Here is a 72,089-nt window from a genome sequence, read left to right as displayed (position 1 = left end):
GACTGTGAGAAGATTGAAGTTTCTGCAGTGGGAGGCTGCGGTCACACTATGTTTCTATAGTCAATATTTTCTATCTTGATGCATTCAGTCAGAATACATTTATCTTCATCTTTAAATTCAATTTACAACATGAATAATCTTTTCATTTGTTCATTGAAAAAAATGTTTCTGGCTAGCAATGTTGGAGGAAGTACTCAATGTTGTTAATTAAATCTGTAGATACAGGAGCAAGTAAGAAGTATCTCATATAATAATCTAGTATACGTAAGTATTAGAGTACCTGTATTTCACACAGATTTTGAATTTACCGGTGTTGAAGTGTAAATTGCGGTGATCTTTTATCCATACAGTTTTGTTTGCTTAAAATTGGGACTTGAATTCAATCTTAAACGTGCTTAAACATCAGGTCTTTTTACTTTTCAGTCCAATTTTTCAAATAAAAATATGCAAAATTTAAAAAAAGTATCCACTGCAACATTTAAGTAAAGCACAAAAGTACAGGACTTTTACTGTTGTACTTTCCACCACTGCTTACAACTGCACAAATCATCGTTATAGTTGTTGCTTTACTTTTGACTTGGTCTTTTTTGGGTTTTATCCAAGTTTAGTACCGATTTGTGACATTGCGTTTTTTTATTCCTGAGTCAGCAAAGCCAGAGCTGTCAAACTGCAGACACTTGACATCTTTTGATGAACTTTTGATGAAAAGTTTCAAGTTTAAAAGTACAGTATAGTCTCGCTTGAAGTTCACTTAGATTTCTTGAAATATCTAACATTTTATAACCTAAAAATGGCATATACAGAGAAATTATGGGAGGTTGATACTCTTTAAAAGCCATCACGCAAGATCATTTAACTATTTTGTGTCATCACACTGCAAACTTCTTCTTTCTTCTTTAAACGCTGTCCTTTTTCACACGACATTGTAGAGTTCGTTGCATCCTCCTCCGTCAGCTCCACTTTTGGTCATTTCCACTTTCACTCAGACCACCACAAGGCGAGCGGTGAACACCAAAGGCAGGGGGTCTGAAGAAGCCGAAACACTGCCGCCTTCTCGACTGGAATGGCGCCAATCACCGCTGAGGACACAACTCTTAAAGACTCAAGTATCCGGCGAGTGTCAGCATCAGCCCCAGCTCTCAGCAATCAGTGAGAAGCATGCGCAAATGAGCAGCTTGTGTGTGGCGCTGATGGAGGGCTGCCATGCCTCAGATCTGCGCCTGGGATTGTTCCTCGGTACACATACATATTCCGTCACATTCACACTACATCTGTCACCGACACGACAGTATTATTTAGGGCCAAGTCAACGCCGTGGCTCAGTCTGTGGGTTTCTGAACACAACTGGCAATGTTTAATGTCCCCTTTTGATTTCTTCACTTTACATGTGAGAGATGTCGCTTGGCTTGATATTATTGACCTATTAATCGATACATAATGTTTTTTGGAGCTCAATATCAATCGTGTGTCTGTTTTCTTTGTAGTATTGAGGACGTTTTTGTCATTTTTATGTAGTAACAGGTTCTGCGCTTTGGAATATGGAATAAGTAACATCTATGACACGTTGATACCAACTTATGTTTAAAGTGTTTCATTCGGCTTTGTATTTGTTGGTTTTCACCGTCGTTGTTACTATCTGCAAATGTAAAAAAGAGAGTGAAAGTTATATTTCCTGTCACATTAACTAACACAACATTCACACGTCTAATTGTGATCTTCAACTCCCTTTTCTCTCTCCTTGAAGTGTCAACAGTAAAAGTGGTATGGACGATTTTTTTCAGCAAATTTTTTATCATATTTCCTCGTGGGGTGGATAAATCGTTTGTCCTGCCACGTATCAATCATAAAACGCACCTACCGCTCACCTGCAGCCGCGTCAGGCTCGTCCTCACGTTTCCGCGTGCCTAAGCGCATGGATCTATCATAATATAGTTCCCTCAGTGTACGGGGCAAAATGAAGACGGAGAAAGACAGTTCGAGCTGACTCAGAAGTGGACAGAAATCTACGTGAGACGAGAGATGTGATGCGCTCCGTTGCGCTAATAAACAAACACACGTGTGTGTTGTATCAGTCCGCACGGGGGAGTGCGCATGCGCACTTTCGCCTGCGTTCTCAAATCGCCGAAAAATCGTCCATACCGCCTCTAATGTGACAGGTTAGACTACACTTTTCTCTAAAACGTAGTGAGCACAATTTTTATATTTCAGATTTGGACTTAACATTTGACCTATTTGTCCCCAGTTTGACCGTTTGTGTAAAGTTTATAGTTGTACTTCCTGGTTGGACATGAGCAGCAAATATGACATAGGTAAAGGGAATTCCACCACTGTTACCTTGCAACCATACTGAAAACAAGAGCCAAGATCTATGTGCATTACACAACAGTTATGATTTGACAAACAACAATAACATACACCTTTATTTTGTTGAATGATCATCTAAACTTTTTTTTTTTAAGTGTAAATTGTCTTTTTTTGTCGCCTTTTACACAAGGATTTAGTTTTAGAACACTTTAGAACTTAATAAATACAGACGTGTGCGTCGAGTGTGAGACACCATCAGGTCTATTTTAAATGCGACAACATCATCACGTTCTAGCGACACCTAAATGCACAACTCTTACTGTGGAAGGTCTGTCTCCGGCTTGTCTCCATGGAGATGCTCTGCCTTGACTCTACAGAATGGCACGAAACGATCTCTATGGACACAAACGGGTAACGCCACCAGGTCAAGTTACAAGTCAGATCGGTGAAAAGGCGACACAGCTACAAATACATCTTCTTCACCTTAGTTTGTTTTGGCAATTGATTCCATTCAGTGATGTCATCGACGATCCTGGATGTGTGAAGCTAACTGGAGGCACTGCTCTGTCCGAGGCTCTGTCACTCAAGTTAGACTTTAACCTGAGCTTTGTTATAACACTGTATTTATAAGAATGATCTGTCTGAGAGTTAGTAACTTTTTGTTTAATTGAAATACCTAAACTGGATCATAAGTGCTTGTATTGATCACAAGCTCCCTCCATTTCTCACCCGCAGCTGAGGCTAAAATATGAACGCAATATAAAAGCACCATAAGCAAAGTGAGACAGAGCGTCACCTTCGTTTTGTACATTTTAATCATCATTTCAATGCCATACTCGGATACAATAACATAGTGCGCCTTTAACTAAAATATAAAATACAATGTAAAAAAAGCACAAACTTTATACAACCATGAACGGCGGTATTAGGCCAGTTTACTTTGTCTATCACAATAACAATAAGTTGGCACCTTATGTACAGCACAATCCCCAAACTGTCAGCCATTTTGTGTCGAGCTGCATTCACCCACGTCGCAATGGTACGACAACACTCTATACTGCATGTACTGTATACTTACAGGAGCCTATTTATTTGCATCTGATTTAATATTAAAATCAAGCACTTCACGGCAAGTTGTTTGAAAGGCAGCGAAGTGGAGCCTGGAGCGTAAATATGCTTTGAACACTAAAGATCAATTGTCTGCGATGATCAAATACTACAGTGCGGAGAGGATTCTGTTTGAAGACTCCTGGTTTCAGACTTAGCTGATTCATTGACATTTGCTAACCTCAGCTGCACATAACCACGCTCCGATCTGCATTAAATAGCACAGATTCAGCAGAGAGATACATTGTACTCTTACGCTGTTTATTCAGTGATGGCAGTCATTTAGTGTAGCTGGAAATACTCTGAATGGCTCCATTAGAGAAGAGATTATTATGAATTGGCAGGGGTTTCACAATCCTACATTTCTGGTCATGAGGCCAAGCTGCGGCAAAAGAAAAAACACTGTTAAGCCGTAGACACGTTGAATGCAACCGCGTTTTCTATGTTAACCCTATGCAGAGGCGTGTTGACGCGTGATCAATGTGGCGCGGCGCGAATGAGGCGCGAGGTGTGACGCGTTTCCGCCATTTTGGACGAATCAAGTGGCGCGAACGGGTGTCACTGTACGAACATGTGTGAACACTGCACCAGGCGAATAAGATAAGCCAAGCCTTTATTGTCCACACATGGGGAAATTTCGGTGTTACAAGATACAGGGGAAAGGACTGATAACATATAGAAGAACTCTTATAAACAAAACAAAAAAACTCTTAACAAAACTCCTCTCATATCTTAATAGGGAATGGAGGAAAAAAAAAAGATAAAAATAAAATAATAAAATATATAAATATAATTAGCACGGTGGAAGCTCAGAGCGATCAAATTTGACAAAACACACCATGTTTTTTTGGAGATACATTAGCGAAGAACAACATTAAAAAGCAAGTGAAAGTGTAGCTCCTCAGAAACAGCGCTGCACACGGATCTCGAGTACTGACATTTATTAGCCTTTTGCTAGTAAAACGCCGTGAAAACTACAGACAGAACAAATACAGTACATTTAGACACTCCTCACTATCATTGTTAAACACAGTATAATACAAAAACAGCTACCTCGTGGCCGCCTGTCACTGCGGAGGTCTTTTACGTGCTGGTACCATGTAAGTGCATTTCATGCTGTTTATGACAAAATATAGTTAGCATGACACAAATTCACATCAAACACATCAATTTGTCGAACAAAAGTTACCTTGTTCATTGGGCTGGGCTATTGCTTGTGCTGCCTTCACCGTGGCACTGGTTCTGCCTTTCCTGCATGTGTGGGTGCGTGGTAATCAATCCCACCTGTGTCAGTACTCTTACAATAATAAATATTTGAGTGTGTGATTCACTAGCAAGGACCACAACCCCAGATACGATGCAAGGTGTTTATTGGCAGGGGAGAAACATGAACAACACGAATGTACAAAGTTGATGCCGTTTTGGGTCTTCTTGCGATGAGGGCTGAAGGCTCCCGGGCCTCGATACCCCCATCTAGGAGATACATTAGAATTAGAACAGTTTAAAGATGGTGGGAGGGAGGGGCACAAAAATCATGAACACAGGTGTGTGTGTGTGTGATCTGGATGATTAAGTAGTGTAGCCGCAGGAAGGGGTGTGGTCCTGCTCCCGAACTTAAGATAACAAACTTATCTTCATATAATAATAACAATAATCTTAAATAAAACAATTTCTATGAAACAAAAAACTGCATTTACTATTTACTGACGGTTACAGAAAGTGAGATAGAATTACCCATTAAATTGCTAACGCAGAAGATTTTTGAATGAATTAAAATTGGGGCAGCAGTTGGTAGAGTACTCGTCCTTTGATCCAAAGATTGGCGGTGTGTGAATAGGTTCCTTGATGTAAAGTTTTTTGAGTAACTAGAAAGCAGAAAAGTGCTATATAAATGTGACCATTTTCCGTTTTAACGACACTATCTTGAGCTCTATCTTGACTGTCATTTGGGAACATTCGGGCAAGAATGTCCCACTGAAAGGATCTAACGTAGTAGAATAGACTGGATAGTTTGGTAAAAGTGTATGGACTTTAAAAACCTGGAGGAGCTTTGTGCAGTACAACTTTCTGATGTGCACCAGTGGAGGGCAAGCGTTTTGGACTCTGGAGAGGGAGACGCACTAAATATGAAGGATAACAAATTTGTGAAAGAAACAAATCACACCCGAGATGTTGGTGAAAATGCAACAATAGCGCTTAACCTTCATTTTGTTTCATTTAGCACTTTCAAAACGTTTTGCCCTTCGACACATTTCCACATCCCATGCACTGTGCGTCGTTCACCATATGTCACTTACCTCTCAGCGTTTTCCTAAAATATCACCTGCACCGGCGAAGTGAAGTGTGTAGAGATAATCCATACAGGAGTCTACTCTGAGGATTCAGTCAGTCTGGTTGGCGTCTCCCGGCAACAGTCTGTGTGACCTTTACGTGATGAACTGAGCCCGGTCATTCACCTGACATGTGCGTTTGTCTCGGGAGTCTTTGGCTAAAGAGCTTCAACTTTTCCTCAATGCAAAAAACATGACTGGGATCTGGGTCATTTTTCTGAGCATTTTACAAGGCACAATATCATTATCTTGCACTGTAGTCATATTCATTTTTCCATTAGACATATAAAGCAATGTACCATCCATAAATGACAAAGAATTATACAAAAGTTGCTTCAAATCCATTCATTATGTTTAATAGTGGTGTTAGTCCTTTTAAAAAGGAAATTTTGTTTTTTTGACTTTCAAGTGGATGACACTCAATGTAACATGTAAAACAATAAAAAAAAAAAAAAAAAAAAAAAGAACACAATAAAAGGCTTGACATGACACGAGTAAAACCAAATAATCATAGTATATTAAAAAGTTGGATTACTGAACAAAAGTCTACAATTATATGCACTACATCAAATTTTTACATGTATTCATGGCAGTTTCTGTTAAGATCCCGGAGGCAAAAACCCAAAAGCAGTCCGAATAAAGGCAAAGTACAGTTTAGTTCCAAAAATGTTGAAAATCAAAAGGCAAAGCACAAAGGTTCAGAACGTCCAAAAAACACAAAATATCCAAAATTTCAAAAGTCAAAAACATCATATGACAAACAGACACAGAACAAAAGGGAGACTGAACTTAAATACACAGAGAAGCAGGTGATTGGTGGGGAACAAACAAGTGGCAGGAGAAGCTAATTGAGGGAATGAGACTAACTAACAGCAGGTGTGGTGGGAGGTGACTGGGAAATCCAGGAAGTAACAGACGGCAGGTGAGGGGGCGGAGACACAGGAACACATGGCACACAAAAACAAACATGGGAGCACTCGACAAACACAAGGGGCACATGGGAAATGGAGTCTCAGCAGAGCGGATACTAACAGTTTACCAACTCCCGTTCTTAGTAAAGACTGAGCGTCTGTAACTCAACATGGATGTTGGGGGTTTTCATTTATGCTACAGATATTAAACAGGTTATTCGTTGATAAGTCACTCATTGTTTACACCAAATTTACCAAACTAATTTATACATTATGCATTTTTCTTCCTATAATAAGCCTCAATCATTGATGTAGCCTATTCTAATTGTTGTAAGTAATTTCAGCAATTTGTTTACAAGACATGATCAAAGTCTTTGTGCTTTACGCTTCCCAATAAGGAGATCATGGGTTTGATTCCCGGGCCAGACCAACATCACATGACCTCTGGGTATGCGTGTCCTCCCTCCTGTGTTACCGTGGGTTCTCTCTGGGTTCTCTGGCTTCCTCCCACCCTCCAAAGGCGAGGTAAATTGGCCCTCGTGAATGAATGTGAGAGTGAATAGTTGTCTCTGTGTGAACCCTGGGACGAGCTGGCCCCTCTCCAGGCTGAACCCCGCCTAAGGCCCAAAGTCACTGGGATAGACCCCTGTCACCTGCGACCCTTTATGGCAACTAGCGGTAGAAAATGAATGAAAGAAAGTGAATAAGATAGAACAAAATTACTAAACTTTACAAACAGAAGTGTTGCAATTTGAGGTGTTAAAAAAGTGTTTTATTTTGCATTGTGAGTGTGAAGAAAAACTCATTTTAAAGTTGAGCAACGGTTTTGTATGTGGCAAAATAAACAGATTGGCAAGTCCTTGTTTGACACATCATCACACTAACACTGAATGTGGGAATATATTTAAAATAAACACAAGCATCAATGCTCAGGAAATCTAGGGCAACATTACAGCACAGCATCAACTTTTGTATAAACCACGAGTTCAAAGACCTGATTGCCATTTTCAGCTAATGAAAGTAAAAAGTTCTTAATAAATAAACTCATAACACACCACTTAAAAAGAACACGTCTGAAGAAGTCCAGTTGATGAAGAGAAAACAGCACTTGGAAGCACTTTCAGACATCGACAGTGGAATTGCAGCTTGATGTAATAGTCCCAGTTATGTCAGCAAACATTTATATTATTTTCAACTTGAAAATTGTCAGACTGTTCAGATGCTGCTTCTGTTGCTTTTGTATCTCGCTGTTGGGAATCTACTATTACTGTCTCTTGCACCCAAAACTAAAAATATTTTCTTCAACTCTGAAGTCCTGATCAGTCTGTATTGAATTGTCTTTGGCTTATTAAGTATAATTTATCCATAACATGACAAGTCTAGGAGTGAAAAACATCGACTTGTTTGTCTGCTGCAGGCTTTTGGTTTAATGTGCACTTCTATAACTATGTCTAACAATTCAGGAAAATAATACACACTTTCGACAATCACTGAATCAATCCATGAATGCCAAACTTCTGATAATCTGTTAAATGTAAATATTCAGAATTTAAAACCTTTTTTTATGATTAGTGTTTCTATCATTGGAGAATTTACCCCAGAACTACAAAGTCAGTGATGTGGCTCGATTGACGTTCCCATGGGGTGGTGTGTGACGAGAAGAAGTCGCGGACACTGTTCTGTACTTTTCGAAGGTGTTTAATACAGATAACAGCGTCAGATAACAGGACAGCAGAAAACAGCGCCCAGGTCTCTAGATGATCAGAAGACCCTGTCTCTGGGCGTACCTCGCCTTTTATATGTCTACTTACACAAAGACCTATAAACAATATCTGACAGGCATGAGCCCATCCATGTACCAACAGTTTAGCCAATAAGAGAACAAGATGTAAAGAATATCCATATTTGGGTAGAATGAGGGAAGAAGTTACAAAGTTGAGCTCATACGTACGTACACATGTTAAAACATATATTTCCTTCCTCGGCTTATCGCTTAGCCTGTTGCTACTCCTAGCAATAAATTAACACAGGCGCCTCTGTCACCCTACAGACTGCAGAATAGTTAAAAGTGGTATGGACGATTTTTTCCAGCAACTTTTTTATCATATTTCCTCGTGGCGTGGATAAATCATTTGTCCTGCCACGTATCAATCATAAAACGCTCCTATCGCTCACCTGCAGCCGTGTCAGGCTCATCCCCACGTTTCCGCGTGCCTAAGCGCATGGATCTATCATAATATAGTTCCCTCAGTGTACGGGGCAAAATGAAGACGGAGAAAGACAGTTCGAGCTGACTCAGAAGTGGACAGAAATCTACGGGAGACGAGCGATGCGATGCGCTCCGTTGTGCTAATAAACAAACGCACGTGTGTGTTGTATCAGTCCGCACGGGGGAGTGCGCATGCGCACATCCGCCTGCGTTCTCAAATCGCCGAAAAATCGTCCATACCGCCTTTAAACAAACCGAGGGGGATACAGAGAACAGGTCAGATACTTCATCAGCTTTACCTCGAATCTGGCAAAACTAGAAATAAATCGGCCACATTTTTCTCACAAAATAGCAGCCCAAAACATGTCATCTGTCAACTTATTGTTTAAAAAAGAAAAGTCAGCTACCCCAGCTTCAATTGAGATTTTGCATTTCAAAGTTCTTTGTATTCTTGTATTTCTAATCGTGTCCAAAGTTTTGATTTATACTCGAGCTAAATTTCCTTCTCATGTTCAATACTAGTACCACCTTAACTAGAAAGTAAAAACAAATAGATACAAAAAATATAATAATAATCCAAAAATGCAAACCAGATAAATCATTTAAAAATTAAAGGCTTCACGTTAAAATAATAAATGGTAAATAAATAAATAAATAAATGGTAAAACATATTTATTTATTAGAGAAATCTCCTCAAATCTGATGCAAAAGCTATGGTATTGTCGATCTAACGTGATGTGCTGGGTGAGGTTAGAAACGACATGAGCCTGAAAGTCTTGATAAGGACAAAATGGGAACATGAGGCATATTATACTAAAGCAGTGCTGAGCAACTGCAGAACTCCAGCACAATCTATGATCATTTTCTTTTCAGACCAACAGAGGTAATATCAGCAGCTTTGCATTTGCACTTATCACCATCCCGCAGTCTAAAGGGAGGCCATTAGCTGCACAATTACACTGTTTGGGGGTTTACCAGCATATTAAGGAGCTGTGTTGGCAATGACTCTACATCAACGCAGTGGGAGATTATTAGTCTGTTGGCTTTTTGGTCACAGCGGCAATAGTTATAAAGGATAAATATAAAGTATAAAGCGTGAACATTACTGTTCAGAGGCCAACATTAATCAGGCCTGTCTCTTTTTGTTGTACCACTGCCATTTAGGACTCTGTTTCTTGTCCCACTAATAGAGAATGTTACAGTTTTTTTATTGAGTGAGCTTTACATTGAAAACATATATATATAGATATAAAAAAATGAAAAAATAAATAAAACAGCAGTTTTGGCAGCCCAGGATGCAGCGACTCTACTCCGAGCTCCCGCCCGACTGATCTCCTCACCCTGTCTCTAATTGATTAATTGATTCTTGTCAATCTCCCGCTCCATCCTTCCCTCATTCTTGAACAAGATTCCGAGATACTTCATTTCCTCCACTTAAGGCAGTTGATCCTCCACCCACATAGAGAGGGCAAGCCACCTTTTTCCAGTCGAGAACCATGACCTAGGATTTGTAGGTGTGGATTTTCACTTTGCTATCAAGATGTGTTTTGTTTTTCAGCTCTCATGCTCATAATCTTATGGCTGGTTATTCTACGTATATCTCGCCTCGCAAAGTAAACATTTTCCCCAAGCGATTTAAAGTTTGTGTTCATAAATCAAGTTAGAATGAACCTTTTTCCTATTAAAATTCAGCTCCCCGTGCACTACAATATGACATGCTGTTTATTTTTTCATCATTTGGGAATTTAAATTCACAAACTGCTTCCTCTGTCTGCATTTGGCGAGCGCTGGGGCTTGAATGAATGACAAAAGTGTCGTAAGTTTGTGTTGGTCATTGCAGCGCTGCAGGCCAGACTTCCCAAGTTGAGGGGGAACTTAATTATTGGCTTCACAGACTTGGCCGGTGTTAGTTTATCAGCTCTCGTCCTGGACAAGGTGCCGTTATCTCGCCCGATTGTGCCTTTACCTCCGGGATCCCCTTAGGCCCAGTCCAGATCGTGTAGTCTCTGCTCCCCTGTCCTGCTCTTGAGTCAGATACATGCGTCAATGTTTTGTATGCGGGTGTCTGCTGGTCCGCTGGGAGGCTGTGCGCGGTGTGTTTTCAACAATGTGAAGGTAATGTCAAAGATATTCTCCGCATATAGAGCAAAATAGTTATTTTCTTGTGTCTTGCGCAGTAGTTCAGTTTTAGCAGGCAGTTTTAATATTGTAGATTACAAATAAATCACATTTATAGGGTTCAAGGGACATTAAAGTTTCTGCTTGTCTTCATGGAGATGGTATTGCTTGACTGGAATGTTCCATAGTATGGCTTTAATAACCATACAATGACAATGCATTAAGTACATTCTTAGATATACAAGACAATAAAGTGTACCTTGATATATTACGGGAATGTACACACGTTTTTCACACAGGGCCACGTTTTGAGATATTTTGAAGCAGAGAGCCACAAACTGGTGGTCAATACAGTGTCACTCATATCTATGATCTAAGAATCATCGAATACTTTTTGGTCTGTATCAAAGAGCAATATTTGTTTTTAAATGTATGTTTGGGGATGGCCATAGTTTGGACACATCCTGTGATATATTAGGTTACTTCTCTACTCAGAAAGTCTGGCCAACATCATTGCGATGACCAACAAAAAGTACAATTTTGTCACTCAGCCAAGTTCCATTACTTGCCAAATTCAGTGTATGCATTTTAATTCCCAAATGGTGAAATAAATAAACAGCATGCCAGTGTTTGTTTAGACATTTGGACTGGGAAGTATTACAAGTACTAATGTGGCCAGTGCAAGTTCACTTAACTGACCTTGGGCTTAGCTCCCTCTAAACGGTGCGAGGCTGAGGCACTGAATACATTCAAACACAGTTGGAAATCGTGAACACTGTTTTTCGTGTTTAAGATATTAGTTGATCACTAAACTAAATAAAGCATTTATAGTAGTGTTTTTCACTTTGGCTTAGGATTAAACCTGTTTTTTCCCCCAGCACAGGCATGCAGGCTGACATCCTCTGCAAACATGATCTGAGCTTTACTGTGATCAAGCTCCCGCTATCAGAGGCTTCATCTCAGCAGCACCAGCAGTGAGCGCCTCAACTGACAAGACAGGTTATCAGCTTATCCAATATTTGCTTGAAATCTTCAGTTATTGCGAGTTGAGAGTAGATAGTTTTAGTCCTTAGATGTTTTGCGTCTAAGAAATGTGAGTTGTATAACTTTTTTTTAAAAGTGAGATTCTTCTTGGCTAAATAAAGTTGAACATACATCGAAAGAAAGTAAGAAAACTGAACATAATACATCATTTGTTTTTATTTGAATTATCAATGGATCAGGATATAGGCTACAAATTTGTATTTTTCTTGCAACATTTGCAACTCAGGTACAAGTAATGGCAAATGAAACACTCATATACTTTTTGTCACAAACGGCAGAACGGAGCCAATTACGGCGCTGGAAACAGGCGATAGTTAAACAGTCTTTAATTGAATAACACAGCAAAAATACAAAGTCCTTCAGCGGTGGTCAGATCCAGCAAACAGCGATATCAGAGGTCAGGCAGAAGGAAATCTCAGGACGGTCCAAGGTCGATGACGGCAAACGAAGAGGAGCAGAGATAGAAACACCCTGAGTAAAACATGACAACTTTACATCACCAGGCAGGCAGTGACCATGACACTTTTTATGGAGCAAAACGTGGTGCATTGCTGAGTTGAGTTGAGTTCAGCAAAATATTACTGAAAATGTTTATAATAATACCTCACAGTCATTGAGTCAGGCATTCGGAGCTTCATAAATAAAAAGATAATAATCAATACTCAAACTACATACTAATTCAAGCATTAATCAATCCTGGAAATAAAATATGTGAATCCTGAATAGTTTTAGAATGGTTTTGTTGTTTCAGAACTAGTTTAAGACCACATAGAGAACGAAACTATACTATTTTAATTTTTTTTTTGCACCTGGTCTGCATCTTTCGCTCCCATTAAATTACATCTTGCATCTTTGCCACCAAAACCCCTTTGTCACGTTACGAGTCCCGACTTTGCTTTACATTGTACCCTGTGACGAGCCGGCCCCTGTCCAGGATGTACCCCGCTTAAGGCCCAAAGTCACTGGGATAGGCTCCAGTCACCCGCGACCCCCTAATGGCAACAAACTGTAGAAAATGGCTGAATGAATGTACAGAGGAGCAGATTGTGGCGCCCTGAGGTGATACTGCTGCTGTGTGGTCCCGAGAGGAGCGCTGCATCCTTCACCGCTCTGTCTAATTACCCCACTGCGAGCCCAGAGACCTGCTCTACACTTGACCTTTGTGAAGGGAACGCAACGTGCTCAACTGCACCGAGAAAAGGTGAGGCAGCATAATGTGAGGCAGCATAATGTATAGTGTGCGGTAATGTCAGTAATTAGTATTTTAATGTGGAAGTTTTCAGTGTGTGGTTGAAGTTTATGGAACTGAAAGACTAAAAGTGAATCCAAGGGAATATTGTACCATTGATTAGAGTTGTCGCAATACTATGATGGTGATTCTGTTGGGGTTATTGTGTAAATTCCTGCCCTACGAGAAACTAGAGAATAATGTAATGTCATTGTATGTATTTGACTAAAAAAAATAGTATAGTTTCATTCTCTATGTGGTCTTAAACTAATTCTGAAACAACAAACCCATTCTAAAACTATTCAGGATTCACGTATTTTATTTCCAGGATTATTAATGCTTGAATGAGTATCTAGTTTGAGTATTGATTATTATCTTTTTTTTTTTATCTTTTTTTTTTTTTTTTTTTTATACACTTTTGACAACATTACCATTGCTGACATGACATGTGTTTTGTGTATTTTTCTGTGTATGTTCCTTTTAAGTGTAGATAAGAGGTTTACAATAAAAAGTACTTCATTACTTCATTCTGCTATGTTCTGTTGTTGTGTCCTTTGGCAAGACACTTCACCCACTGTGCCTTTCGTGTTGATTGATGAGTGCAGTATGTCCTGGTCTCTGTCAGGATTTCCAATGACAAAATGAAGCAATGAACTGCGGTGAACAAAGACAATACATTGACAACAAAACTGGATTAAAGTGAATAATATAGTCACCTTCTTATACCTTTTTTATTACCGGTACTTGAAGATGATAGAAACACAACTTACAAAACAGGCAGGTACATTTTTTGAATACATTGATGCAGGTAGAAGCAACCATTTTAGTTTTTAATGAGTGATGCCTCTAGCGCCGCGCCACCTGCCATGTTTCAAATTCGTCCACGGCTCTCATAGTCCACAGCACTAACAGGGACACGCTCATTATCCACCACAGATTTAGCTCATCTGAAAGGACAAGCTGGTGCCCCCAAATCCAACTTGTCATTGCTGGGCTTGGGCAGAGGGAGAAGTTTCACAAACACTTTTTTAACCGGGGTACAAAACTAAACACAACATATTCTAAAGCATGTTAAAGGGCCTTGCCGGCAGTAAGACCTGTTCCCAGTGCATGTTGGACTCCGCCAGGGCTGCCCTTTGTCACCGGTTCTGTTCATAATTTTTATGGACAGAATTTCTAGGCGCAGTCAGGGGTCGGAGGGTGTCCGGTTTGGGGACCACAGGATTCCATCTCTGCTGTTTGCAGACAATGTTGTCTTGATGGCTCCATCAAACCCGGACCGGCAACATGCACTGGGACGGTTTGCAGCCGAGTGTGAAGCGGCTGGGATGAGAATCAGCACCTCCAAATCCGAGGCCATGGTTCTCGACCGGAAAAAGGTGGCTTGCCCTCTCCAGGTGGGTGGGGAGTCCTTGCCCCAAGTGGAGGAGTTCAAGTATCTCGGGGTCTTGTTCACGAGTGAGGGAAGGATGGAGCGTGAGATCGACAGGCGGATCGGTGCAGTCGCTGCAGTCGCTGCATCGGACCGTTGTGGTAAAGAGGGAGCTGAGCCGAAAGGCAAAGCTCTCTATTTACCGGTCGGTCTACATTCCTACCCTCACCTATGGTCATGAGCTTTGGGTAGTGACCGAAAGAACAAGATCGCGGATACAAGCGGTCGAAATGAGTTTCCTCCGCCGTGTGGCTGGGCGCTCCCTTAGAGATAAGGTGAGGAGCTCGGCCACACGGGGGGAGCTCGGAGTAGAGCCGCTGCTCCTCCACGTCGAGAGGAGCCAGCTGAGGTGGCTCGGGCATCTGTTCCGGATGCCTCCTGGGCGCCTCCCTCGGGAAGAGGCCCCGGGGAAGACCCAGGACACGCTGGAGAGACTATGTCTCTCGGCTGGCCTGGGAACGCCTCGGGATCCCCCCGGAGGAGTTAGAGGAAGTGTCTGGGGAGACGGAAGTCTGGGAGTCCCTGCTCAGACTGCTGCACCCGCGACCCGGCCCCGGATAAAGCAGCAGAAAATGGATGGATGGGTTAAAGGGCCTGTGTACCTGACTTCATTTTTTCTTGCTCAGTATGATGTCTTTTAAGGCTCTTTCACATACAAGAGGTAATCCCCGGTCCAAACTGGCACGTTTTGGAGACCGCCTGATGGCCTGTGCTCCCTCGACAGAATTCTCTTAACTCTAAGCATGTATCTTGTATCTGTGACGATAATGCGCTGCAATTTTACTTTAGCATTGTGTAAATCCAAAATATGAAAATAATAAATACAGTATGGACCTCATTTAGCCGAAAACTGTAATAATTCAGTTCAGGTCTGTAGTTTGGTCGAACACATACTTTTTAACTAGTTTGTTTTACTAAAGTCCTCTCCACTCCATTTTGCCACTAGTGTTTCGCTGTTGTACAAACTTGAAAGATGATATATTTCAAATGGCATTTTGTTTTGAGAGAACCATAAATCAAATCAAATCAAATCAAATCAATTTATTTTTGTAAGGCCCAAAATCACAACAACAGTTGCCTCTGAGGGCCACAGGGAGAAATGAATCAACAATGTCTGTGGTGGCGAGGGAGTCAGACAATGTCTGTGGTGGCGATGAAGTCAGACAATGTCTGTGGTGGCGAGGGACGATGTCCCAGGGTCCTCTGTCCTTAGACTCTCCTTCTCGGCCAGGAAAAACTACAAAAAAAACCTCTTTGGGAAAAAAGCGTAGAAACCTGGAGGAGTTCCAGTGAAGGAGAGATCCGACTCTCACAGACGGACAGACGAACACAAGGAGACTGGAGCTGGACCCACTCTTCAGGCAGAAGAGGGACCGTCTGAGTCGAGCTGGACCCACTCTTCAGGCAGAAGAGGGACCGTCTGAGTCGAGCTGGACCCACTCTTCAGGCAGAAGAGGGACCGTCTGAGTCGAGCTGGACCCACTCTTCAGGCAGAAGAGGGACCGTCTGAGTCGAGCTGGACCCACTCTTCAGGCAGAAGAGGGACCGTCTGAGTCGAGCTGGACCCACTCTTCAGGCAGAAGAGGGACCGTCTGAGTCGAGCTGGACCCACTCTTCAGGCAGATGAGGGACCGTCGGAGGCGAGCTGGACCCACTCTTCAGGCAGATGAGGGACCGTCGGAGGCGAGCTGGACCCACTCTTCAGGCAGATGAGGGACCGTCCACACAGGGCAGGGACCACTTCACCAGGGGAGGGGCATCTGGGTCCACAGGTCCTCAGGAGTGAGAGAAAGAAAAGAAGGTGGTGAACAGTTTGCAAGTGGAATCAAAAAATAAATATTGTTTGATAGCATAAGTAGTCAGAAGAAGAAGAGGATAGTGCTCAAGCTGTCATACTTCCCCCAGCATAGTTACTCCTAGGGCAGCGTAGCTGAAGCTGTGGGTTTATCTTTCTGTTCCTAACTACTCTGACCATAAGCGATTTCGAAGAGGAACGTTTTAAGCCTGGACTTAAATGAAGAGACTGTGTCAGCATATTTAACATGGGTCGGGAGCTGATTCCATAACACAGGAGCTTGGTAGCTAAACGCTCTACCTCCTACAGTACTTTTAGAGACTCTTGGCACCACCAGAAGGCCGGCATTCTGAGAGCGAAGAGCTCTGTTTGGATGATATGGTTCTATAGCATCTTTGAGGTAGGATGGGGCCATGTCATTTATGGCTTTGTAGGTCAAGAGTAGAATTTTGAATTTGATTCTAAACTCGACGGGGAGCCAGTGAAGAGACTTCAGCACTGGCGTAATTTGCTCTCTTCTTTTTGTTCCTGTTAGTAATCTTGCTGCTGCATTTTGAACCAGTTGAAAGCTTTTTATGGAGCTTTTAGGACACGCTGCAAGCAGGGAGTTACAGTAGTCTAATCTAGTCGTTACAAATGCATGGATAAGTTTTTCGGCATCACTTTTAGGCAGGATTCTTCTGATTTTGGCGATGTTGCGCAAATGGAAATAGGCTGTTTTACAAGCTTGATTTATATGAGCTTTAAATGAGAGCTCCTGGTCAAATAAGACACCAAGGTTTCTTACAGTAGAACTGGAGGCTACACTGACATTGTCCAGTGTGACTATCTGCTCAGATAGAGCGTCTCGTAGATGCTTAGGGCCAAGCACAATGACCTCGGTTTTTTCAGGGTTAAGAAGCAGGTAGTTTAGTGTCATCCAGGTTTTTATCTCCTTCACACAAGTACTAAGTCTGTCTACTTGATCGCTCTGATCAGGTTTCATTGATAAATACAGCTGAGTGTCGTCTGCATAGCAGTGGAAGTTAATGTCATGCTTTCTGATAATGTTGCCTAATGGTAGCATATAAAGAGTAAACAGAATTGGACCGAGTACCGAACCCTGTGGCACACCGTAAATTACTTTAGAGCTTGGTGAGGAGCTCTGGTTTACATTAACAAATTGGAACCTATCAGATAGATAGGATTTAAACCAGCTGAGGGCTGTTCCTCCAACACCTACATCACATTCTAACCTCTGCAGTAGAATGTTGTGGTCGATGGTGTCAAACGCTGCGCTGAGGTCCAACAGAACCAGGATTGAGACCAGTCCATCGTCAGCGGCTAATAACAAATCATTTGTGACTTTAACTAGTGCAGTTTCAGTGCTGTGGTGGGCTCTGAACCCTGACTGGAAAACTTCAAATAAGTTATTGTCCTGCAGGTGGCGACAAAGCTGTTTTACTACAACTTTTTCAAGGATTTTAGAGACGAAGGGAAGATTTGAAATAGGTCTGTAGTTTACCAATAGGTCGGGATCTAGATTAGGCTTTTTCAGAAGAGGTTTAATGACTGCATGTTTGAAGGACTGTGGAACATAGCCACTTTCGAGTGAAGTATTTATTATATTAAGAATAGGGTCTATAATTAGGGGAAGAATGTCTTTGAGGAGTCTGCTTGGAATGGGGTCTAGGACACAAGTTGAGCTTTTAGAGGACATAATGGCTGAAGTTATCTCTGCTTGATCAACAGCTGTGAACCTTTCTAGGTTTACAGGTGGATTTATATGGGACGTTAGATTTACAGCTTGGGCTAGTTCAGGGCTAATAGCGGGGGTAATTTCATCTAATTTATCTCTGATTGTTTTTATTTTATTATTAAAAAATAGGAGGAAATCATCAGAGCTAAGTGTAGCTGGGATTGAGGGCTCTACTGCACTGTGACAGTTTGTTAGCCTAGCTACAGTGCTGAAAAGGAATTTAGTGTTACTTTTGTTGACTTCTATTAGATTTGAATAATATCTGGTTTGGGCCTTACGCAGAGCCTGCTTATAGGACAGCAGGCAACTTTTCCATGCTTTTAGGGATTCTTCGGTGTGAGAGCGACGAAATAATCCCTCTAACTTTCTAACTTTTTGTTTATGTGAACGCAGTTCTTGGTTGTACCATGGGGAGGCGCGCTTTGGCCTAATGACCTTCTGTTTTAACGGCGCGACAACGTCAAGAGCAGACTTCAGAGAATTCATGGTCAAGTCGACACATTGATCACTTAAACTGGGACTAAAGCTGTTCTCAGCAGGATCACATGACATGTCACTGAATATTGGCTCTATTATTTCTTTGAATTTTGAGATAGATTTTTCAGATATTGTCCTTTTCATTATAACTTTATTTTGTGGGACTGGATGATCTTTAAGAATAAACTGAAAGGTAATTAGGAAATGATCTGACAATATAGGGTTTTGAGGGAGGACAATGAGGTCACTAATCTCTGTTCCATACGTTAGGACAAGATCCAGAGTGTTCTTGTGAGTGTGAGTCGGTTTATTTACATTCTGAGTGAAACCAATGCTGTCTAACAAGGCGCTGAAGGCATTACTGAGAGCGTCATCACTCACTCATGTTCAAGAATAAAGAAGCTCGGCTTAGGCTAAATTGTATTTTCAGATATGCTATTGGATGAGAATGTGGAAATAGCTGCCTGGACCCAGAATACACACATTACAAAGAGTGAGTTTGGTCACCACTCCCTCGGTAACGCCTCCAGTCAAACAAAACAAAAAAGATTTGTTTATATCCGTGGCTTGGCACACGTGAAATAAGGAGCTCATTGATCATTTATCATTTAGGACAAAAGTCTCACCTAATCTTAACAGTTTTGAGTTTTGCTCATTGATTCTACAGAAGTTTGTGATGTTTTTTTGTCCGTTATATTTTTTCCACATAAGTAGCCATAGAAGTCTTCAGGGTTACAAGTATTTAGTGATTCACATGATGTTTAATCATAGTTTTGTTTGATTATAGTGATTTTAATAATAATAAGAAGGATAATAATAATAATTTAATATTTGATGGCGCATTCACACATTCACAAATACTCCTGCATCTAAACCTGGACTAGAACCGGACCAAACCAAATCTACATCAGGATTAAACTGGGCTCAAGCCAGAGCCTGTGGTCTCTGTTTAGTCCTGAATAGTTTAGTCCTGTATCAGTCCTGGTTTTGGATCTGTTATTGTACTGGATTTGACTGGATTTGGCTGTAGTAGGATAGTATTTTGTGATCTTTTCTCTGTAGCACAGTTTTTGTAATGTTTGCAAGTGTTAGAGTTTAGTGCAAAACATCTCAGGGCAGATTTATCATTCTCTTTTACTAAAACTGCAGATTAAAAACAGTGCATTCTTGAAGGATTTATTTGGGTTTGCTTTAGCCGCTCTTAATGAGAGACAGCCGTAGATTTCACCTCGATCGGCCAAAAGTTCATGACATTTTGAGCATCTTCTTTGGTATTTACTTTTGAAGGTTACAATGGTCAGCCAGACAGTTTGTGGTGAAAGCAGTGTCCTTTTGCTAACAAACGGTAGCTACATTACAGACATAACTAAACAGTGTATTTTCATTCCAAAAGGGAAAATGACTTGATAAGCAATGCATACAAATCATCTCACCTGGTTTTATTCGAATTCAAACAGTCTCACAGTAATGAACCAAAATGCTGAAAGGAACAGGTGAAGAAACAGTTTGAACATGTAGTAGAAAAGATTGTTGTCATCTGGACACCGTTTTGAGAAATCAAGACGTTTGAAAAGCTAGAATTTGTACTCTTCGCTTCTCAAACCATTTCCTTCAGATTTAAAATGACTTTCGGATGGAAGTTGAAATTTCCAAAATCACTACCATCAAAACTTTTCCTGCCATGAACCACTCCTGGACAAATGAAGGATTACATAACAGCACTAATACAGTATTTCTCAGACTGTAGGCTCTCTGCAGTTTGAATAGTTTAGCTCCGGTGTTACTCTAAAAGCCACATTTATCTTAGGTTGGGAAACGTTTGAGAACCATTGACCTAAGATAACCTAGCTTTCCGAGTTACACCAGAATCTAAAACAGGTTTGTATCAGACCTCAATTAGGTCTCAACAGTGTCTAAAATTTGACAACAACATACGTTTAAAAAAGGTAGTTCTACATAAGGATAAGGACAACAATTTGAATAGTTCTGTCTCTCAATAAAACCAATTCTCAAACTGCAGAGCTAGCATCGCATTACCACGTACCACAGTTTCAGACACACGGATATATTTAACACATTCTAACATCTGAAACGTACTGCAAACACTTCATATACCTGTACACTCGTTGAAATGTGTTCAGGTAAAGCTGTAATAGTTTAAATCCAACTATATATTCAATACTTCTTCTTCCACATCTCTAGGAAAGAAATCTTTTTAACTTAGCAGCACTAAAATCTGATTGAAAATAAGCCTTCTGTTATGTTCCGATAGTATTGACACAGTCTGTGCAAAGTGATAATGTTGGATGGCACTGGTACGCGTAGTTTAGTGTCAGCACTGTGTCATCCAGCCCCAAGCGTTCTCCAAGGAAAGTTATAATTAAGTGAGCACAGATAAAGTTGAGCTTATTGTTAAACCGGCACGTCACTGTGCAGCAGGCAGCAGCAGACAGCAGCAGGCAGCGCTGGCAGCTTAATAAAAAATTAATGGGCGATATCACAAAAAGACAGTTTGAATGCAGCCGTGGTCGATGCATGTTTGAGCAACGCGGAGGGATCACCACGAACACTTATGATTTAGTTTGACCTGAGGCGTACAGTGTATAAACTGTATATAAACCTGATTAATAATATCACATCGATTTATAATGTGCTTTACAATCATTACACGCTTCTCAACACACTATATATAGCCATTATTCATTCACTTACCCACATTTTTTGTGGGTAAGTACCTTGCCCAAGTACTGTGGAAGAGTTTAACATTTTGGTGTCAAACCCACACAATTTATTGATTACTCAGGATTACTGATCATGACCAAATAGTGACATTTTCCCATTCCATGTGAGTATTCCTCAAGTTTGTGACCAGTTTTACAAATAACTTTCAGAATGACAAAATAAAGTTAATATGACAAAAAAAAGTCAGATCAAAAGGTATTTTACAATTAGTTAGCAGTATATTGTTTTGACCTACATTGAATTAACAATACCTTTTGTGCTTATTAATTATATTGTGACTGAAATAATCACTATTATCGATTAACTGTCTAATCGTCACATCCCTCATGAGTATGATCAGACTGGAGTGCTGGATTGGAACAACTAACCTTTCGAGAAGTCAAAGAATATCCTAAATAATAAATGTTTCAAATTTAGAAACGTAATAGTCCTCTTCTACCGCTTGTTTCCATTAAGGGTCACTGGTGACTGGAGCCTATTGGGCCTTAGGCGGGCCACACCCTGAACAGTGGCCTCATCGCAGGGTTAACACAGAGACCACAATTCACTCCCTCATTCATTCACTAGGGGCAATTTAGAGTGGCCAAGTTACCTAACACCATGCATGTGTTTGGACGGTGGCAGGAAGCTCTTGCGATATACACTAGTCTGAAATCTAAGCACCTGAAAAGAGCACAATATGCCTTCTTTAAGAGGAGAATAGGCGCATATATACACTTATATCCAGACTTTTAGTGTTCTATACAAAGGACTTACCATTTAAGTTTTTAATGAGTGATCCATCCAGAGTGGTGCCAAGCTGCCATGTTTCAAACCCTTCCAAAGGCGAACGTGCGGCTCTCATTGTCCACTGCAGTAACAGGGACATGCTCATTATCCTGCACAGATTTACCCTGAGTTCAAGTTGAAATGATGCACTGGCTCTGAAAGCAAAAACGACAGACAGTTCCTTCTGACCCGATGTGAGGGCAACACTGAAGCGCCAACGCCCAAGTTCACCTCAATTCATCTTACATGTGCAGTAAATACACTGTCTCGTGGAGGGTTCGCTACCTGCTTATCTCCATAGAAATGTTATAATCGGCATCCGAGGGAACGCCCACTAACGCTGGACCTCTGTGGGGGAAGCAAGCAAAATAGCAGCTCTATCACCAAACCCCTAGGGAAACACAGATTTTAATGTATGTATTGCGTGAAATATAGATACAAAAACATGGTGGTCGAACGGCCCACATTTGTGTAAAAGAATGCTAACGGTAGCTGCCGGCTTAATGCCACCGCGATACTAGTGTCGCCTGCAGTATTTTTAAATCTACAGGGCAATCTGTTTACTTTTCTAAGGTAATGCCAGATCAACGACCTCGATGAGAATTCATTGTGCTTGAAATACACATAATTTGCCAGGAAACATGCAGTATTAGAAGATTATTTCATTTCCTATTCACCTTATTCCAGAGTGCTGCTGCTGCTACTCTGTTTTTTTTTTTTTTTACATCGGGCTGCCGATTTTGATAGCAAATAAGTTCTACACAGACTAATTCAAACCGCCCAGGGAATCGGTGCATTGTTGACTTGGTGTACATTATACACAAATCAATCTACTTTATAGCTTTGACCTTTGTTTACTTTATCAATCAAGCCTTTTATAGGTCTTATCGGATTGGAACACTTAAAAAAAATACTAAACAATATAAAAGGCAGTCTTAGACCAGAATACCTGTTCAAATGTTTTCCTTAGACAATTTTTCTGACAAAATTAACATTCCATTTGCTACCTTTATGTCATTGAATATAGATAAACATCAGTGGTCATATAAGCATGATTGAACACCAAAGCTCTTGAGACCATGGCAACTTGAAACGTTATGCTAAATTCTCATGCACGTCACACTTGATAAGCACGTATAAAATGAACGTTCACTTGTCCATTTCTTTCATGTTGAGGACTGAGTGGAAATTATTAACGACATCTTTGATTGGCTTCATGCTGCAATGTGGAGAGGTTAATCTTGTGCTTAGCGTCGAGACACGTTCAGCCCAAGAACGTGGTCGAATCTGTCTGTAGAGGTGTTTCAGAAATTAATGAGATCAGTGTTCAGATAGGTGCAGAGAAAGGCTTTAAGGCTTTACCTTTCAGCATTCAGTCAGGATATTTGTTTTGTGATTTGAAGTTTTATTCCTTTTTTATTAGCCCTCGTAATTTGTTACTCTATAAAACGTAGTGTTTTTCTCCCATATTGTTGTTGTCCTAGCTCAGGGGTGCTCACTGTTCTCTGTCTGCTTTTCAAATTAAACCAATATTAGAACAGTTTGGAAACCACACTTGCAAAATAGTACCAGACAGAAAGCAACATAGAATCAAAAGTCTTTATTTCTGTAACATGTTGCATGTTTTTGACAGAAGCAGGTAGTACTCAGTCACATATTATTCAAGAGCATTTACTTGAGTAACCTTTTTTTTAAAATATATATAAAATTGTACTTCTCAGAGTACTTTTCTGACACCAAACTTTTACTTGCATTTGAGTAATATATTTGACCCTGTAACATTACTCCATTTTGAGTAAAAGTTTTGGTTATTCCCACTGTCTACAAGTAACAAAAGCTCTATATTCACAATAAAGTCCCCTCTTTTTGTGGTCTATTCTTTGAAAATACCAGAATTACAAGATTTTGATTTGTTCTTCCAATCACTTCAAATTAACATACTTTTATTGGAGTAGAACCTTCCTCAAATACTTCACTATTGAGTCACTACATTGACCCCTACGTTGTACGTATTCGTTTGAAGTATTTTTCCTTGTGTACACATTTTGGCGACAATTCTTTCTTTTTTTCAACACATCAAAACATAGTTCATTGTAGATTTATGGAATTTCCTCTCTGCTTTCGTTGACAATGCACAAACAAATGAAAATCCCATTGCTGGGTAATTGACAGGTTGAATTTAACATTCATTTGACATTCTGTTGCGGTTTTATGATGAGAGCTTGTTTTCAACAGTAAAGCCAGCAGTGGATCATTTTGAGGAGGAATCATGAATAAATAAGCAATCTCCTCAATAAACATTTAGGCTTTGTTTGTGTTAAATGACAGGCAGAAGATGTGACTGGAGTGAAGTATTAGTGCTACACAAAGATGGATGCAGATGAAAAACAATGCTGTCAAATGGTGAAAAATGTTACCTTGTGGAAAATATTGTTTGCCTGTAGTTGAGTTAAATATAAAGTGCAGAGCTTTGTAGAGAAAGGTCCAAAAGCAATGCATTTAATATCCAACCACTGTAAATTATAGGCCACTCCCTTCCAATAAACAAATAAACCCACTGATGGTGCTTTCCATTTGTCCTCAGAGGTTGGATTTTCCGAGTTCTGACAAATAAAATTAAACTGGAACACCCTTCCATCTAGGAAGTCCTACTTGGAAACTCAGACATGGCTGCACCCTGCATTAAAAATATATTGTTTTGCATATAGTTGCTCCAATCTGTCCATCTACTGTTTGTCTGTGAACCTTCTTCTGTGCTTTCATTGAGCTTCTGCAGTGATAAATGCATTGTTTTGCTCTGTTATGCTAATGTTGCTAATGTCTGTACGGTGCTAAGATCAACAAAGGCAAAAAGTCACTGTCAAACATGCTCTTTAAACTGTAAATGTAATAAGAATGTCCAGGATTACACAATTTATTATTTTTTTCGACAGGGATATTGCACAATAAGTATTGCACAGACCAGAGGTAGCTACACGCTTTCATCCATCATCCCTGGGCAAAGTGACAATGTGCAGATGATCCATGAAATAAAATGGCCTATGTAAAATGCAACTAAAAACAAGCAAACAAACACCTACAGACAATTACCAGCAGAGGGAGCACCTCATCAGCAATCCATTAGAATTTTACACTTAACATTATTCCTACAGACACCAGATAACCAATGACTACACACCTGAGGAGTTCCAGGCCCATGCTGCTTTTACAAAGAACCAGTTCGGTCCAAATGTGGTGGTCCTAAAGTTGACTCTCGAGGAGGTTCTGGTTGTCCTGACTCCTGCCTTGTCACACAATCTCACGAAAACCTTTAAACGTTTAACTAACCCAAAAATGTGACAAATTTTAGCACTGTGCATTGAGTTGTTGATAACTTCTTTTCCGACTTGACAACTGGAACTCTTTACTTGGAGAAATGTCACTGCTGAGGTCTGAGTTCTGTCCTCCGTCAGTTTGAACTTATGTCAAATCATCCCCGTGACAATCTGACTATAGAACAACTATAGTGCAAAGTCTGGAGCACTTACATTCTCATTTTGATTGTAATAACACAAAAAAGAAGTAAAAATGAAATGGCACTTAAAATTCAGAATGGCCAGTTAAATGTTCTGTCTTTCTTCTCAAAATATCTTTATTCTTCGTTCATAAGTCTCTCATAATTGTATATATATATATATGTTTATCATATAGAGTTACTTTACAGTCTTGCTAAGGTCCAGGAGGTGGTCTGTGTAGAATGGCCTTTAATCCCATTTGAAATCTTGTCCCACGGTCTCAAAAAACTTGATATTAAACGGTCTGTAAAATTCCTGCAGTTGCTCGATCACTTCCCGGTCTATCTGAACATGAGTCCTGCCCTTGGATTTGCCCAGACACCTTGGCTGGCTGCTACTTTCCGGCTTCTTAAGACAAGGGAATCCTTTGGTACGATTAAAATAGAAGTGCTTATCAGAAATGATCCTTTTCAGTCCTAAAAAGTCCTGGACACGCCCCATTTCTCCCGCCGGATCCGTGATTAGTCGTTCCCCGCTCACAAAGTGCATCTGCGAAGGACGGAAATACTGCAACCAGTTTTCCAAATGGATAATGTACATCCCGATTCGTATGGCGTTCCAGGTTGTGTCGACAATTCCCAAGCTCCTGTTTTTGAAGGCCAGCTCTTCAAATGTGGGGAGGTTGGGTTTTTTGGACAGGGTTTGGGTGTAGTCCGAGATGGCTCTAGTGACTGGGTTTCGGACCACAACAATGAGCTTGGTCTGGTGGGACATGCTGGCGATCCTCCTTGGGGCCTCGCGGGTGACAAAGTAGCTGGGCGTTTTCTCTAATGTGATCTGGCTGTCGAGCGTTCTTGGCATTAGGCCTCTGGGGAAAAGAGAGAGAGAACAGAGAGTCAGTGAAAAGATTGGTACAACTCTTTTCTCTTTGTGAGAAAACGACAAACATCTTAGACTCAAATGGATGAGGTGCGATGAATAAATGATTGAATTTGATACACTTCGGAGCTAAGACCCTGGCTCGTAAAGATATCAGAAATGCAATCAAACGGAATTATGATATGGAAATGTTTGGGGAAAAAGGTGGCTGATGGTTCTGCAGCTGCTGAAGATAAGAAATTGAATAAGCGTTGCAACAGTGTGAAATGCAGATGTTCAAGTATAGAGAGAGTGTATTTATGGCTTGAACAGTGTTTGGTTGAGATGCAAAGGTTTGCAGGCTCAGCCACAAACGGATTATTGAAAAAATAAAATGGTAAATCGTCACATTTATATTACAGCACTTTTCTACCTTCAAGGCACTGAAAGCGCTTTACATCAAGGAACCACTCACACATTCACACATCAGAGTGCGCACACAGTGGGGGAAATATTCACTATTTACAGCAATAACATGCAAATACATGATCTAAAAATTATATAATGTGATGATTATATTATGATAATTTTCAGACCCTCCATTATTCCTAAGTGGGTGAACTTGCAAAATCGCATGGTGTTCAAATACTTTCCTCACTGTATCTAATCAGTAATCGTACAGTGACAAAAAAGCAAGTGGTCCTGATCTGCAGGGAATAGATTAGGACAAACTGAGCCAATGTGAATGTTCTTGAGAAACTTTGTAAATCCCACTCATAATCATCAAAATAATCCTGCTGTTGTTCCTCTTGAGATGATTTTCAGACATAAAACATGAAATACATTTGTGCCATTATTATTTAAAGGGTTAAAAATTCATCAACTTTGTGTTTGTCTAACATTTGGACCAAACATGCACACATATTACCGCAACACTAGATCTGTTTCTATAATGATAACGTAAATACTGCTATATTAGATTTTTGGGGGAAATAAAATGCTCTTTTTTTTTTTTTTTTGCAAAATGACCAACTACCAACCAGGTCTGAACAATGACTAGCATCAAACCAGGTCTAAATCAAAACTATACCAGGTCTAAAGCAGAATTAAACAAAAAATGTACAAACTAACTCAGAATCAAACCAGTAAACAAGAGAAAATACTGTATTTATTTTGTATAGTTGGAAGAGGGATCAGATCGTTAAGAGCCCTGATCTGACCCTCAGGCTTTAAGTTGAATAAGACAGCACTAAACAATCACATACTTATTTTTCCGCTCTAAAATAGAACTATTATTCCCATTGTAAGATAGGGCCAGTGCAATTCGGTAAAAGTAGTTCAGCGCTGTGTATGCCCTGCTATAGATCGCTTCCGTCTTTATTTCCAGTCCACAGTTGGTGATGATTAAGCGCGTCTGTTTCTTTATCATGACTGTGGGAATGCTTCGATTAAAAAGCTAACCTTTATCAAAGCTTTCTTTCTGGAGGTTGGAGTAGCCATAGGTTACTTCTAAAGCCCCGGCAGTATCGATCCATTTAGCTACACTTATGAATGCTGAGTTGCTTTGGCGCTGGAGCCTTGGGGCCACAACACGACTATTAATCTTTTATGAGAACAGCACCTTTTCAACTCAACGGCTTTGCAACACGCACACAAATATTTCTTTTTCAGAGCGTGCAGAATCCAAAGGAACTTATTTTATGGCTTGTCTGGGTGCTACATTTTCATCATCGTTGGAATTGTTTTTGTGGTAATTGCGAAGAGGAACTAGCGTCAATGTGAACACAAAAAGTGCTCAAAGTGCATGTTTTGCTGCAGAATCTGAACATATTTCTTCATACACAGGAAACAATAATACAAGGGTGCTTTTTTTTGCTGCTTTTTTTTACTTTCTAACATAAAAAAACTGTTCTTTCATCAAAAAACAAACCAAGAGTTGTGGTTTGTTTCATCCGTGCATGTTTAAGTGCACGTACTCCTCTCTGCTGCGGCGGTGCAAAAACACTTTAATATTGTAACCTTCATCTTAAACTCCTAATTCAGGAAACCCTCCTGTTACTGATCATAAAAATATACAATAAAAAAGTAACGCACACCAAAATCTTGAAAACAATCAGATAATAACTACATCTACCACCTGGGCGTGCAACGATTTGTTTGAATTTGTATTTATTATTAATTAAAACACTTTGAAAATAGTTCATCTTGACCAGTTCCAACTTTTCTTTGCACTTTTAAATTAAATAAAATCCGACAAGGCTGTGCTGTCCTGGAGATGACCAAGGTTAGTTTAAAATGCCAAAAAAAGCTGCATACTCCCATTACACGAGAAGATACAGGTCAAGCTGTCATCATTTCACATTTCGAAGACTTGGAAGATTGTCTGTGTGTCTATAGCAGGAAGTTACATGTGCTAACCTTCCTCAGTTCATTGATTTCTACAGCTGTTGCGGTTGTTTTCTCCCAGGGAATCTGAGCGCCAGCTAAATTACATGATGGTTTCTAAGAGGCAGAAGCCCTAGAGAGGAATAATGATGAGGAAACTGTGGAGAGGGCAAAACAAAACCAGGTAAAACATGTCAACAACTAATGCTTCTCATTTGGATTGCAATTTATCATACAATTTCACCATTGTGCTTCCCCGCAGTGAACAAAGTCTGCTCACTGTATGGAACTACTAGATTGTGATTATGTGCTTTTTTTAGAATAAACATTGATAACCAAATGCACATTCAGGAAATCAGGAAAAAAAGGAAAATGCCTGATACATATTTTGATAAAAAGGAAATGAAACACCCTATATACACACATAATAAAATGAATTTTAGTTTTAATTTAGGAAAAAGAGGCTCATTTAATAAATAATACAACTAAATACATGTATTTTTTAAAAGAGGAAAGAAAAGCAAATACTAAACAATTTAGCACACAACAGTTATCACAATGCAAAGTGTTGAAGATGACGTTGAAGATACATTTGTTATCTTAAGTTCTGGAGAAGGACCGAACCCCTTTCACGCCCCTTCCTGTGGCTACACTATTTAAGTCCACGTCACACACATTAGTGTTTGTGACTTCGTGCCCCTCCCTCCCTCTTCTAATTATTCTAATTCATCTCCTAGATGGGGGTATCGAGGCCTGGGAGCCTACAGAAGCCCCAAAACCGCATCCATTTCTGTAAATTGCACTGCACCTCCACATCCTGCGTGTCCCGTTTAAGCATGTCTGATGCAGCTCCTGCTGCTGTGCATTCAAAGGACTGTTTAATTGTAACAAAGCAAACGAGCGTGGGAAGCAGGGAAACATGCAGTCACTGATCTTGTGTTCTCTGTCTAACCTTTATCTACGCTGGCTTTATTTTATATTTCTTTGTTGTGGTGCGCTCTGATTCCTGTTAGTTTCACTAAAGGCTTTTTTTTTTGGCCACTCACTAATTATGATGCATGCAGTGCCCGGCATTTCTTTATATGACAGCATTTAATATTTATTACCTTTGTTCTCATGATAAAACAAAGTAAATTTCCTAGTTTTAGTACTTACTTTGTTAAGAAATGCAAAGCTCATTCTTGTAATACTAGACAAGCAATTTTAAATCTCCAATTAAGCAAAGAAATCCCAAGTGCAATTTCCTTGTATGAAAACTTCAATACCAAACTATAAAAAGTCTGAAAGAAATATTGCACTGTAAATATAAATCGTTATCACCATCATTAAATACAAGGTAACTGATATTGTATAATCATAAATAATCATCATACATACATACACATGAACATATTGTAACTTCTGAGTTGATCAAAGTATAATTTTTTTAGTGAAAAGTTATTTCTTTGCTATGAAATGATTTTCTGTGATTTTCATCTGACCATGCAGAGGTGAAGCTTTTTTCTTAAGTCTAAATTCAAATTTTAGGGGTTTGGCTTAAAGGATTAGCCTTCTGACACTCCATCAAACTTCTATTTTATGTCCTTTTATTTCATGTAAACGTCTGTAAAATAATACATTGTGTGATGAATAAATGAATCGAAATACACAAAACCTTGATTAGAACGTTTGATTTGTGAATTCATTATGTAAATATTTAGATTCTTAAAAACGTGTATATCCATAATATCGACATGACCTGCTGGCATTATTCCTTGTCTTAATACAGTTCAATACAATATGTATTTCTTGAAAGTTCTCTTGTAAACTAAATTTGCTTGTTAACATTTTGAGTGAAAATGTGCACAAATTCACTGAAATGTACAGCTTATTGAACGGTGATCAAAATGTATTAAATTATAGAGAGAACACTCCTGAATAACTGTCAAACCTTGAGAGAAGATATAGATTGTATTTGTCTCTTGTGTTTCCCAAAGCTGTAAATTCAAAAGCTTTTTTGGTCAAACAAGAACATGTGCTGGCATAATACTGTGTACTTTCCTCATTTATCACTGAATGAGCAGCCACAGGTCAGCTCTAACTAATGGCCACATTTTCAGTCACAATACTGGCCACATGTATCTTTTCAATCAAAATGGGGAAAGCTAAGAAGTGCATTTTAATAAACACATGCGGGCGGAAGGCCAAGGTGCAGCAGCTCATTTAGCTGCTCATTTGTCAGAGAGACAAGAGACTGGAGCAGAGAGTGAAACATGACAGACACAAGTGTCTGCAGCAGAGGTTTGATCAGCACTTCGGACTTACAAAGAGAAATGATTGGCAAAAGAATATAGATGAAATAAGAATTAAATAAGACTCTTAAAACAGCTGGTTTTCCCCTCTTACTATGGCTAATTATCTCTGTTATTCTTGTTTTATTGTTATCACTTGTTTTTTCTTTTCTTTTTTTCTTTCCATTTTTATTCAAATCAATTTAAAAAAAAAAAACAGTTTTAGAAATGTAACTTGGTGGGAAAAGATACTTTCATAAATTGAGTCTAGGTCTAATTTGGACCTGTTTTTATTCTGGCTCAGTCTTGACGACTGAACATGTTTCACAATGAATCATTTGCTGTGTTCACTTCTGTCTCATTCATGATGGAACATGATCCTCGGGTGCTCAGGTTTACCAGATGAGAAGTCGGGGTACTTGTTTGCATCCCTGGCGGTTTCCCAGAGCCTCGGCGCCTTTGTCTGATCGGATCTGGGCGTGGTTTGTAATCAGGTTATCCATGTAGGGTTCCATGTTCATGTCCTCCAGAGGCATGTGTCCTCCATTTGGTTAGCATGTGGCTAATTTACCAAGAATACATGAGTGTAGCCTTCGCTGCCTTCATTGAATCAAAACATTGCCTCTTTATCTGAAAATCCACATTACAGTCAAGCAGGATTTTTTTCTTAGTTGAAGTTTAGTCACCTATAATAAAGGTAAGCACAATAGAATAGAATAGAATAATTTATTTGTATTGGAAATAAGGGATGTCACAGCATCAATGATCATTCACGATCCATGAAACCTTTACCCAACAAGAGAGAAATCTTTCATTCCGTTATCATTCCTCAAGTTTGAGACCAGTTTTATTAAATTACATGACAAAATAAAAAAATGAAAAAGTCATGATTGTTTTTGTTTTTTTTTAACTTTCTTTTATATTGTGACCTGAATAATCACAATTATCCATTAATCTTGACATCCCAAATTGGAAAATATATTTTTACCTTAGCTTTATCACAAATCTGCTCTCATGAAATGAATAAAATTGTCTGTCCTTGGCGTTATCATTCAGTCGAATTTTCTTTCTACAAATAGCAGTTTTTACACTATAGTCCATTGTATGAAGTAAAAGGCTCGACTAGAGAAAACTCCATCCATCCATCCATCTTCTGCCGCTTCATCCGGGGCCGGGTCGCGGGGGCAGCAGTCTGAGCAGGGACTCCCAGACATCCACCTCCCCAGACACTTCCTCCAACTCCTCTGGGGGGATCCCGGGGGGTTCCCAGGCCAGCCGAGAGACATAGTCTCTCCAGCGTGTCCTGGGTCTTCCCCGGGGCCTCTTCCCGGTGGGACATGCCTGAAACACCTCCCGAGGGAGGCGCCCAGGAGGCATCCGGAACAGATGCCCGAGCCACCTCAGCTGGCTCCTCTCGACGTGGAGGAGCAGTGGCTCTACTCCGAGCTCCTCCAGTGTGACTGAGCTCCTCACCTTATCTCTAAGGGAGAGCCCAGGCCCCTGCCGTCGACTGCCACTCAGATCTCTCTGCACCAGCCCCTTCACCAAGTGGTGGGTGGACGGGGAGGACGGCCCCACGTTACTCGTTCGGGCTGTGGCGGCTCGTGAGCGTCTGGTGGCCGGGCCTATCCCCATGGGGCCCGGCATCGAGCACCCACCCCAGACGCTCAGCATCGAGCACCCACCCAGGCCTGGCTCCAGGATGGGGCCCTAGTAATGCCATTCCGGGCGACGTAACTGGCCTCGTTCTAGCACTCAATATAAAGGGCTTCTGAACCGCTCTTGGTCTGACCAGTCACCTGGGACCGTTTTCCCTTGGGAGACCCTACCAGGGGATTGAAGCCCCCTGGGATCATTCGGGCGCTCAAACCCCTCCGCCACGTTAAGTCACAGTTCAAGGAGGGGCTAGAAAAAACTATTAAAGTAAAAACTAAAAGTCAAGTCCAGCCTCTAAAATACAAATTTGATCTTAAGGTTAATTTTAGTCGGTCAAAGGTGTAACATAGAAAGCCGATCATGTTCTACCTAGAGTGAAAAGTTTGAGGTCTGCTGCTTACTTTTATTCTAAACATATTCATGACTTTTAGCGATTTATCAATGAGCAGACATCTGAGCAAGGCGTTTTTAAATGTATTTAATCAGAACAGCTTGCACACCTTGTTTCCCCAAAGTCTATGATTTATTGCAGGTTTCTCAGCACTAAATACACTGTAGCTAAATCGTCAGTCTTCTTCTTAATTCTTACTGAAAGTTGAAGTCAGATCACATTACAGGCTCCACTGTGACATTTTAATCACACTGAGAAAATTAAGTTAGGTGTGAGTGGATCTGTCCACTACTGCAGAAGAACCTGTTAGAGCAAGAGAGCGCGGACAAGAGACAAAATGTTCCAGACGGTTGAACTGAACTTATAACTGAACATTCGCAGAAGGATGACATTAACGTCATTTTATTTTTATAGAGGAGGTTAAAGGGCCTTAAAATAGTCAATCATCACCAGTAGTTGTCATGACATAATATCAGAGAAATTAATATAATTTGAAAGAGAAAACGATAAATAATGCATTATCTTGTCTTTTCAATCGATGGACTACACTGGGGTAAAAAATACAAATGTAAATAGGATAATTATAAGCTGATAAGTGATTGAATTTGTCTTGTTGTTGGTTTTTGTATATTGTGAGATTTGACAATAGAACAATTAGGCTATCACAATAGAAGGTACAATTATTTTTTCACAATTATTTTCAATTTCAAGTTAAAACATTGTCTTTCTTATTTTACATAAACATTTATTTTATGCTTGTTCCACTGGCAAAAAATATTTTAATAAATACTTATGTCAAGCATAAACTAAATCATAACTGAACGTGCGGTGCAAGAAACACAAATGTCCAAATGATTTCATATTGACAACAGCTTTAGACTTATTCACAGTGGGAAGAGGAACCAAAACATTTACTCAAGATTAGTGTCACTGAAAACTAGGTGAGGCAATTTTATTTGTGCTTTTACAAGCTTCAGGAGAGTGTGGAGTGTCTTGATGTCTTCGTCGTTAACTTTAAAAGATGGAGCAAAACAAAAGTTGAGAGATGGCTCCTTATCTGCAGGTAGTTAAGGTCAATGCGGTGAGGAAGTCAGGCGCTTCATTAATGTGCTGCTCAGCGCTGAAAGCTCCGGAGCGTTTGGTGTTGACCCTGAACTATCCACGAGGGCTTTTCTGTTTATCTGCGCAGAAGACTTTCCCATTTGGAAACTGCATTATCGTTATGAAGTATGAGCCACGAACATGAGCTAACGACTTCCTGTTCTCTGCGTTTTCCACTCGGAGTCTATAACAACGGCAATGTAATATAGAAATAAATAAAGCAGGGATTTTGGCCAATCAAGGAAGCTCATTCATCTGCACTGTAAAATATTGTCAGTCATTTCCATTTGGAGGAATCCCTTGTTTCGTTCAAAGTTTACATGAGAAGAGATACAGCATTCTTTTTTATACAACCTATGATCATTGGACATGCTGGGGAAATCATGAAAACTTTTTTTTTTTTTTTTTTTTATATTGATTTTGATACCCACAATGATACAATTCTCTTTATTAGGGTTTAGAAAATATACTGAAATTTTCCCTACATAAGAATTGCACTTTTGAAGATCTTATGCTAGTTCTAATAAAGCAGCAAGATTACTACACGATACTTGTTCAAATAATCTAGTTTCAATACTAGTTTTCAAATTGCAAAATAGATCTGACATCACAGCCGGATAGATATATATTTAATTTTTTTTCTTTTTCTTTTCTTTTTTTAAATGATATTTACAAGTTCAATTCGGGTCTCCAAATTATATACGCAAATGTATACTGTGAGGTGTGAGGCTTGATTCTAGGGACACAAAGTCTGATTTCTTGAAGCACTTTTAAAGTTAGACACTGTGCTGGACCGAGAACCTGTCTGCGGCTTCTCGAGTCAAAACATATACAATTTTAAAACAGTTCAAGCTCCCAAAGCCAAAACGGTCCAATCAAGTGACTCATGTAATCAAGTAACAGAGACCTCGTGCTGGTGCCAGAGTCAGGACTAAACATGGACCGGCCTCCTGCTGGTGCCAGAGTCAGGACTAAACATGGACCGGCCTCCTGCTGGTGCCAGAGTCAGGACTAAACATGGACCGGCCTCCTGCTGGTGCCAGAGTCAGGACTAAACATGGACCGGCCTCCTGCTGGTGCCAGAGTCAGGACTAAACATGGACCGGCCTCCTGCTGGTGCCAGAGTCAGGACTAAACATGGACCGGCCTCCTGCTGGTGCCAGAGTCAGGACTAAACATGGACCGGCCTCCTGCTGGTGCCAGAGTCAGGACTAAACATGGACCGGCCTCTTGCTGGTGCCCAGAGTCAGGACTAAACATGGACCGGCCTCCTGCTGGTGCCAGAGTCAGGACTAAACATGGACCGGCCTCCTGCTGGTGCCAGAGTCAGGACTAAACATGGACTGGCCTCCTGCTGGTGCCAGAGTCAGGACTAAACATGGACCGGCCTCCTGCTGGTGCCAGAGTCAGGACTAAACATGGACCGGCCTCCTGCTGGTGCCAGAGTCAGGACTAAACATGGACCGGCCTCGTGCTGGTGCCAGAGTCAGGACTAAACATGGACCGGCCTCCTGCTGGTGCCAGAGTCAGGACTAAACATGGACCGGCCTCCTGCTGGTGCCAGAGTCAGGACTAAACATGGACCGGCCTCCTGCTGGTGCCAGAGTCAGGACTAAACATGGACCGGCCTCCTGCTGGTGCCAGAGTCAGGACTAAACATGGACCGGCCTCCTGCTGGTGCCCAGAGTCAGGACTAAACATGAACAGTCCTCCTGCTGGTGCCAGAGTCAGGACTAAACATGGACCGGCCTCCTGCTGGTGCCAGAGTCAGGACTAAACATGGACTGGCCTCCTGCTGGTGCCAGAGTCAGGACTAAACATGGACAGTCCTCCTGCTGGTGCCCAGAGTCAGGACTAAACATGGACCGGCCTCCTGCTGGTGCCAGAGTCAGGACTAAACATGGACCGGCCTCCTGCTGGTGCCAGAGTCAGGACTAAACATGGACCGGCCTCCTGCTGGTGCCAGAGTCAGGACTAAACATGGACCGGCCTCCTGCTGGTGCCAGAGTCAGGACTAAACATGGACCGGCCTCCTGCTGGTGCCAGAGTCAGGACTAAACATGGGGAATCTACGTTTCAGTTTCATGCAGCTAAAATCTGGAACAGTCTTCCTGAAGATGTGAGACAGGCTTCTACTCTGACAATGTTCAAATCTAAGCTTAAAACACTTTTGTTTAGCTGTGCATACGACTGAAAGGATTTTCTTTGCACTCTTCTCTTTTATGTCTTAAACTGTTTTGTGATTTCTGTCACGTCTGTGATTTTAATGCATTGTTTTCCTGCTGTGTGAAGCACTTTGAATTGCCTTGTGTATGAAATGTGCTCTACAAATAAACTTGCCTTGCCTTGTGACACATAAAGTACCTGAAGAGTGGACAAACTTCATGTCCAGAAACAGGCTCCTCAGACTGTCCTCACTTCTCCGGTAATAAATATGACCGTTATTTGCCATTCAGGGTTAGACACTTGTGCTCGTGTCCCTGGGGATGTTTCACAGTGCGGCACTAAACTTTGAAACAAGGCTCACAGAAAGAACAGATTTTGGAAGTTGTGTAAGAGCAATAGTTTAATGCCATATTGTGGAAATTTGCAAGCAATGCAATGCAATGCAATATATTATGTCCATGGAGACACTTTAAAGTTGTTACAGATTAAATGTAATTAATTCATCTGCTGAATAAATGTGTATAAGAAAACGTATACCAGTACTTGAACTATTAGTGTCCTGCTGGACTATATGATTTAAAACCTTACATTTTAATTCAGTCAAGTCACATAATGTAAAACAACTTGAATGATTAACAGTTTTATGGGACTAAAATGTGCCAGCAGACAAAAGCCGTTTAGTTTACCGTTTAGTGTGGCAGCTGGGCCTGTCCAAATCATTTCTGATGTAAATTTAGTTACTTTTTCTTTCATTTACCACATCATATCTAATAATTGAGTGTTAATAATACAAGATAAATTGTTATCGCAGTTTTGCCTGGCTGGCTTCTTGGTGCTGCAAGGAATATTTTGAAGAATTTGATACTAAAACCCTTCCTACAGTTGAACTTTTCTCTTCTCTGTCCAGGGGAATATGGCTGTCCTAATGATGGCTTGCAGGGGAGCTGTAAAGATGGATTTTTGCAGTTATTATTCAGGTCATGATCCGCGCAGTCCTTTCAAGCAAAAAACACAACTCAGATGAAAACCAATGGGTGGAGCGATGCTTTGGTCATTAAGGGTCAACTGTAGGTCAGTCTTTCTTTTGTGCTTTTGAAGAAGCTGCTCTGAAAATTGTCCAGTGCCGTGACAAGAGCGTCTTCTTCAACAGCTTCATCAAAGACTCATCCACTAGAACTAAAAACCTGGATCTCTTTGTGAACAGGCAATGCACATAATGTTGTACCACTGTCATTTCTCTCTTTACTCTGAACATGAAGCGGCTTGAAAGGAATTCAAAAATTGAACTGTGTGAGTGTGGAGTCTGAGTAAAATAATGTCTGCTTTACTGCGATTTACGATTACTTGTTTAATTTTCCTTGTGGAAATAAAGATAATATCAACAAAGAATGTATATATCTACAGTAAGTTAGAGTTGTCAAAAGTATCTGAACTTGGATATTAATCAATTCTAAAACTAGTTTGTGACCTAGATTCTCATTCGAACAAGTATCAATACCGAATAAACATTACAATGCAAACCAACATCTTCAGCAAAACAGACATATAACTGTAAAGTGCATAGTAATTACCAACCATACCGCAGTTATTACCACTGTAAGTACCACTAATATTTAGCAGTGTATGTACAAAGTCATTACCATAGTAAGTATTTAGTAATTACCACTGTAAGAATATTCTAATTACAGCTGTAAGAAAATACCATTATGTACAAGTAATAAGCAAGTAATTACTGCTTTAAGTACATAGTCATTGCCACATTGAAGGGACAATTACAGATACCGAACAAGAAGGTATTATTTCAGATTTTGACCATATTTTCTTTAACCACACGGAACATGTTCATTTCAAACTGTAGTTGTCATTATCTGCCTTTGTTGGTGTGATTCTTGTCCCATACAGTCTTTATTATCATCTGAGTTGCTTCATCTACCATACATTAATCGTGCAGCATCTGTGATAAATCTGCCTTGACCTTGGACTATTTCGCAACTCAGTTTTCAGACAATGCCAAAATCCATACAATTACTGATACCATGAAGAGACTTACTCACAATGTATGTGTGAAAAATACTAACTTAAAGAGAGCTCATTGCACGAACGCTGCATGCATTCATCAGACTGTAATCTTTCCAGGTAAATTATCCAAAACATGCACACAAGTGGCACATTTTACACCACACAAACGCTTGCTGAACTGTCTATTGATTTATGTCACGTCACTTCTTAAGCCATCAACCAATATAACGCCAAAATGTGTCTGGTATTCTTACTCTTAACACTGCACTACATCTGTACAATTTAATTCAAACCAGCCACTGAGAGTGTCCTTTGTAGAATATTTTTTGGGATTTGATTTGTGGCCATAATCACTATAAGGAGTGTAAGTGCGTGGGTCATGAGATTACGCCGTCACCTCCCACAGGACAACAAATGTGGGCCATTACAAAAAGCATAATGAGCTCCGGTTATTGAACGATGCACAGGATGCACAGGGAGAACACAAAGGCACAAGTAAATGCTACATTAAACTGCTCTCCGGAGTCATTCATGTGCGATACACTGATGTATCTAAAATGGACTGATGGTCTTTAACTATTTAGATGTTATCACGGAAACAGATGCACATATTTACAAGAGCTTTTGAGGTGAAAGGCTCTTGTAAATGAAGGGAGGGTAGTGCAGCCCGGTGGTCGAGTGATTAAGACACAGCACACGCTCCTAGTGCAGTGTCGTGAGTTTGAATCCCAACACCAACAATCTACTGCATGTCCTCCCTTCTCTCTCATCCCCCATTTCTCACTATCTTTTCTGTCTAATAAACCTACGAGCCAGAAATCTTTTAAAAAAATTACGTGAATATCGGCTGATACTGATACTGGGTCAATATATTGGTGCATCCCCAACAACTATTGTAACATATTTGTTCTTTGTCTATGTTCTAGAATCCCTCCATGTCTGACTTGTATGGGAAGTGACAAGCTAATCTAACCCAACATAGCAAAACATAGCATAGCAGCATATAAGTAAATTCAGTGTGTTTTTTCTTTATTTTGTTCCTTCACTAAAATGTTGCGGTTGTCAGCCTTCAATTTTCAATAGACACAAACTGCCTTTTCTGTGAATCCTAAACGTCTGTGACAGTGAAGGACATTTAAACTCGGGACAACCCACACACCAGTACATCCACTTCTGGACTAAAACTCGACAAAAACAACAAAAGGACCTTCATACGGGAGTGGGAGGAGACACTTAGACAGGATTTGATCCACGGTCAGCAGGGATACAAGGGTTCACTTGGGGAGGAAGTTAACAAGCTGACAATCTCTAAATGCTCACTGGCTGTGGGCTATTTCCTGAATCACAATGAGAATTTTATAATATAATTCATGGCCGCACAAGTCATCATCACACACTTCCGCAGCTTGTTTGGATGGACGCGATTGTCATTTTACAGTTGTTTATTTTTAAATTTCAGACTTTAAGCGCGATAAAACTGCGATTTCACAGGGGGGTGAGAAGAGAGAGTTGTTTGGTAATTAATGTTAACATGTCTTTGAGCAGTAGTGCAGTGAAGACAGCTCATTAATAATTCAGAGTTAGGCCCGGCCGTGTCTTGCGCTGTAATGTGCACTTTTCTCTTCCAACTTTCCGTCCTCATCAACCTTTTATTCTGATGATACTGTTCCCGCGCTCCCTGCCTCCCAAAGCCAATTAATGTAGAGCAGACGAGAAGGATATTCTCAAACACCGCTCGCAAGGCTTCAACTGGAAGTGCTCCTGACGTATGTGAAATCAATAGAAGCAAGATGCCCTTTAGAGTGTTGATGGCGTGTAGCGGCGATATGGTTTTGTTTGATCCGCCTGATTTGGAAGAGTGGGCAGAAAACATTTTGACGCGGCAGAGTAAAAGGGAAGAGGAGAGGCCGCGTGTGTGTGTTCAATTCGGAGAGGGCCGTAATGAACCTTTTGTCAATGATGTGTCATATGTTTAATGCAACAGGGCAGAACAGTGGTTCCACCTGGATTTGGTTGATTTGGTGCAAAAGTAGGTCAGGTTTTCCCACCATTTAAAGATAATTACATGAACTATGCAACGATATATGACATTTATACAACAAAAAAGTATTTTAGTATTATTTTGGATCATCAGCCATATGTCAAGGTGCATTATGTGTTCATCATATGTTTTTAAAATGCAATGTATGTGCAAAAATGTCTAAAATTCCACATACTGTATTTGGGACATGTGTAAATCTTTAAAAAATGATATAACCAGGTTGAATTTTCTTGCTTCTGTTGACATATTAATTACAAAAAATATATACAGAGGGGATTTTAGATGCCTTATTTAGTATTTGAGTAAACTAGATCTTGCAGAAAATTAAACCTTGAATAAATCAGGCTTAGAAATATATCAAAAAATCCTTCAATATGATGCGTCATAATCTCAATGTTTTGGTGATGTGCTTTCCATAAGCTTAAAGTTTTGAACAATTAAACATTTCAGTAACGGCAAAAATCTCACTGAAAACTAGTTGTATTGTATTGTAAAGTTGTATTGTCAAAAGTCTCACAGTAAGATCATGGGCTGTCACAATATACAATTACAATATGATTAAATGCTTTGTTTTGTTGCAGTAGCAGCTGAAATACATTTTACAATTCCTCTCCACAATATCGCAATACATATCATAACCAGAGATTTAGATATCAATACAGCTTTACAAAAAAGTAATAGGTATAGAAGCATGACATTGGCCATGATTATCTACACATTTAACTGTTCATTTTGTGTACATTGCAAGCCTATTTTTATTTTATCCTCTAGTAGATAAAAAAAAAAAATGTCTTTCTGATTTTATATATGTTGTTTTATTATAGTTCATTGTTTTAAGTTTCACCAAATCGCCAAAGCATGGGTTAGAGTTCCTGTGTTTATGTATTTTGTTCATTGGCAATGGCAATAAACCTTTTTCTGATCCTGATTCTCTGAAATATAATCATAAAATGTGACCTCTGTAAACAACCTGTGTTCTTCATTGACAGTCAAAAACATGAGAGCAATTTTTCTGGACCTAATAAAATTTTGTCACACGATTTGAATCCCATGGTTAATATAATAAAGCCTGCTGCTGAAATTAATTACTCAATTAACGGGAAATAATTGCGTAGTCGATTAATGTTTTAAGTCGTTTATCACGTTGACCACACGAGGCTCTGTTGCTCATTACATGCTGTTGAGTTGTTCAGTGGATGAATTATGCATGAGGCAGAAGTTTGTGATGCTGACTTTGACATTTGACAGTCACGGCCTCGCCTCCTTCTCGTTGCACTTGTGCCGTGATAAAAAGTGAACTGTGGGCCTCACGGTGGGTTCAGGACACAGTGTCTGACCTCTGCCTCGGTCAAACTGGTTGTTGTGTTGACATTATTCATAAACAGTTCATACTTTGTCCAGCCACTTTTCAACTTGTGAACTCTCCCGCAAAGTTAGAGATTAAAGGCAGAGGATACAGTAAATGTACCTATAGCGTAGCACAGGGGTGTCCAAACCTTTTTCACAGAGGGCCGCATTTTGAAACTTACACAGAGCAGGAGGCCACAAACAACCCAACTTTGTCAAATTTGTTGAAGGACAAAGTGAATCGATGGAAATGTTGCATTTGACATGGGTTCAATGCACCTCCACACCTTTTAATAAGATTCAGAACATGAATATTAGGTTTAACATGTATAACATCAAAATACTTGAATTTTTTTCCAATTTTACAGTAAAACATACTGTTTGGACCAACTTAACAGGAAGCCGGAGGGCCAACAAAAATGGGTCTGAGGGCCGCATTTGGCCCCCGGGCCGGAGTTTGGACATGTCTGGCGTAGCACTATACATCCAAATAGAAATTTGATTTGGCGCAATTATCAAATACAATTTTGGAGTTACAATTACTGTGAGAAAAAAAAAACACAATTTACTTCTCAAATGGTCAATGCAATTATATTGTGCCCTGAATAATCACGATTATTGATTAACTGAAAAATGTTGGCACCACTATGCTGAAGATTTGTGTCTTCTATGGCTGCAACGTTATAATGCAAATATTGTGATAAATGTGATGTCAAATTCAAGTGTTGTCCCTGAAGAACTAATCATTCTCACACTTTTTCTTTTTAATTTGAATAATAATGATACATACATTTTTCAACACTCCCAAGGATTCTTTACGTACAGAGCAATTTAAAAAAACGTAATAAATAATAAATCAAAAAACTAAGTCAGAAGAGATCAAAAACAGTGATGAAAAGGTGAGTTTTTAGCAGTAAATTCAGACTTTTATTAATAAGAATTTCTTGCTAACGCACTGATAAAGTCAAATAGAACAATTCTGATCCACATTAATCTCTATTGGCAGTTGTTATCTGGTACATGGCAGTTGTCAAAACATTGTCACAAATAATACAAGGCCCCCACTTACATAATCAACATCAATAAATCAATCAAGTGTCACTTTGAGAACAGCCAGTATTGTCAAATCAACCTGTTATGTAAAGTGCACCCGGATCAGTCACCACCTGTGGGATGCAACAACCTGCGCTGCATTGTACAGTACATTCTGACACTTTTTATCACACGTTTAAAAGACACTGACCAACACTGGCACTCGTATGAATTTCAGTTTTGGAAATGCTCTGGTTCTGCCTAATGATCACAATGTGCCCCTCGGCAAATTCACTTTTTTGTTCAAACTTGCTCACTAATAGTTGATAAAAAAGATAATCTGTTGATCAATCTAGCTGTAAATATATTGCTATGCTTGACTGTAAATTAATGGGTTCTGTGATTGATCAAATTTACAGAATCGTCATCTATTTTTTGTTGATATAAATGAGGCCTTTTAACCAACAGATCTAAGAGCCAAACATGTTAACATTTTGGAGGATTCACATTGATTTTGTTCGTGTGTTAAATTACACTGATTAAACATGTTCTATTGTATTGTATAAACCTTAATATTTCATTTTTAATATAGACAATCCCAGGTCTTTTAATTAGTTCAAATATCTTCTTAAAGATTACCAATGTTGCTGCTTTGAATTATCTTATTCTATATTCTGTGGATATGTGTGTTTGAGTATGTGCTAATATATTGAATTTCTATTGAGTTTATCTTGTTATTTTGTTTTATTAATTGTTTCATGTGTATTTCATAAAGAGCTAATTGTGTTTCTCTTGTTTAAATTAATGATAAATGCATTACATATATAAATCTGATAATGGTGATACTGATCATTAAAATAAATCATGATTTACTATTATTATAATTTTTTGTATTTCACCCTGGCCTAATATGAATTAGTGAATAGTTTGATTGTATAAGCTGCATATACGCTCCAGTTGCTTGTGGTTAGACATTTATCTTACACTCACTTATCAGAGCACTGAATAAGAAATCCCTGTGCATTTCTCAAATCTCTTTATGAGCTGCAAAAGAATTTTAATGACTTGCTGTAGCTTTGAGTTTAAAAAACAAGTGTGCCCTTGTTTGTTGATATGGTTCATCTCATTTAATTACATCTGTGGTGAGAACACTATAATAAGGAATAACGGTCTGTAAAATTGCCGCTTTGGAAGTTCTACATTTCAATTAGGGAACTCTCACTGGTGCGTCTGCAACAAAAGAAGCACTATTTAATTACAATTAGGATTAGACAAAATTATAAATGCTATCTAAATGCTATCTAATAATCAAGTGATTGTTGCGCTTTTTTCTTAAATATGTTGCATACAATAAATACTTATTTGTTGTTTTTATATCGCCCGTTAAAAAACAACCAGAAGAAGAATTGCAAAGACTATGCAAAATATATGACATTTTTATTACAAAAGAGTAATAGTATAACTTGAATCATCGGTTTGCCAATGCTAGTATGTCAAAGGTGCATTATATAACTTTTCTGATGGAGGGTCCGCCCACCTGCTTCTCTCCAATACACATTTTATAAATGAGTGTTTTTTTGTGTGTAAAATTAATAATTGATCATATCTAAATCAATAAATACTTATTTATATCCCCTGTTGATAAAACATAGATGACCAAACAGCTTCAAACATGCTAATTATACTATTGCTAATGACAAAGGTAAATAGTACAAATTGTGAAGTTGAATGTGCCATTTAGGCCACTTTCCATTCAATTGCCAATAATTGTTTGGAAAATGATATAACACCTTAACTTGATAAGCCTTTTCTGTACATTTGACAGAAGCTACATTCATTATAATCTGATGGAGGGTCTCGACCACACTTCATCCCTTCCTCGTGTTATTCTCTCATTACAGACTCTGTTCCAGTGACTCTGGTGACAGGCTCTAACAATGTCCCCCAGATAAGACCATTCAACTGGAACATTGGACCTTTCCATAAAAGTGAGTAACCATATACTTTCTTACATGATTTTATGATGATGAACATATGGAATAGTGCAAAATATAGTTCTAAGGGGGAAAGATTTGCATCAGTGCTGCAAACAAAATGTTTGCTTTAGTTTATGCAAAGTCATTAAGATATGGGAGAGTTGACAGATTTTACCATCTGGGAAATGGAAAGATATTTATTAAGACACAAAATAACAGTTGATCTAGTCGAATCAAGTAGATTCTTTACTATTGCCATGTCCTTTACTCCAGCAACATTAATTTTGTCTTCTCAAGATATATCCACAGCTGAAACATGTCAACAAGGTAATGCATTTTTCCGGACTATCTCTATCTGTGTGATATCCTTTGTTATATGTGTATGGAGATAATACAACTTTTCAAACCAAATAAGAAAAGAGCAAGGACATGCAATAATTGCTTTAAATGAGCAGAAACCTAGGGCCAAACCATAAACCAGGAACATAAAACATAAAGCCAGAACTATCAAACCAGATCTAAATCCAATTTTTAACGCCTAAATCAACATGTGCCATGTTCTTACGAGCCCAGACTCCTGGTTCATAACTAGTATATTTAAGTTTGGCATAACTATTATTTTTATTACAAACAAGCCAGTCTATGAAATACATCTTATATAATGTTGATATAAAAGCCTCTTTCACTGTACACTGTGTGTTGTGTGATTGTGCTGGAGCCAGGGAGCTGTTCTTTCAGCACCGCAAAGCTCTGCTCTCAGCTTTCATCTGAAACATGAAGAACTCTGCATACATTAATGTTTGATCGCTATGGCATACTTCACGGTTGATATTGCGTTTGCCCATTAATTATTTCTCAATAAATATAAACAAATAAAAAATAAACATACAAAATACATGTAATATCCTGTGATTCTAACCATTGAATTACTTTATGTTGAGTTAGTAAGTAAACAGGTGCACTCATTGACATGTATTGACTGCATGCCAAAACCAGAAAAACATGTTCATTTACAAAAACAGACAATTTCCATTGTGAAAAAAAATATGTGAAAGGATTACAATTTTCTCTATGTCTTACGGTGTTTTCAAATATTACATCTATTTTTTTGCAACGAAAATCCCCCCAAAATATTGTTATTAGTATGTTTAGAAGATGGTATCAAGAAATAAAACAATGGTGTCACTTTATAATGACTAAATTCAATAAAGCATGAATAAAGACATAATTCATAATTAATTACTACATTATTTATTATGAATGAGTCAAAGTCTAAATGCGGGGTTAGGGTTAGGCAGTGATGGAAGAAGTACTAAATTTGGAAAAGTGCAGACACAGAAGCAAACATATTATTCAAGTAAAAATATCACATCTATCTGAAATCTACTGAAGTAAAAGTATTGAAGTACCTGTTTAAAAATGTAGTTACCTTAAAATGAAGATGTATTTTATATCTTTATATATGTATACTGTCTTCGGGTCAAATGTACTGTAATTTTCAAACTTTAAGCCGCTACGTTTTCCCCACGCTTTGAACCCTGCGGCCTATACAACGATGCATCTAATTGATAGATCTTTACCGGCTAACAGCCACAGGGGGGCACTCTAGCTGGCAGCGAAAGGGTTTGAGACTCTGAAGAAGAAGATCTCAGTGGACAGTGGTTACTGTCCAGGGGACACGTCCTGTTCTCTTTATTTTAAGCTTCAAAACGCTGTGTTTTATGTGTGTACGTGTGTATTACGACTCATATTCACAGAGATTAGTCCCCCCCTGTCTGTAAATACCCCCCCCCCCCTTTTTATATATGTTCAGCGTCTTTGGGTCACTGAAAAGCGCTATATAAATAAAAGTTATTATTATTATTATTATTATTATTAATGAGGAAGTGAATCTAGATGTGGCTGAAGGCAAAGACTTTCTTGGCCTGACCTGACTCAGGGGTCAAAGACAACCCTTGTATCACTACCTGAATCATCTTTCTGTGTTAATATTGCACGTTACATGTAACAACACTCACTGGCTAAGCACGAGCTCAGGAGCTGATGAACCAGATGTGAAGACACAGACACAGGTAAATCAGCTCACACAGCAATCAAGGCAAGGACAGAAGGGACAGTAGGGTCAGCTGTGATGTGTTTATGTTTTTGTTAAAACATCAAAATGCTGTGTGTTTTATTACAATCCCACTCATATTCATTGAGAAATTAGTCTAATGAGGAACTGAATTTGGACGTGCAGAGATATGATCCAGCGTTTTATGACCCGCCCCGCAATGAAATGAGAATTCACTAACTTGGACCATTTTTATGTGTAAATATTCTGCAGCTTATTGACATGCATGTACAATTGTTTTTTTATTTAGTTGGTGCTGCTTTTATTCAGGAGTGTGCTATAGCTTGAAAATGATGGTAGTAGTAATGTAAAGGTCTGAATGAATAATTGACTAATTGACATGGGGTGGAAAAATACTTTTCAGTGCTGTTAAAAAATGTAGTGGAGTAGAAATCACATATGTCTGGTCTCAGATGTAGGGAAGTACAGACAAACATATCCACATATAGTAAAGTAGCCATATAAATGCTAGCCTACTTTTTAAATTCAATTTATTTTTGTATCGTCCAAAATTACAACAGATTTTGAGGAATTGAGGAAAGAAATAACGAAGGAGATTAAACCATGTTACCAAACCAAGTTACTTTCCATCACTGGAGTTAGGGTATTAGGGTCACATTCTGAAGCTTTCTGAATATTTTCATAATAAATTAAGACTTTATTCATGCTTTATTATGGCTTATTAAGGTGCAGCCAACTATTTTGTGAACAAAAAGCTCCAAATGGACCCTACTTCATTTAACTGTGGTATTTTGTTCCTTTTGCTTGACTTCAAATGGGTTTTAACAGTTTTAAGCTGCAGCCTGGATTTATTTAAACGCAAATATGAAAGCGCAACAATTACCCAGCAACACAAACACCCATAACACCATCACATGTGTTTGTCATGCGTCTTCATGCAGCCGCGTGCATGCCCCGCGCTCACCTGTACCAGTCCAGTCCTCGGTCATAGTTCCGGTCAAAGAAGTGCGGCTCTGTGCCCAGCGCGCGCACGTCTGGATGGATCCGGATAAACTCCAGCACCGCTCTCGTGCCTCCTTTCTTCACCCCGACAATGAGCGCGTTCGGCAGCTTCTTATTCCCATACTTTTGCGCCATGCTTATATTCTTATTCAACTTGCCCTCGCTCCAGTGACTCCCGGCGCTGCTCGTTCCTCCCGCGTCCCTCTGCGCCTCTTTCACGGCATCCACGAACGCCGGGGCGCAGCCCTCTTCCACTTTCCCCAGAAGTTTCTTGCCTCCCGCGTTCTTGCCGGTTACGCACCGCTTGCCCTCGTACGCCTGGCTGCGGCTGGTCATGATTGTTCCCCGGCAGAAGATGATGCTGTAGCATAGATACGTGCACGAGAGCGAAATGGTGAAGATGAAGGCAAATCTGGCGCTGAGTCTGTTTGGAGAGGTGAGGACGAGCCTATGTGCCATGTCTCCATTGGTTCAAAGTGCTGCATGTTGTTCCATCGGAGCGCGCTCTGCTCCGTGCCCCGCTCCGGTCACAGTCTGCCAGTGATGAAGGCGCGCAACTCACACATATTGGCCAAGTGCGCGCCGCGTAATTCCTCTATATGACACAGTCTAAGCAGCTCGTGCATGTTTCAAGTTGCGTCCACACCCTATCGATGAATCATATTTTGACTAGAAAGCATTATTCCAAAAACACATTATTACGAAAAACAAATAAAAAAAAACCTGCGCAATTGTGAAGTCGTTAAAAGATGCGTGGCCGTCAACATTCTTGACGTCATGTTTCATACTTCTTAGGGCAGATTCTGTTTTAAAGGGGAGCTTTGATATTTCACAACATACATGATATTGATTATAACGAGCAGATCCCGCTTTTTCAAATGTAAGCCAAGCTGGCATCTGGCAGGCAGTGGTGGAAAGTAAGTAAAAGTACTGTATAAGTCATCTTTTTAGGAGTACATTTTACACTGGATACTTTTTTTTTCTTATTTTAGAGCAGGTATCTACTCTCTGTGCTATTACATTTTTTAACTGGACTGAAGTGACGTGAAGGGTTTATTATTTTAGGATGTTTACATTTGCCTACAACAGTCTCTGTTTATAAAAGGCGAGGACATTTGCCTCTGATGACCAATAATCAGGACTCTTTATCAAGATTCAACCCTTTTCTGTGTGAATTCATTTTGATTTATTCTCTATCAAGTACATTTTAAAGGTGAGCTTTTGAAATAATATGTTTTGTTTTACTGAGACAAGTTCCTGTATCTGTACTTTAGCCAAAGAGATTCTGGAGGTTTGGAAGGTTTTGGACTGCGTCAGCAGTAAAAGATAATGTTTTGCACGCTATTATTACCTTGAACTTTCCCACTTCTTAATAAAAGACTGAATGAAGTGCTTTTGGCTGAGTTAAGTGAGTTTTACTTTCAAAAATATTAAGAGTCCCAAAAGAGTCAAAATATGTAATGGACAATGATTGTCATATATATATTTTTTAATGAATTAACCACTCTTAATTGTGTTAAACTGTTTCTTTGTGAAACTGGGAAGTGGGAACTGGACTGTGGTTGTTCTGAATGAATAAATCTAGACCACGGGGGAAAGACACACTCTTTATTTTACTAACATTTACATGTATTATAGTCTCTAGTGCATAAAACAACAGATTATGACTTCTGGTACATATGTGGCTGGTATAGGATGCAAAAAGTAAGCTAGATGTTGGCAATAATTACTTTTTGAATGCTGTGGTTATGCAAGCTGCTGAAGAGACATTTCCTGCTGACAATTATTATTATTACAGTGTATTTATACAGCGCCTTTCTATCTTCAAGGCACTTAAAGCACTTTACTAGGCAATGTGGGCGACATGTATTGCACACACATTTCCTCTAGCACCCCACTGTTGCACCTGGTGTTTCAGCGGTCTAACCATCTTAGTATGAACTAGGCCCTGTCCTGCTTAGCTTCTGAGAGCTGACGAGCTTGGTTATTGGCAAGCAGGTATGGCCACAATGAAGTAAAGTACAGGATTTCTTACTCATAAAGGTTTGTATTGGATAGACTGTTCGAATGCTATAAATGTATTTTCTCCATGTACACTTCCTGTCTAAGAAAAAAAATCTAACTTTTGCAGTGAGTGGCTTCTCATTTCTGAAACAACAGTGTGGGAAGACAAAGATGTCAATGTGTGTTTGAGAAGGGTCAAACCATTGGCAAGCAGAAACTAATCTCCTGCAGATCTGAATCCCAGTGAGAATGTTTGGGATGAGCTGGAGAGGGCCACTCTCTCCCATCATCAATAAAAATAATGTAACTCTCCATAGAAATACATCTTTGACATTGTAGAAGCTTATTGAAACAAAGCCACAGCGAATGTGTTCTGCAAAGCTAAAGGCTGTCCAAATTAAATATTAGAGCATGTGACTCTTTTCCTGTGGCGACTTTTCTTTTGGACAGGCAGTGTATATTGGATTATTTACGTCTCGCACCTTAACGTTGGGACAACCCACATAATGTAAACGTGGGCTCAGCTATGTCTCCTTTAGACTTACTATATCACTCTATACATCACACACAGGCACTTGTCAACTCCTTATGCAGTGAGAATCATTGTCTCTTCAGTCAGCTCACACGGAGATCGGCAGACTTGTGCATGCTGTGAATCACACTTACATTTGTGTTTAGCGCTACATCTGTCTCCCTCACATCCTTTCGACTGTGAATAGCCACTTCCTCAAAATGGAAACACCACAGCAAAGAACTGACTCTAATCCCCTTCACATATAACATGAAGTATACTTAAAGGCACTGAACAAACTCCAGTCATAATTGCTGTGACAAGGGTTATGATTTTACATCACCAGATACATTGTAGGCCTTGATCAGATTCTTCCAGCCTTAAATTCTACCACACTTTCAGTTCGATGCAAGATATATTAGGATTATACATAGACCTAATACATGTTACAGATTTAACACTCTATCCTATGCAGTTTGGTTATGGGTGAAATATTTATCAACTGTCAAGCAATATTATAGCCACAAATAATGTAGATGGACATTGCCGTATTGGGAAGTAACTACATACATGTACGGAAAATTCAGTATTTAGTATTTTGAATATTAATTTAGGGAGCGTTCACATTTATGCGTTTGTTATTTATTTGTTTATTTTTGTTTAGTCATTATTTGAAGGGGAAATCTACAGAGAAATCCATCTGCTATACGTAATTTGGTCATAAATTGAACCCACAGTCTTGATGTGAACTCGGTTTGGTCTAGTCCTTGTTCATATCTGAGCTAGTCCAGGTTTAATTTTGGGTTTAGTCAACAAAGTGTAAATGCACCCATAGAGTAACTGTACTGTGGTGCAGTTCTTTTGGGTGGTGTGCAGAAAACAGTTGCTTTCCTAAAATGAAAGGACTGCGTTATGGTACTTGATCACACAATCCAGGGTTCAAACTGCACAGCTTTAGAGAGAAAGTGAAAAACACACTACATGTGCCATTTTTCCTCTGTCATCGATACATACATGACAAACAGTGCAAAAAACTCCAAGCTGTTGTTTTCCTCTGCCATGTTTTTAGCCTAAAGCAACTCTTTGTAGAAGAGTTTCTATTAAGAAAACAATACTCTTTACTTGGCCAGAGTAAAATCCAATGTACATTTGAAAGTACATTTGAATTATGCCTGTGGACTATGGGCACAGTTCACCTTTCAAATTCTGTGAAAAAGTTGTTCAGTGTAATAATGAAAACAAAACATTATGCAGCTTTTCATCAAAATGGCTTAATGTAGTAGCCTTGAACCCGTTATATATATCTTTTTTTTTCACTTTACCTCCCACTGAATCCTTTTCCACGTCAAATTAGGCTCATATCAAACACAATCACATCTAGCTCTGTGTTGACTCAGATTGGTCACTTGCTGCTTTGTGCCAATTAACCAGCGTTTTATCTGTGTGCCTGAGTATTAAGCACAGCGAACTGGCAGCTACAGCCTGGCTCGCCCTGTGTTCCCGCCAGACACTGTTGTCCTCAGGGATTCAGATCTTGTTCGCTTTTTAAGCCGGTCAAAACCTGCATGAATAAGCAAACTCTCGACGCTTGTGGTCTCTGGTAATGAAACACCTACAATTTCTTCTTTTGACTTTCCCATTTATACACCATGAAATCACTGAGTCGAGACGTAAAGGTCCCTGAGTTAGTTCACAAAATCATTCATATGCAAAAGCTGACATTTCTTGAGTCATTTGTGTGGTGGTTAAAAAATTAAAAACAAAAAAAAATGGCATTTGAGATACTGTAGGCTAATTAAAGGGGCTGTACCCGATGTTTTTCATGTAATAAGTTCAAATATGTTTTGACCCAGAACAGATATATTATCGTAAAAGCATATATTCAGAGGGAAAATAGTCCATGGCGCGCACTTTGTATCAATTACAGAATTCTGTATTCTCTCCGCAAAGCAGGAGGTGCGCTGTTAGCATGCTAGTTGTTGTTAGCTCTACCGTGACTCACTCTGGCCTTAGAGAGTTGTGAAAGGCCATTATGAACTGATTGCTGTGAATATTTAGGATGCTCAGAAGGCATTAGGTAATGATACATGTGGACCGCTGAAAAGTAAACAAGTTAATGTTAACTAGTTCTGTCAAATCAGGCACAAACACCTTTAACATGGCCACAACTCAATGTCTTCACAGAAAATGAATGACTAAAATAACTGATAGGAGATTCCGACAAACTTAACTCACTGGTAACACTTTAAAGTAAGTTTCCTTAGTAAACTATTTGCAAGGCGTTAATAAGCACTATCCATCCATCCATCTTCTTCCGCTTATCCAGGGCCGGGTCGCGGGGGCAGCAGTCTAAGCAGGGACTCCCAGTCTTCCTTCTCCCCTCCTCTGAGGGGATTCCGAGGCGTTCCCAGGCCAGCCGAGAGACGTCCCTCCAGCGTGTCCTGGGTCTTCCACAGGGCCTTTTCCCGGTGGGACATGCCCGAAACACCTCCCCAGGGAGGCTCTCAGGAGGCATCCAGAACAGATGCCCCGCCTCCTCTCGACGTGGAGGAGCAGCGGCTCTACTCTGAGCTCCCCCCCTGTGACAAAGCACTAGTTATTTGTTTATAAGCTCTTAAGGCATTATAAGGCATTTACAAGCATTTAGTCATTTTATACATGGTTTATTATACATTATACATTTATTGTTAATAGTTTATAAAGTTGGTGTAATCCCTCATTTGTCCAGGAATGATCCTTTGTAGAAAAATATTCAACAGTGTTTTAAAAAAAATCTTAAAAATGATTCTCAATCTACGGATCAGTCTGAGACCTCGGATACTAATCTTACTCTGAGTAAGCACTGCCCACCGGGCAAAACCTCCTGATAATAGCCTGTCCTGTCCTGTTCTCAGCCCAGATCCGAACATTGAGAATGACTCGAGTCGAAACGTCTTGTTTTTCTAAAACAATGTCCAGATGACTACCACTGAATCTTTTTCTATTATAGCTAATTAAGTTTTAAGTGTAAGTGTAAGTCACAAAGGCGCCAGTCCAGCTGGCAGCCCGGTGTAAACGCTCCGCTCTTTTCTCACACTTTTTTCACACTTATTGTGCTTTATCTTTTGTATTTTGTAAAAAAAAAAATTCTACTTTACTTGTGCGATGGGGACACATGCTGGAATCGCTTTGGTTTGACTTGTTTTTGGCTTTGTTCGGCTGGATTATTGAGTGTTTTCGTCGTGATGTGCGCTAGCTCTGAGCTAGCCCCCGGCCCCCCCGCGCCCTCCGGCCATCCTGACGTACAGTATGCCGCCGGTACACGTTTATATAAAAGAGGAACTTCATGAATGATCGGGACACGCACTGGAATCGCTTTAATTCAACTTGTTTTGACTTTGTTCGGCTGGATTGAGTGTTTTCGTGTCATCGCGATGTGCCCTGGCTCCGAGCCCCCCCCGCCCCCCTGCGCCCCCCCCGGCCGGCGCCGTACCGCGTTTACACAAAGGAGGAACTCATGAAACTGCGGAGAACAGTCGTCTTACCCGGAGATCGTCACGTTATCCCGGCGGACATCCTAAGATTTTTATAAGAGATCTTCTACTGAGAGTGTTTTTCAAACTTCCTATAAGTTATTTGTTCTGTTCTTCTGTATCTATCTCTGTATCTACCTGCGTTGCATCAATGGAATTTCCCCATGTGGGACAATAAAGGATTATCTTATCTTATCTTATCTACCAATTGGGTAAATGCCATCCAAGTGCTTATAATCAAATAACTAGTGCTTAAGGCCTTAAATAGTTTCCTGAGGAAAAGTATTTTAATGCATTACTAGTCAGTGTTAAATCCATGATGGTATTTTTAAGAGATGTAAGCTAGTTCATAAAATCAACACAATTTCATCCTAATCATTTAAATGTGTTGAATTTGGCTCCAGACGTTGTGAAGACTGAATGCATTCTTTTCCAATCTTTTGATGGACCGCATTTCAAACAAAATTATGCATAAAAGGATATTCTGTTGCCAGAAATTCCTGACCAAGATCCTGGCTCAAGACTGAGCTGGATCCATGGAAGTTTTAAAAGACAGAGTCCAATAGAAATGACAAAAGAACCACCATGATATTTTCTTTTACTGTATTTATGTTTTTTGAGCGATATCCCATTACCCTATTCTCTTTTTTCAGTTGGCACACACAAACATTTGTAAATTGGGCATTATAAACACATGGTACAATTCATCACGCATTGCGGAGTAACAGCTTCAGACAGTTCGGCCGCTCTAAATAATAAAATGTCCTCTTCTCCTTCCTCTGGTTTTGGTATCGGATCCACAGAGTACATAAAACAGAAAAACAAAAGGAAAAGCATCGGGTAAAGGCCATGATCAGCGTGAGCCCGCTCTCTCAGACGACCGCGGTGTTGGCTAATTGCTACTGACATTTGCACAAGTGTTGTTTAAATCTAAAGTATTCAGACACCTTCACTTTCTTTTTGTCTCCTCCAAATGCAGAGCACAGTTACAATGCAGTCATATTTACCTCCCTGTGCGTCTCCTTATCGGACTAAACTGTCGTAATTATCTCACTGTTGGTGCTGTCGAGTCGCTGTGGTTTTCTGAAAGGATTTCTGCTCCTTGAGTCAACACCTCATAAATCAGCTTCCACTAACTCAGATGAATAAAGTTTATATTATAAAATGATTACGAAATGTTATGATTTCTGCAGCAATGTTGGACAAGAAATGCTGTACTTAACTTTTTCTTTGGTTTCTATATTTTTTGTGCCAATATTGTCTGTAAATTCATGTCAATTTGCTCATAATTCCTCAAATATATTTTTGTTACTGGTTAAAAAAGAGGAGAAAAATGTCTCAGTATACGTTATTAGTGTTATTACTTTTAGCAGCAGTTAAATGAGAATCCCACATGTATTTATTCATTTATTTTTAATTAAAGTAAAGTTTCTGGTTGCTTACACTGCAGCAAACACAGAGTGCATGATACAATTGTAAATGAGTCAATAGTTGTATTTGGTGTCGATGTTAATGAAACTATGGAATGACATCTGGAACCATTCATACTCCGGGATGTCGACCTCACTCATGCTGAGTTTGATTTATCACTGCTGTGTCTTTTGTTCACTACAAATGTGAAGTGAATGTTATAATTATAGTTTTGTGTCAGTCACATTTTTTGCTACTGGACGAAGTTATATATAGAAGAACCTTAAGGGCACAATATGTCACTTTCTGGAAGTAGAAAGTAAAATCGTCCCAATCGTCTTCATGCAGATTGATTTTTGCAAGAGTGCGGAGTTTTATTGCAAAATAGACGAGTCAGGTTGGTGGAAATGCAAGCCCGCTCACAGAAAAGACGCAGTTTTTCATATATTTTTAGTGCAATGATACAAACTTTATACTTTATCATATCTGTTACTGTGTACTACTTAATACAAATAATCTTAAAGCGGACATCATGCCATCATAAACGGCGGGAAGATGGACTCAGAATCAAAACAACAGAACAAGCTGTACTCTTATAATAAAGACCTTGAAAATGATCCTCGCCGTCTCTTCGCATTCTCGCATTTGACAGACTTTGGAGAATGCAGGCCTCTCATCGCGCTTAAAAAAGAAACATATGAGTTGTGGTCAATAAGTTTCCCTTCTGGATGTCGGCTGACGGGGGAAAATGAATGCCTTTTTAAAGAAAATAGAAAACACAATTTGTGAAAAAAACAAACTACAGTGATCATGGAACACTTGAAAAAAGACTAGTTCATCATGGTAAGGAAGCAGTGGCTCCCACAACACTGGAATCTTATTATTGAATATCAAGAACCCGAAGTCCTACATTTCAAAATCCAATTTGGACAGTGAAATGTACATGATTTTTAATCTTTAGTAAAACTACATAAAATGGCGAAAGACATTCTAATCAGAGGAGAGAGACAGTTTCTTCCCCTCTGCTGTGATTCATGAACACTTCCTAAACACCTTAGTCACTTTAACTAATTTAATCAATCACTCACTGCACTGTTCATTTTCTGCACTAGAACTGTACATTTTACTGTAGAATTTGTGTACAGCGTATTATTTATTTTTATTTATCTACCCTTTTCTGATTCTGATTCTGCATTCCCGACGCACAGATGAGTCTGGAAACAAAAAATGGTAAAGACTATTTCACCTATAAGAGCTAAAGTACTATTCCAAGATGCAACTGGAGAGCCCACACAACCAGGCATCGAAAACACCCTCAAATAAAGACCTCGAGAACGACCCTCGCCTCTCACATTCTCTCATAGACTAAACTTCGACACCTTTAAGAGAGAAGTTGTTATAGTGATAGCTGCACACAATGGCGCTCCCGAGCGACCGCCCACCGCTTGGTTCTGGAAGTAAATTATCCATCAACTTTCCTCATAGAGATTGAACGCTTGCTCCGGGCTGATCGGCTATGTGGTAAGTAATGGTGTGCCCAGACCTGTTATTTTATGTAAATGTGTTTTTTACCACAGAGCTGCTTAGTCTCCGTCGTGCCTTTTAATTCTTAATATTTACATCTTCATCTCTCTATGGCAAAAATGAATGAGAAATTTACTTCCGAAACCGCTGTGAATTGCCTTGCCTGGAATTTTCCACTGTCAGGCATTAAACTTGTCTTAGGGGGGGAGATTTTCCATTTCTTGATCACATTTGCAATCAAACATGAATAATTTACATAGGCAGAAGTGAAACGCAGTGTAAGAATAGAATCAGAGGGTGCCTTTATTTTATGGTTCACATATATCAATAGTGTAATATTTTGTCTTGATCTTGCAGCGACTGAGATGGATGATCCACAGTTCACTGCTGAATACACTGTTTTGATGTGGACTCCCCTACAGCCCGTCCCTCTTTTAACACTAATTTCCCCCTTTTCCTGCCGAGCACGGAGCTTAAAAGTTGTCACTGAGGAGAAATGTGCTTTGACAACCCACTGTGATCCCAGAAACGACCCAATGATCAAAATCTCACTCTGAGCAAAATGAATTCATAAATGAGCTTCCACACAGAGCAGTAGAAATGTGTCGGTCTTAGACACCGCTCTGCACAATAGACGGACGTGTACGGAGTAAATTAAAAGAGTTAAATCAATAAAGAAAGTTATTTTAATATCAGCAAAGCAAACATCTATACTGTTACAATTAATAATGCACTTTCTCTTACTATTCTATTATCGCACTGTTTCAGACCAAACAAGCACTGACAAATGGATGGGTCGAATGCAAAGGACAAATTGCTCCACGAAAACTAGAAATCAAAATATACGATGTTGTAAAATGTACATGCCGTGCTTCCCGGTGGTCGAGTGGTTATGGCACAGCAAATGTAGGCTAGGGTCCCCATTTCACACTGTGCTTTCCTGTCTAATTAAGCCTACGGGCAAAAAGATAAATCTTTACAGTATATATATGTATGTATAATGGCAATTGGCTATTGTTTTATATTAACCAAGAACACTAAATATGAAAGTCTTTATAAATAAATTCAAGTTTTTGCAAGGGAGTGGCTACGTCCTGCCACAAGAGGTCAGTAAAAGTACAAATGATAAGATATAGTGACTTTGTATCCTTTTATGAATGTACAGTATATAATCAATACAAGTTTCCACGTGGTTGTACTTTCTTTTGAATTACCGGTTGGCTGAATGTTTGAATAATATCAGTGGTCCTTAAATAGCTTTTCTATGATCTATCTTTGGCTTCGGTGTGATTTCAGTCATCCCACTTTAAACTAAAAAGGCCGTTCTGTGCTTGTGGCTCTTTAAGGATCAATGGAGCATTAGACCATATATCTATTAATAAAGACTTGGGGAGAATTTTTAGAGCAGTCTATCTATAATTTATATTTAAATCCATCTTGGCGGCTGCTTCGTATTCAGAACTCATTTATGGCAGACAGACTGTGCGCCTTCATCCCACAGGAATCCCATCCCGTTAATGTTCTTAGTGGGATTTGGGAGGATTGAGAAGAAAAAGGTGCTTGGTGGTTACGCCGGAAACCCAAGGGAGTTAAATCTGGGAAGAACTTCAATGTAAAACTATGATATTTGCCGTTAGGTTCAACACATTATCATTCTATTATCATTCATTAAGGCTGTCCTGGCTTATTAAAATAATTATTCAATGCCAAAATGTCCATTGGCCCAAACTAGGTATTTTGAATACTATTCCCAAGTCTTTAATTTAGGGGTTAATGCTTTTTCAAATGAAGCTTAATGTTACTGTGAAGTTATTCCTACACTCTAAAACACAGACATTTTCTTCATAAGATTTGAAATTATTTCAGAAGCTAACCAACCAACAGACACTGATGAAAAGAAAACATTATATCATTTAATGTTTGTATTTATTTAACTTACTTAGAAGTATTATTATTATTACTACTACGGTAAGTAGCTATGGGTGCCTGCTTCTGCTTGTTTATTCAATGTAAAATATTTAATTTCCAAAACTGAGAACATGAAATTATCTGAATTGTTAAAGACTGAATGAAATTATAACAATGCATTCAAAAAATGCAGCGTTGACCTAAGCAGAACATTCTAGTCAATGTATTATTACTGTAATGACACATTTAAAACCAAATGAGAACAGTAACAATCTAAAACTGTAAAAGAAAGTAAAACAAAAACGACGGCCATGTGTACCATAAGTAATCATTTTGAGATTGATAGTCAAAATCGGCCCCAATATACAATTAATTTAAAATAAACCAAACATTTAGTTATTTTCTTTAGCAGACATGACATTATGACATTAGATATTAAGCGTGGAGTAAGAGTGTAATGTAGCAGTGTTTTAGTACTATAGTTTAAGTGATATTGTTGATAAAGTATGTTGTCTTCTATACTACGCTTCTAGCTGTAATTAGGCCCACAGCTTAACACCATACACTCATGATGCATGATATCAAGTTTATTTTTCCTTCAAAGTTGACTGTCCATACTATCCTTTGCACATTGCTGAGACGAACAGAATACTACAATCCCATATAGTGAGGATTTTGGACTAAAACATTTCAATCATTCATCACTAACCCTGCACCAGTGACACAGCGGAGAGCCTCAGAATACAAAGAACAAGAATCCTGCTGCTGCTGTGGGTGATTTTTTTTACTATAGTTGGAGCGATAACTCCGGATTGGGTGGACTGTAGGGTGCTGGTTCTGGTTTGTAGAAGTCACTGCCCGAGAGCGCCGGTCAGAGCACTACTGGAGGCCAGGAAGAGACGAGGTGCTGTTGAGGTCCTCTCATTGACCGGGTGCAGGATTTTCAGGTGCTAGCCCTGACACAGGTTGCAGCGCTTCTTGAGGTCGCACTGCGCCGCCATATGCGGGCGGGCGCAGCGCCAGCACCGTTTGTTGGTCTTTATCCACTCGGTCAGCTGTCGGCTGAGCGTGGCGAGGCTGGGGCACCGGCTCAGGTGATGGCTGCGGTCGTCGCAGTACGCGCAGCCGGACTGCGGTCTTGCTTGCTCGGGGGTACCGCGCGTCGACTGGGGCGGACCTCCTGCCCCATAGAGGATGGTGGCGGGGCGCTTGCCGAGCCCGCCCTCCGGCCGGCCTCCCGGGCGCCCCGGGGTGAGCGTCATAGTGGCGCCCAAGTACTTAGCCTTGTCCCTGGCCCATTCGTCCAACTCCTCAAGGGTGGGCCTCCAGCCCTGGCGTCCGCGCCGACCCCGGTGGAACCCAGCCTGCTGGTCCGGGGTGAGCTTGCGCAGGAGAAGTTCGACATGAGAGCTGGCGTTGAGTTCCTCCTGTCCGGCGTCACCCAAGGTCTTCAGGAGGCCCACGAGGGACCAGACTTTGAGGGCGAAGCGCCCGAACCCCGCGCGGTCCCCCGGGCGCACGTCGGGCGCCCTCATCACTTCGTCGATCTCGCATGCGGCCAGCTTATAGGGCTGACCCATGTCCTCATCCAGGGCGTCCATGGTGTTCTAGCTTGATCCCACCTACCTCTGGAGGGGGGGTTCTCCTTAGCTGGCGCCGAGCCGACCTTCGGGCTACCCGCCCCGCAACCCTGCGGTGGAACTCCTCGAGTTTTTCCAACAACATGGCATCATCCTCGCTGTTGTAAGGGCTTCGATCCTCATCCACCATCTTGACGGGCAGAGAATTCCACATCCGGCTCCAAGGACCATTAATGTTGGAGCGATAACTCCGGACTGGGTGGACTGTAGGATGCTGGTTCTGGTTTGTAGAAGTCACTGCCCGAGAGCGCCGGTCAGAGCACTACTGGAGGCCATGAATGAGGATCGGAAAGACGAGAAGAGACGAGGTGCTGGTGGTAGCTTTATTCAGGCTCACAGGTAGACACAGAAGAAGAAGGATACCATTGTTGTTGTTGTTGTTGTTTTATGGCGGTTGACATCCGAGTGTTGCATTACCGCCAGACTTTATTCCTTAGACTTTGTCGTAGTCCTAAAAGTTCTTCTTCCAGTGCCTTGACTTCCAGTGCTTTGTCCTCAGACTCTGTCGTAGTCCGTAAAAGTACTCCTTCCATTGCTTTGGCGTTACAAAGCCCATGAGGTCATGATATGTTTTTGTGACTAGAATAGTTGTTGTTGTTGTTGTTGTTGTTGTTGTTGTTTTATGGCGGTTGGCATCCAAGTGTTGCATTACCGCCAGACTTTATTCCTCAGACTTTGTCGTAGTTGTTGTTGTTGTTGTTGCTCTACGGCGGCTGGCATCCAAGTGCTGCACCACCGCCAGACTCCACTCCTCAGACCTTGTCGTAGTCCTCAGACTCTGTCGTAGTCCGTTGTTGTTGTTGTTGTTGTTTTATGGCGGTTGACATCCGAGTGTTGCATTACCGCCAGACTTTATTCCTTAGACTTTGTCGTAGTCCTAAAAGTTCTTCTTCCAGTGCCTTGACTTCCAGTGCTTTGTCCTCAGACTCTGTCGTAGTCCGTAAAAGTACTCCTTCCATTGCTTTGGTGTTAAAAAGTCTACGCCGTGCGTCTACGAGCTGCCACTCGTAGACGCACGGCATCATTGTTGTTTCAGAGACCGACCGGCTTTATTCCAGGGAGACTCTTCTTCATCTTCCTCTCCTTCTTTGACGTTCGGTGCTTCCACCGTACAGCTTTATTCTTTAGGCTTCATTCTATAGGCTTTAATATTTCCACTGATGTCGCTGCTTGGTGGTCGTGCGTCTACGAGACTGGGCGAGGACAGGAGACCACCCCCACCCCCAGCTCGTCACTCTGATCACTCTGACTCCCCAAAAGCAGACCCCCATCACTCCGACTCCCATTTAGCGCCTTTAGCCTGTTTTCTATATCTGCCCAATCAAGCTCCTTTGTTCCAAGGAATCTCCCTGCAGCTTTAGCAATGATCCTGATCCTTTCAGTTCTGCTTTGAGTCTGAGCAGCACAGTTTACAACATCCACCATAAAAAGTACAAAATCCTCTCTATCCACAACCAGGGTATTCTCATTAATTCTGGAACCTGCACACTTGGGACCTCCACTCTTGAAACCTTCACACTTCTTGGGAGCCACGCTGGCCTTTCTCATTTCGCCCTGGCTGGGAGCAGCGCTGGCTCCTCTCTCTGTATTTACACTAAACTCATTACTTGAAACTTTCTTGACTGCATCTGCATAGGATATACCTTGAGAGACCTTTATTTTATGCACCTCAGCAGCTCTTTTGCTAAACCTGCATCCCCCGTAGGCAGAGCTATGTTCTTCCCCACAGTTACAGCACTTCAGTTTTGCTCCCACGTCACACTTCCCATACTCGTGATCTCCTGCACATTTACCACATCTTTGCCTCCCTCTACAGACCGCTGCAATATGCCCAAAGCGCTGGCACTTAAAGCAACGCAGGGGCGGTGGAACATATGGCCTAACGTCATGGCACATGAACCCAATGAACACCTTACTAGGCAGGCACCTCCCTTCAAGTGTTACCATTACCGACAAGCTGTCACATCTTACCCCAGACCGGGTCACCTTCAACCGCCTAGCGTCCAGCACCTTAGCTCCAGTCAAATTCTCCTTAACTTCATCCACAGACGTCGCCGTAGGGACGCCTACGATAACTCCTCTGACCATGTTTCTTTCAGCATCAGAGACAAGAATGTCCTTTCCACCCAGACGTTTAGTTCCAGTCGCCTTCCGTTGCTGAGCCGCGTCCTTGCACACGACCAGCAGCGAGCCATCTCTAAGGACACTCGCACTCTTGATCACTCCCACAGCTATAGTTAGGCTCTTTGACAATGCCACTGAATTCCACTCCTTAAAGGATGCACTATCCTGTGCAAGCTTTATGATCACCTTACAGTCTCTGCTCTCACCCCGGATATCAATAGCTTCAGCCTCATCCTGCTGCTCATTCCCAGAACCCTCGGACGAGCTAAGGGACTTTTTAGGTTTCCGGGCACGTGCAGCCAGAAAAGGCTGCTCCTCCACGCCGTCCAGAACGTCTTCGACCACCGATCCACTCTCCTCCGCCATCTCACAATACTATTACCCTCTTATATACCCCGCCAGGAACAAAGCCGGAATGTAGCTGCTATGTTGTGTCATCAAGCCAAGGAAGAACAAAGACGGAACACGGGTGAGATGAGAAGGCACCGGAGGGAAGAATAAAGGGGTGACATGCAGTGATGTCATAAGGCACCCTGCGGTGCTGGAGTGCCTCTAGTGGTTGCCCCATGAACTACAAGAACACAGGAACTAGAGATGCACCGATCAATCGGCCGCCGATTTAAAAAGCCGGTTTTATGCCGAATCGGCCAGAATCGGTGACCGGCCGGTCCATGTCGTAATTGCCGGTTTTCGGCCGATCCAAACTGACCCGCATGCGCGCTCAGCGCAAAACAGCTAAAAACTAACAAGACACTTTCAGTTTACATTCAAAGTCTATGTAAACGTGTGTCGAACACCTCCTGCGTTTCCTGCGGCGCGAGTCCTGCTTTTTCGCCGTGGAGCGCGGCGCGGAGGGTGCGTTTTCCGCTCTAGACGCTTTGACAGGCGCAGAAGCTTCAAAGCGTTAAAATTGTTCGTCGCAGAAAAGTTCAGATTTGTTCAACTTTGGTGGAACACAAGAAGGAGCGAGCCTGGAGGAGGATCCGTGAGGAGACTGGACTGTGGGGTAAGTTATTACAAGTTTGAGATGATTAAAATCTACGTGTTGATAGTTGATGCTGTCAAAATAATTTGCGCTGGTTTGTGTTTGACGAGTTCATTCAGAGGAATCTGCAGAAGAGTAGGGACACATTACATGAAGGAGACAGAAGCAGCAGCAGCAGGGCTGTCAGAAGAGTTAGTTGTTGTTGTTGTTCTGCTCAACTAGCAGAGAGCTAGGCTACGAGCTAATGCTAACAAGAGATCTCATCCACCTGAAATGAGACTTTAAAAATACTTTGATGCATTTGAGAACACATTACGTAGATATAAAACTTAAATTACTGACTCGAACAGCGAAATGACTACAATCTCCCACAGCCTCAAAGAAATGTTCACACAATCAACTGTGCTCTAGAATCTATAGTGCACAGCTGATTGTGCTTCTAGTGAGTGTGTGAAGTTATCAAAGAGCTGATGAAACTTGAAAATGATAATGGCAACATATGTGCCTCATTTAATATACTGTATTATAATAGTAAAAGTTTGAATAATATTGCAGTAAATGTACTGGGCTCAAATATAACTGCTGTACAATGTTCTTTAAGATCTGGATTTGCCTTCAGCCCTCCCTGTTGCCCCTGCTCCTGTTGCTCCTGCTCCTGTTGCTCCTGCCCCTGCCCCTGTTGCTCCTGCTCCTGCTCCTTCAGGGGATGCTGGCCCTTCTGCTGCACCCACAGGTGTGTAAAAGCATTTGGTTGGATTACAATTTGTTTTTTAGCCTGTGTCATCTAAATTGCAATGTGTTTTTTTGTAGGCCCACGATGAAGAGGTCCCTGGAGCCAGAGTCCTCCAGCTTTGAGAGGGAGGTGCTGGAGCCAGAGTCCTCCTGCTTTGAGAGGGAGGTGCTGGAGCCAGAGTCCTCCAGCTTTGAGAGGGAGGTGCTGGAGCCAGAGTCCTCCAGCTTTGAGAGGGAGGTGCTGGAGCCAGAGTCCTCCAGCTTTGAGAGGGAGGTGCTGGAGCCAGAGTCCTCCTGCTTTGAGAGGGAGGTGCTGGAGCCAGAGTCCTCCAGCTTTGAGAGGGAGGTGCTGGAGCCAGAGTCCTCCAGCTTTGAGAGGGAGGTGCTGGAGCCAGAGTCCTCCAGCTTTGAGAGGGAGGTGCTGGAGCCAGAGTCCTCCAGCTTTGAGAGGGAGGTGCTGGAGCCAGAGTCCTCCAGCTTTGAGAGGGAGGTGCTGGAGCCAGAGTCCTCCAGCTTTGAGAGGGAGGTGCTGGAGCCAGAGTCCTCCAGCTTTGAGAGGGAGGTGCTGGAGCCTGAGTCCTCCAGCTTTGAGAGGGAGGTGCTGGAGCCTGAGTCCTCCAGCTTTGAGAGGGAGGTGCTGGAGCCAGAGTCCTCCAGCTTTGAGAGGGAGGTGCTGGAGCCAGAGTCCTCCAGCTTTGAGAGGGAGGTGCTGGCAGCGCTCTGGAACTGACTCTCCTCATGTTCCATCGACTTCCTCTCCTGCAGAGGGTTCCAGCTCATTCAAAAGAATGTGTAAAATTACAAATGTATAAATTACATATGAAAATAGTTCATTTGATTTCAATCTGGAACCATTGGAGCTGAAGATGAGATGAATGAGCGGCATCTTCTGCAGGAGAAATTGACTCCTTTTTCCTATGTGTCCCTCACTCTTCTCCAGGCCATGGTCTTGTATATTAGTTAGTATATAGTTCTGTGTATATATATATATATATATATATATATATATATATATATATATATATATATATATATATATATATATATATATATATATATATATATATTATTATGTATAGTTATTTATTTTTCCACAAAATATATTACATTTTATATTCTAAAACGTGTGTCCTGTTTACATGCACCTTTTTCATATATATAATAGCGGGTAGTTTGTGAGAAAATCAGTGGCTAGATAGAAAATCGGTATCGGAAAAATCGGTTTTGGCAGGTCCAACCTCCTTAAAAACCGGAAATCGGTATCGGCCAAGAATTTTGGAATCGGTGCATCTCTAACAGGAACACAGCTGGCCTTTTGTACAACTATAAAACAACAGAACACCCCTCAAGTTATTATTTTATGTTATTATTACTATATTACTATAACACATGTATTTTTAACATTAATTATAACTTTTGTCATAAATTTAAGTACTTTATAATATTATCTCTACAGTATCATCAGAATAGTTTAGACCCTAAACTAGACCTATGATACTTCAGGGGTTTAAAAATATTTTTTTTTTAAATTTGTTTTATTTTTTTGACAATCTCAGAGAAAATGATAAACATAAACATTACTATTCTTAGATAAAGGTGCACTATGTAACTTTTCTTGTGGCTGTATTATTTCTTTGCCAAGAATATTTCACTGTATAGTGTCGTTAATTAAATGTATCAATACAAGCAGGTAGTTTCACCAAGCAAGTTACAGGTTAGATCTGTGGAGAGACGAGCCCACTCACATTAGGAAAGCATGTTTTTCAAGTTTTTTTTGAGAAATTAAAACAACATTAAAATAAAAGATATACGAGGAACAATATGACTTATCCTCTGTTCAAAGCCAAGCTAAAGTCGTAATTGTTCACAATAGCCTTTAATACATAACTGTTATTATATTTATATGACTTTTGACTTGTTTTTAATCCTTTAATGCACTTATGGGAGTGATGTAATAATTTCATCATCATTGTTTAAAAGCATTATATTCCTTATGCAACTGTACAGTGAGTCAGCTGTTTCCTCACACTCACAGCCTGGTGGGAGTTTATTTCAAAGAATCCCTTGTTCAGTCTTTCTTTTGCGTCATTTTCCCTGTATTCTGTTTGTGTAACATTTGTGATATATTCAACACAAGCAAATGTTAATACGCCCCAATTATGAACTGAAATAAACGCATATCCATTGTGTAGCTACAGCCTTGGCATCCTCTGTCAACATTCCAAGAAATTAACTCCAACAATATTCTATTTTGAATTAGACTACAACACTATTTGAAGGTGGATGTTTTTTTAAATTAGTAAACATTTGTAATATATTCTTATCCTCTTGCCTACTAGAAAGTAAAAGGGACAATGGTATATCTTTGTGAAAGTCTGCAGCATGAGGATTTTTATTAGTGGCTTTGGGAGACATTTGAAAGAGCAAAATTTGTCCCCAATGTTTTAATTATGACTCCTTACTGTCATAACTTACCTTTGAAACAGTAAGCGGTGAACAATAACCTCCTGTGATTGCTCATTGTACAGGAATATAGAGAATCTTGCATCACATACAAAGTAGCAGCAGCAAACTCTTTTACCTTGCTACTGTTTTCATCTGATGGGTTCAACATGGTAAGTGAGGACGTACTTTTGTGTTATTATGTACTTTGGACGCCTTAGCCTTGGTATGCTCCTGCAGTATACTGTAACAAAAGTAAAGCCGCTGTGAACCGAGAAGACGTGATTCAAAATGTTTTACTGACAGTGAAACATACATAAAAATCACAACAAATAAAAGCAATCTAAGAGCAAATGCAGATACAATTCTCTCAGTCATAAGCACAGGCAAACAGAACTGTATTTAGCCTAAACACGAGCATTACCTGTCTCACAACCTTAGGCTGGATGGGTTCTGGATGTACTGCAGTTACAGCTCGTTTGGAGAGGCCAGTGAGAAGGCCGTTATAGTAGTCCTGTCTACTGGAGACAAACGCATGGATAAGTCTCTCCAAGTGCGGTTTTAACAATAGGCCTCCAACTCTGCACAGGAAGGAACACAACGACGATGATGATAATGATGACGAAGACTAACGTTTCTTGAAAATAGCTCAAATTCCTTCTGCTGCCTGGTGGTCAGGTGGTTGGCGCGGCTGCACGTGTGCCGGGCTGTGTCGGTTGTGGGTTTGGGTCCTGGCTCTGACAATTTGCTGCATGTCCTCCGTCCTCTCATCCCCATTTTGTACAGGAACTGCGCTATCTAATGAAGCCTATGGGCCAAAGATAATAAAACAATCTCAAATTCAACTGATCAGGTGCGGTTGAAAAACTTTAGAAACACGGAGGAGCTTCATGGTTTACAACAGGGGTGTCCAAGCTTTTTCCACACACACAGAGGCATCATGAGGATTGAAAGTGCTTCTACACCTTAATTCAGTCTCAGAATTGTAATACCAGGTCTGTTTCATTTCCAAATGTTTGTTAAGAAGGTTTTAATGGTAGAATATTTTTACATTCTCAATAAAACTTCTCAGGGTAGTGTGTATTAATTCCCCTGGTTCTGATATTGACTTGTGAGGGAAGTTAAGTCTTGAGAAGATGGAGTACATAAACATACATAAACAATCAATATTTTTTTATAAAGACAAGAAAACATGGCAACATTGAAATAAAAATATTTGTTTTGGATCATGTAGGCAATATTAATGAATGAATGAATTTATTTTATTCAAAGATGCACTGTGTAACTTCTGGAGGAGGGCACACTATGCACGCTGCTGTCTCCATCACCTGAAATGTTTTGAGACTTTTTTTTTCTTGCCATAAAGCAATAATAATGCCTTATTGAGGAATATTCCAGGCAATGCAGTACATTTTTATGGAGACAAGCAGGCAGCGGACCCTCATCTAGAAAAGTTACTTAGTGCACCTATAAATATCATCAACAACTTTAATCAGAATTGAAATGAAAACACACTATACTCCCATGACAGTTAATTAATTGGTTCTCAAAACATCATATATGTTCTTTCTCAAAGGCACATGTATTTGACAGTAAATCCATGTTTGCATCGCACATCTTCTCATGGGACAAAAGTGGAGCGTGTCGCCCTTCATCCTGAGCACACACGACATCCTGCTGCTCTGAATGAAAGCTCTCCACTTCCTCTTGCAATATCACGTCCTATTTGAAGATTGTGACAAGGAGCCGCAGATGATGGACCTGAGACTTAAAATCAGCCAACAGTATCTCTGAACCACACCTGAGAGCTTTTGAAGGGAGTTTAAAGAATTTAGATCCGAGGAAAAAAAAGTGTGACAAACAAAATTAATAAGGATGAGATTTGTGATACTTGTTGAAGATACTTTGTTGTGTTTTTTAGTGTTATTATGTGTCAGTAATGTATCAGTAATGTATCCGTGACAAACAATTTTACGATGATTATATATGGTTGATTTTAATGTCTCTGTTCTTCTGTAAAGCACTTTGAATTACTCGAGTTGTTCTCTACAAATAAACACATTGAGAATCACACAATTATTTTGGTCTTTCAATCAATTTGCAAATTTAATTGGGGATGCAATGTAGTGCTTCGTTTGTAGATATTTTTTTGTCTTGCGTGTTGTTTATTCGTCTTTAGCTTCTGTCAATTCAAGAATGAAAGGACAACACTTGAAGGAAGAACAAATCTACATTTCATTTCAAGTTCTGTGAATATCAGTTATGATCCAGGCCTTGAAGCGTTCACTAATGTTTGCTGGCTTTTAAACTTCAAGGTCACACCCAAAGCATGGTTTTATTTTCAAACCACAAATACAAAGCAAGTGGATGAAAAACACCACTTTCAGCTTTTTTCTGACTCTATCTGAGAAACAGGGGAGGGCATTTCCGCAAAGTGGGAAGGCTAAAATATTATGATTAAAATGAATAATAGGCTGAACTACTGGTCTGTTTTTATACCTTTGGGAACATTGATTAAAAGTATCTAAAATTGAAGGATGCATAAAAGGACATTGTTCAATGTCCTCCAAAAACAAATGCAATACTTTAGGGATTTTCAGTCTTCAGGTAACTTAATTTGCTTCAGAAAAGTCAATCAATCTAGTGTGTTTCAGTACCAAGTGTACGTGTCAAGGGTGTTATCGCCCCGTTCTCCTCAGACCGCTCTAAACTCCACAGTGTTTTGTATTTTGAAGTAGTGAATGTTTGGGGCCAACGATGGGGCGCACGAGGGCAGACAGCTCACAGCCCAGTGTTAATGTGCGAGCTGGGTGTGTAACCTCAGTCTCTCCGAACTGTGATTAAAGAATGATTTATCGTCCTGCTGGAGCACTTTCTCTGCAATCTGTCTCCGCAATGAGATTTTTTTTCCTGCCTTTTGGAGGAGTTTGCTAAATCAAGCCATCTCGGAGAGGATCTCTAGGTGGACAGTGTCAATGTGTTGCCAAGTGACAGCTATTAAATGCTATAATGGTAAAAGCGGAGGACGAGTCAGAGATTACAGGCAAGCGCTGGTGACATGAGCTGTCAGTCAAGGCTGTCACGGCTGTTGTAAAACGGTCTGTACACTCTAACCAGAAAACACTTTTATTTGTTTATGCTGGATTTTAATATTTAATTATTATTTTTTTTTCAATTTCTATGCTGTTGGTGTGATTCTTCGAATACCACCACGATAGACATGCCAAAGAACAAAGCGACAGTATGTTAATTGCAGGTATCAGGTCAGCAACCTTTAAATTTGAGGACGAACACCAGGGACGTGTCTGCTCAGATGATTTAAACAGATTTTGGCACCGTTTTCCCACTTGGAGCAGTAGGACGACAGTGGCATCTGCAATCAAGAGTCAGTCTAGGTGTGGGAAAGTGGATACACCCCCATGTCCCGATTTACAGTCTGATGGGCGTGTTTCTGGCGCTCGATAGCCTCCCTGATCCAACGATGGTCTCTGTTGCTCCCTGTGCCTATGACGTCTATGACCGTAGCGTCGTCCTGACCCCTCTTGAATGGTGTGAGATTGCAGATTTAAGTTGTTCTTGATGGGCTTGTCAGACTACAGATGGCGCTCTCGTCCTGCTGCTCCAATTAGGAAAACAGTGCCAAAATCAGTTTAAATCTGCTGACCAGACATGTCACAGTAACACCAAGTGACACTTCTGAGGAACGCGGCGGAGTGCAGCCGAAACTGTCAAGGTGTATATATTAATATCAGAAGACCTAATGAACCTAATCGGACTATTACGTAGTTTATTACATGTAAAAGAAGAAATAACATTAACATTGCCAAATTGTATTTCTCAAGTAGAAGTACAGAGTCGTCATTTTTGTCACTTGTAGACTCAGTGGGAAGAGTGACCAAAACTTTTACTCAAATCAGAGTAAAATATGGTGTTGGAAAACTACTATGAGACGTACAATTTAGTAAGAAAGAAACGTAACGAGTATTGCATGTTTATTGAATGCATTTTGCTGATCATTTTTTCAGCCAGGTCAGCCAGTGTATTCTAGTTGTACTGATCATTTTCCCCACATTGTTAAACAGAACTCAAATAGGAAGGCTGTTGAAAGTACAATACAATGGCAGCACTTCTGAGCTGAGATCCGAGCATCAATCACACCAACCAATCATGCCAGCCCTTGCTGGATCCATCAGATACTTTTGTCATGCCATTTGTTCGCATCCTCCCAGTGCCGTCTCCATCATAAGTACCATCATTGTTGCAGCGATAAGACCCCACTTATGACAATGCGCTGCGGGTCACAAAATGTGCATCTGCACTACATTGCCCATAATTAACTTGCATTCGAGTTTGCATTTGTATTTATGACCTTTCCATTAACAAAGCGTGACAACAGCCGCATCCCTAATTATCTCCTCTTGTTTACCCAATTAGATTAATTAGAATGCGCTGCGCTGTATTTACATCGCCATCACAAATCAGTCATTGAGCTAAACCTATTCAAATGGTCTTTCCTCCTGTTTGTACTGTAAGCTGCTGCCTGCATGTCAACAAACACAACCATGTCAGTCCTTCAAGAATAAGCATGGTTATGAAGACGAATATAAACAATAAGACTAGATTTATACATGTAATAAGTTGCTCCCAGGACAAATAAGAAACACATTTTGTCATGGTGCACAACAACAACGTCTGTAATATGGTTCAAACATGTCCTGTTATCATACGTTTATACTACAGGGGTTAGGCAGGAAACCACACTAACTTTGTATAGAATAGAGCTTGGAATGGAACATCAAAAAACATCTGTTAGTACCAAAAATTAGAGCGCAAAACGTTCATAAAAAAAATCATAAAAAAGAACAGTGGAATATCCCGATAAGCTGCTGGTTCACTCCTGTTAATACATTTATCACACTGTTGTGTAGCTTCTTAACATCTCCATTGGTTTAACAAACTGAAAACTCAGTGACACAAACCAGAGCTCTATTGGGAAAAAAGTGAGTCATGGGTAAATGTCGATTCCACTCCAAAAGACACAGCTTCGTGCCACAATATTAAGATGACTGCGATAAATTAATCAAAAATAATATATAGGAAACGCACAAAAGCAGATGTTGATTGGACAGTCTTACTAGGACTTTTCATGCTATGTTCGTATACAATGCATCTTATTAACAGCATTCAGGGTCCTTGAGTAAAATTGTAAATAACTGATTTGATAGTACTGCCAAGGGAACATTTCCATTGTATGTCATTGTCTTGATTTGCCCGTATCAAAC

The 72,089-nt window shown here is 40.2% G+C and overlaps 1 protein-coding gene across 1 annotated transcript; it reads right to left on the bottom strand.

The window, feature by feature from the left end:
* Window positions 1–25,705: 25,705 nt before the first annotated feature.
* Window positions 25,706–48,538, bottom strand: hs3st2 (heparan sulfate (glucosamine) 3-O-sulfotransferase 2). The gene is made up of 2 exons (XM_072443042.1): window positions 47,978–48,538; window positions 25,706–26,565 (listed from the first exon to the last, which is right to left on the bottom strand). The coding sequence occupies exons 1-2, from the start codon at window positions 48,472–48,474 to the stop codon at window positions 25,947–25,949; spliced, it is 1,116 nt and encodes a 371-aa protein (XP_072299143.1). The 5' UTR covers window positions 48,475–48,538; the 3' UTR covers window positions 25,706–25,946.
* Between the last annotated feature and the right edge of the window lie 23,551 nt (window positions 48,539–72,089).

Source organism: Eucyclogobius newberryi, unplaced genomic scaffold (assembly GCF_026437365.1).
Source record: "Eucyclogobius newberryi isolate DKJ021-1_F unplaced genomic scaffold, fEucNew1.0.hap1 SCAF_13, whole genome shotgun sequence".
Lineage (NCBI taxonomy): Eukaryota > Metazoa > Chordata > Actinopteri > Gobiiformes > Gobiidae > Eucyclogobius > Eucyclogobius newberryi.
Note: the sequence above shows the minus strand (reverse complement) of the source record. Positions and strands in the feature narration are given on the sequence as shown.

What these genes read in the sequence shown, in the direction of transcription:
- hs3st2 (XM_072443042.1), bottom strand. Translation starts at nt 48,474, where the DNA reads ATGGCACATAGGCTCGTCCTCACCTCTCCAAACAGACTCAGCGCCAGA. An exon ending in CGAGGACTGGACTGGTACAG is followed by an intron (nt 26,566 to 47,977) that starts GTGAGCGCGGGG and finishes TCTTTTCCCCAG; the next exon opens with AGGCCTAATGCCAAGAACGC.